At 39.5% G+C, this 72,089-nt stretch overlaps 3 protein-coding genes across 3 annotated transcripts in view; 1 reads left to right on the top strand and 2 right to left on the bottom strand.

Moving 5' to 3' along the window:
- Positions 1-520, top strand: part of LOC128745985 (uncharacterized) — a 6,391-nt gene extending 5,871 nt beyond the window's left edge. The window contains exon 3 of the mRNA XM_053843040.1: positions 1-520. This exon is cut by the window's left edge and continues 1,645 nt beyond it. Within this exon, the coding sequence (XP_053699015.1) occupies positions 1-520 (520 nt within the window).
- Positions 521-19,380: 18,860 nt separating this feature from the next.
- On the bottom strand, positions 19,381-62,360 carry LOC128740679 (protein obstructor-E). The gene is made up of 2 exons (XM_053836244.1): positions 62,099-62,360; positions 19,381-20,166 (listed from the first exon to the last, which is right to left on the bottom strand). The coding sequence occupies exons 1-2, from the start codon at positions 62,145-62,147 to the stop codon at positions 19,535-19,537; spliced, it is 681 nt and encodes a 226-aa protein (XP_053692219.1). The 5' UTR covers positions 62,148-62,360; the 3' UTR covers positions 19,381-19,534.
- Positions 62,361-71,795: 9,435 nt separating this feature from the next.
- The window catches only part of LOC128739291 (protein obstructor-E-like), a 1,342-nt gene continuing 1,048 nt past the window's right edge, over positions 71,796-72,089 (bottom strand). Inside the window, exon 5 of the mRNA XM_053834773.1 lies at positions 71,796-71,904. Coding sequence (XP_053690748.1) covers positions 71,865-71,904 — 40 coding nt within the window. The 3' untranslated portion in view covers positions 71,796-71,864. The remainder of the gene's footprint in view (positions 71,905-72,089) is intronic.

Raw genomic sequence — 72,089 nt, 5'->3', positions numbered from 1 at the left:
ACCACTAACCACCATTCCCATGGACAATGACGAATCACCAGTACTCACGCCTAACCATTTTCTGCTGGGTTCATCAAATGGACTGAAACCGCTGGTACCTTACAATGCTACTCCCACGATGCTTCGAAACAGCTGGAAACAGCCACAAGTTGTGGCCAACGAATTCTGGCGATGGTGGTTGAGAGATTATCTGCCTGTAATCACCAGACGTACGAAATGGTTCATGAACGTGAAACCGATCGAGGTAGACGATATTGTGCTAATCGCAGATCCTAAGGCTCCTCGTAATAGCTGGCCCTTAGGACGAGTCATCGCAACTAGACCAGGACGAGATGGACAAGTGAGAAGCGCTACCGTGCAAACCAACAAAGGCATCTACGAACGACCTGCGGTGAAACTCGCCGTGCTCGACGTAGGCGTTAGGGATCAACACGCCTTCGGAAGACCTTCTGCGTATTCGAGGGGGAGTGTAAGCTCGCCCGTCGATCAGTCAACCCCTCGTTTCACCGCTACGACGTAGCAAGTGAACAACGCCCACTGTCATCGCTGATTTAGATCGCATCATCATTGTCATCTGTAGCAAGTCTTAAACTGTCATCGTAAATGATAAGCGAAACCACGTTACGTGCAGCTAAAAATTATTCGTTGAGCTTATTTCCTAAAATTTAATATTACCCACAGCTAAAAGTGCTTGAAATTATTGCTTAAAACCTTTACTTAATCTAGTGCTATAGGGTATGTAAGTTGACAATGACACAAATTGATGATTTCAAGTGAATTTCATAGTTTATTCTTACCAGCTCTATAAGTCACATGCTCTCTCGTAAAATTACATGCAAGGAACTACGAAGCAACACAATTAATCTAATTATTTAAAATTATCTATCAAAACGGTAAAACTAAATGCAAATCAATTACTATTAGTATATTTAATTTTGCTCGTTCTGTGCAGGTACGCGAGAACGTAAAGTGTACGGAACGTGTCATCAAAAGTAGGGTTAGAAGAGAAGTGAATTGCTAAAAGTATGGTTACAATTATATTGTTATATTCGCAAACTAATTTTACTATTCCCAACAGGAATTTGTAACTCATATTGATGAAATATAGTTCATAGATTCGTAAATTCTGGCGAACTTCGCAGCTTCTCTCCCAACAGAAACGGATCGACTGACGGGCAGCAAATTCAGCAGCAGGCCGTTGTGGTCGTAAACAGTTCTTATAAGAACTATAGTAATTGAAGAATGGAAAGATTTTTCTACACTTTCTAAAATGGTTAACGTTCCATTTTGCGTTATACCATGGTAACATGGGAAATGCTTGCTCAATCAGCGTCGAATAATCATTTGAGCAGCAGCAGCACCAGTCGATCTGGTTTCCCCCACCACCTACACTAGCTTACAAGTAGCAGCGGCAGTGCCAGTGACTATAAAATGGTACACTTGGTTCGCCGCCTGCTCATTTATCGCACTATCGCACTGACGGACGGTCAGTATTTTATTTATCATCGACGGCTATCGGACACTGAAGGCAAATGGAAACGGATCGACTGACGGGCAGCAAATTCAGCAGCAGGCCGTTGTGGTCTAAAACAGTTCTTATAAGAACTATAGTAATTGAAGAATGGAAAGATTTTTCTACATTTTCTAAAATGGTTAATGTTCCATTCGGATAATTATTTGAGCAGCAGCAGCAGCCCATCTGGTTTCTCCCATACCTACACTAGCTTACAAGTAGCAACGGCAGTGCCAGTGACTATAAAATCGCACACTAGGTTCGCCGTCTGCTCATTTACCGCACGATCGCACTGACGGATAGTCAGTATTTTGATAAAACTAATCCATTTCTACTTTATAGTGATTTGGTATTTCCTATCACTCCTGTATTAGCGGGCAACCATCATCCTAGAGTCTAAAGGACCGAATAGCGACATCCATCTGTATATTGGCAACAGTAATTATAGTACTGATTTTTAAGAAGTGCTATCAGCTCAAACATAGTTCTTTTCAGGGCCACCAAACAATTTCAAACGGTTTTTTTCAAAACCACCATTGATTCAATGAAGAATTAAATCAGAATATTTCGCTCTTCTTTTACAAATAAACACTCAAACAATGATACTCACAAATACTCAAATATGCATCTGCCAGAAATGCAGTTTACATTAGTCTTTGATTTAATGATCAGACATAAAGTTATACTTCATCGCTTAAAACATGTTATCAATATAATGAGTATTATATGACACAGTCCTACGTCACCCTTTCGTACAACCCTTAGGGCTGTATACCTTGTAGTTTTTAGCAACGATATGTGTTCCAGTAGATCTGACTTACTGACAAGTTGAGCAATGTTGTGAAATTCGAAAAGCGAACATTTAATTTGCAAAGTATCGGTAACAAAATGGGCTGTATGGTACCCATCGACAAAGTTGATTGTGTGAATGTTTAATCTTGTGGCAGCAGAATTGCTCGCAGGTCTGTGAGTTTGACCAAATCGAAAGAATAAATCAGCCGATTGAATATCGATATGCACCCATACCAACGGCGAGGCCGGTTGAGGACCGAAGCGCCATAGAAAAGAGCGAGCCCGACTATATGTCGAAGCGCACCACTACCAATGGCGAGCCCGGTTTAGAACCGTAGCGCCGTAGATAAACCGAGTCCGACTGTATGTTGAAGCGCACCATTACCAATGGCCCGGTCTCGCCATAAGGCCGAAGCGCCGCGGAAAATAGCGAGTCTGAGTGTAAGCCGAAGCGCACCATTAACAATGACGATGACGAGGTCGATAGAGGTAGGGCGCTGAAGGAAAAGCGAGTCCGACTGTAAGTCAAAGCGCACCACACTATTAGCGAGGCCGATTCAGAGCGCAGAAAAAAAGTGAGACCGATTGCAAGGCGCAAATCAGGACTAATACTAGTTGAGGAATATAGCATATGGGAGAGTGGAAGTTTCAATACGAAAACAGGCATATTCGTGTTTGAACGAAATTAAATATGTACATTTTTCTATAGCTACCTTAAACAAAATGTTAAAACATTGTCATTTATCATGAAGTAAATATTGTCCGATAGATTGTAGTACTGTATAGAAATTGTTTACATCAATTTTCAGATGGATACCGAAAAGCAGTGGCCATTAGATCCGTTCAACGATTCAGTGGATGCGTCTGATTTACGTCGAGAGTGGGAGGAATGGTTGACAGCATTTGAGCTTATACTGGAGTTGAGAAATACAAACTCCCAACGCGAGAAGTTAGTGCTTATGCTCGCTCGAGGTGGACGAGGTCTACAAAGAATATACTCCCATTTGAGGCCAGTGCCAAATGAGATCTACCCGGAACGGGTGTTCCGTGCCATAAAACAAACAACTGATGAGTCGTCTAACCACTTTATTTTGAAATTGCGTATGCAAGCTGACAGACGCGATTTTCAAGATCGAGAAGAGAGGGAAATACTGCAGCAAGTAACTATGGGGGCGCGAGATGAACGTGTCAGAGACAAAGTTCTCGAAAATGTAATAAGTTGGATGCACTCACAAACTATGCCATTAATCGGGAGATTCTGGATAAACAGAAAGGAAAACTACATCCATTTGGAACTGATTCAAATACTACTACGATTGCTTATGTGAAGCAGGAAACAAACAGGGGCAAATCTACATTCAGCAAACAGGATACAGGATCGGCAAAGATAAGCGAAGCATCGAGTGCGATCGATGTGGATCATGGAAGCATCGCAAGGACACTCGTGATTGTTTTGCCCGCAACGCACGGTGCAATAGCTGCGGCCGTATTGGTCACTTCGCAAGGAAATGTCAAGTACCGGGTTCGACATACCGAAGCGGCCCATTCAAACCTAATCCTTGGAAGCGCTTTTCATCTGAAACAAGGGACGGTCGAGATCACTCGAAGGAGGAACAGCTTCGCTATGTTAGATCGGCCGACACACGGGAGGTAAAATAACTTGGTTTTCTTTTGTTTCATTTTTCATAAATATGATTGATTGATGTCTCGTAGCATCTGCAAGGGGATTACATAAACATTTTCCAAATAATATTGCAGATTGCAAGTAAAAATTTTACCATTCAAAGTGCGCAATCGTTCATAAAAGTGCTATTTTGGCTTAAATCGTTTCGGTCTCTTCAGCGCACTTATTGCTTGGAATGTAACGAAAAAGTGCGCCGAAGATACCGAAACGATTTAATGCTGGATCGCAGTTTTATGAGCGATTTTGCACTTTGGATGGCACAATTTTCCTTGCAATCAGCAATAAATACTAAGAAAATTTTCTATATTTGTTTCATTAATTGTTGATAGGAAAATATTGCCAGCAGTGGGGTGATTACTTGCAAGATCGGTAGTTCTCCGGTAGAATTTTTAATAGACTCTGGGGCCGCGATAAACACGGTTACCGAACAGGCATGGAATACACTTCTGGAAAATGGAACAGTACTTTACAAAAAGAAGTTCGATTGTGATAGACGTGTTACTTCATACGCAAGTCAAAAGCCGCTAAAAGTGTTGATGATTTTTGAAGCATGGGTATCTGTAAATAACGATAAGCCTAAAACATACGCGGAGTTCTTTGTTATTGGAGGAGCCTGGAAATCATTGTTAAGTAAAAGGACAGCTGAAGAGCTTAAGGTTCTGAAGATTGAGCTTGATGTCAATAACATTAATTTAAAAACCAAAGCTTTCCCAAAATTTCCAAATATTCAAATAAAGTTGTCAATCGACAAAATTGTTCTTCCCAAGAAATTGGCCTATTTAAGAATACCGGTCGCCATGGAAGAAAAGGTCGATATGAAAATTCAGCAAATGTTAAATGATGATGTGATTGAGCCAGCAGTTGGTCCGCCGGAATGGATGTCTCCGATGGTAGTCGTGCCTAAAGGAACGAACGACATAAGGCTGTGCATCAATATGAAATATTCAAACCAGGCAATGTCGTGCTTTTTGCTCTTCGACTTCAGGAGCAACTTGCTTGTACAACGTGAACATTATCCTTTGCCTATGATTGACACACTTTTGAATAAGTTAAGAGGATCAACATGTTTTACGAAATTAGATATAACATCGGCTTTCCACCACATAGAACTACATCCGGAATCACGAGGGATCACAACCTTTATGACTAGTAGAGGCTTGATGACGTTCAAGAGATTGAGATTTGGGATCAACTGTGCACCTGAAATTTTCCAGCGTATTATGTGCAACATGTTGGCTGGTATAGAAGGTGTTGTAGACATTGATGACATAGTAGTGGCAGGAGCAACTAAGGAACAACATGATGCAAGGTTAAAAGAAGTATTGTCGGTTCTTCGTACTAACAACGCAACACTTAATAAGGCGAAGTGTTTATTTGGGGTTGAACAGCTCGAGATATTAGGATATAATCTCAGTGCTTCTGGAATAAGTCCATCAGATGATAATATTTCAGCTATCCGCGATTTCCGACAACCAGAAACAAGAGAAGAAGTTCGCCTTCGCAGTTTCTTGGGTCTCATCAACTTCGTCTGTCAATTCATTCCTGATTTGTCTACTAGAACAGAACCTTTGCGATAGTTTATGAGAGGGGATGTAGATAACTTCGGTAAAGACCAAAAAAGAGCATTTGACGATCTTCGAAACGAATTGTCCGTCACTGTTCGTCGGTTGGGATTTTTTGACCCGAAAGATGTAATCGAATTATATGTTGATGCATCCTCAGTAGGCTTAGGCGCGGTCTTAACGCAAAGAGATAACAAAAATAAACCTCGAATCATATGTTTTGCATCCAAGGGTTTAACGAAGGCGGAAAAAGTCTATCCTCAAACGCAACGTGAAGCCCTTGCTGTAGCGTGGGTTGTGGAAAAATTTTACCCATACCTGTTCGGAACTGAATTCACTATATACACCGATCACAAGACTTTAGAATACATCTATAGAAATAAACATAGAGATGGTGAACGGGCTTGCTCTAGAGCAGATAGCAGAAGGTTGGGCCCTAAGGTTGCAGCCGTACAATTTTTGTATAAAACACATTCCAGCTCAAGTAATATTTCGGACATACTGTCACGGCTTTGTCCACAATCTAAACCTGAGGAACCCTTCGACGAGGAATCTGAGCACTATCTATATGCTATTGAAAACGGATTAGCAGCTATCATCTTAGATGAGATTCGAAATGAGACAGCTAATGATGAAGCATTAACTGCAGTAGTTGAGGCTATTAAAAGCCAGCTCTGGCCACCAAGTCTTTTGCATTATCAGCTTTTCTCCAAAGAGCTTGGACTAATTAAGGGTGTAGTAGTTCGGGATGACCGCATTGTACTCCCAGTCAAGCTACGATCAAGAGCTTTGGATATTGCTCATCGGGGACACCCAGGTGTGGTTAGCATGCGGCGAATCCTCCGTGAAAGTCTGTGGTGGCCTTACATGGATAGAGATGTTGGTGATCGAATCCAGGAATGCGCTGGGTGTGCAGCTGTAAATGTCCATGGTCCCGCGGAACCGATGATAAGGAAAGAAATAGCGATCGACTTTTTCTCTGCAAAAGAATGTGCTACCTTTCTTGTGGTGGTGGACTATTCTAGTCGCTTTTTGAAGGTCATTGAGATGAAAGGGACAACAGCAACGAAAACCATAGAGGCACTGGAATCTATTTTTATCGAACAAACATATTCAGAGACAATCCAGAGCGATAACGGCCCGCCGTTGCACACTGGAAGGCCAGTAAAAGATCTTTTACCATCTTTAAGAACAGAGCCCTATTGGAATCGTGACGATAATGTACGTGACAACGACGCAATTAAAAAGGCCAAAGGAAAGATCTATGCCGATAAGCACAGACGTTCCAAAATATCCGATATTGTTGAGGGTGATATAGTAATGTTAAGGAATTACGAAAAAGGGAAATTAGAGCCCAATTTCAGACTAGAAAAGTTTAACGTTGTTAGAAAGAAAGGTAATGATACAGTTGTTATGAATGAGGAAGGAGTAAGATACCGACACTCCGTATCCCATTTAAGAAAATGGCCCGACACTACATCGCAGGCCATTAATAATGAATCCGCCAAAGAAGAAAAACAGGAGCAATCAGGGATAGATCGCAACGAGAAAAAAGAGGAAATGATGCAGAGTAATGCAACGGAAGAAGAAACAACATCCAAGCGTCGGAAAAGAGCTCGGAAATTGCCAGCCAGATTTCATTAGTAAGTATTTCTATTCTATTTACTTTATATTTTCTTTTTTTTTGCGATCTGTGCTTCATGCCCCAGTATACTTTATCATGACGAGAGACAATCGATCGGAAACAAAGAGAAGAGAGTAACCGACGACGAACGAACAAGCGGACACGGGCACTGCGGGTGTAATGCACTGGAGACGGCACCGAGATCAATATAGTTCGAACCTTTGTAACGGATGGTCAACTAAAACTAAGTGCGATACAAATATAAAGGTCTTCATTTTTAATAACTAGTAACAACAGGGTGAACATTTCCCTTCATTCCCAGTCCCTACCAGATTCTACAGCGGAGACTCCAAATTAGTCAGTCACTCGCCTCGCAGAATAAGGATGTAAGTTAGGAAACTTAGTACCCCCGAAGGGTTGTCACACGGGGAGGGACGCTCCCGCGAGCATGAGACAAAATATCATTAGAAGAAAACGAGGTGGAGATGTTGGCCCGTCCTGGACGGTCTACAGACAGGTTCGCGATTCAGCGCAGAAGTTCGACAATTTCTCACGAAATCACCCAGTATACAAAGGAAATGTATCAATTTCACATGAGGAGAAAGAATGGCTAACCTTTAACTAAACCTTTATTGTCCCACCCATGACCACTTAAAGCTAGTTCACTTATCTGCTATCGTGTTGAAGTTTGTGTCAGTGTCTGGTGTGTTCCCCTGGCATCGATCTCCGTGCTGCTCCTCTGCTGCCTTCGACGTCGGTCCACTCCGTTGATGCACCCAGTGCATCGCAGCACCACTATGATGCAACCCAGGCATGCCATGTTGGTGGTTAGGCGGCATTTGTGCAAAGTATAATAGGCCTGCATGGTGGGATCGAAAGGGTGTTTTAGCAATGATGGCCGACAACGCATCATAGGGCTGATAACTGCTTACCGATCTTTATTGTCCCTCAGGTTCACCACTCCATGGCTGTGTTCGTTTTCCCGAATCTACAGCTCATCTGGTGCATATTAGTGTCGCTCAATCTGTCTGGTGAACTAGCAATTTTATAGCAAATTTGGGAAAAAACAGCCAGGTTGCCGGTACCAACCTTGCTAATAACACTAATGGGCTTAGGCCGGCGATTCCCAGCCTAGCTGCACTTCGTTAATTCACTTCCGTTTGAAGCCAAGGATCAATTTCTAACGCCAATTTAGCTGGATGGCCTCGAAAGGCACGGTCAATCTCAGCCCACACTTTTCTCAGGCACTAAAAGTTGGGCTTGCGTCTCGACAGGCACGTTTTATCTCTGATCGCACTGTTAACTGGTGGTTTGAGCGATCACCAACGGAATGATCTTGCTGGTGAAATCTATCGGTCACTTGGTTCGTTCTTCGATCGGTGGTGTCAAGATCGTGTGAGATCGGTAATGAGAATTGAGCGAGCGGGTGGCATTCTTGCAGTTATCAAGAGTGTTATCGGGGCGCGATGTTTTTCCCCTTACGCAATTCCATCTGCTGTCTGAGATCTCCATCTGAGATCGGCCTGTGATTGTCTATCGGAGCACATTTTCGGCCAGCAGCAACTTGAGTGTGTGTCGTGTTGTTCTGTTGATCGTGTGCTGAGGTACATTGGGGTAAAATAAATGCTACATTCCACTTTGTTCTGGGGGAATATTAACCATTCCAAGGCAGCGGTACTAAACACTGTCGCACGCTGCCTTTGGAGCGGGTGATAGGGTCCGTCATGCGGAATTGCAAAAGAGTTAAGCCCTTTTATCCGGAGCAAACCACACCACCTCAAATCTCAATCCATGCCCCTTATAAGTAGGCATGAATGAGTTTGAGGGAATGGCATATAGAGCCCTGTGCAGGTCTCTGAGAAGCGCATCTTTCAAAGATGCCGTAAAACGTCCGCTTTCCATCCTAACTTAGAACCGCAGGTCTGTAAAAGGCAGGCCCGGACGAGAAAAAGTATCTTGTCCGATTTTGTTTCGATTTTGCTTTTTTCGCAGATTTTTCTCATAATGTTTACCTTTAGCTGAAGTAGCCGACGCATTTTTATGACAAAATTCTGCTAAAAGACTCACCGCCGGTTTCAATCCTAGTCAGTGTAGCAAATATAAATTTTTATCTTCACGCTTTCATATTTAGTAAAAGTGAATAGATAACCCGGCAAACTTCCCAGCATAATATTCAACGTAAAAAAAACTTGTAATTTCCATTCTTGTTGCTAATTTTGAGTTATATTCGAAAACCAGGAATTTTTCAAAAATCGACCAGGAAAACCGGGGAAAACCCAGGAATTTGAAATCTCAGAATGAATTGCCACCCTAAATAATGAATACGTGTCCAATTCGTCGAAGTTTAGCAAAATTTGTAATAATTTGTTTATACTATATCTACGTAATGCAGAGAGTTTTAATTCGGCAACGCTGGATTTTTGTTTATCCACCTTTTCGCTAGCGTAATGGCGGCTAGTGGGTACAATTTTCGAAAAACGTTAGCATGCCTTTGGCAACTTTATTCACATCAAGTTGATATTTCCAGCCTTAATTGTTGTTGTAGAACTTTCAAGCATACGTGACCGGAGTTCCCAAAAGCAAATAAATATTGTCGAAAAGTGTCTAACCGCCATTAAACGTGCGAAATGGTGGATAGCAACCAGCTAGAAACCCACGTGTAGTTTGACAGATAACTACTTTTTAGCGGACGTGCAATTAAAAGACGGTGCGACTAGACGAGGTGCAGTTAGCGCACGAGTGCTGTATCCACTACTTTCCGATCTATCATCTCCCTATCTGGCATCGGGCACCAGGATTCACTCAATCAGCAAGATTATTATTCTGAGATGCCAAACCTATCCCTCTACCTTAGCGCAGCATGGAAAGTAGAGATATTTCTTACTGGCGAGTTGGTCTCCTAGACCCCAATATGCGCTAAAAATAAAAAGACAATACACAACGATTAATCGGTGATCCACTATAATTGAAAATTTCGGACAACATTATAGTATAATCAATATATATAGAATGCCAGTGTCGCTGGTATTTCATGGATATTTTGGTGGCAAACATGTTGCTGGTTCGTGTCTTAGATACGGGAACAACATTGTCAAATTGCCCAATAGAAAATTTTCGGCCGACGAAATACCCCAAAACGACCAAATCGGGTGATTTATCCTACGTGATTTACGGAAAAGCAGGATTTTTTATTGGGTTGCCTTTTCAGTTTGACAACCAGATTCCCGTTTGGAATCGATCACTCACACATATGCGCATACAATGTAAATACATAATTTTCAAATGTGTGATGTTTACCACGAGCACTGCAGCGACACTGGCATTCTATATATATTGATTCTACTAACATTATATATGGTGTATATGATATGATTTATTGTGATTAAAAGTGACTACTTGTGGGCTATCCTGAAAAGAAAAGAATATTAATTAGTTGAATGAAGAGGTGAAAGTCGTAATTAAGAAATGAAGTGATTATTTAGGCTAATTACAGTTAAATCTGAACAGGGGCCGTATTCTCACAGTCACCTGGGTGACTGTACAAATCACATGGGGCCTGTAAGGTGAGGTGACTTTAGGTGAGGTGACAGGAAAATGAACGAAGTGGGGTGAGGTGAGGTGAGGTGACTGTGAGAATAGGGCCCCAGGTTTAGAACGAATAAACCGTCAAACAGCAACCAAATAGCGAGTTATTTATTTATTTGTTTATTTGATACATGACGTAAGACAAGTATTTTCTGTGTCATTAACGGATAAAACTATTTTCTAATATTATGCATTTTAATAGTTCTAGCAACTAGTCACTTCTTATATCTAGGGTTGCCAAGTCTGAAAATTACAAATACCGGCCGGTCGGTTCTGCCTTTAAAAAATGCGGGGGTGTGTGGGCAGCATATTTGCATATTTTTATAGAGGATTTGCCTGGAACGTATAATGTGCGTTAATGACATTATTTGGGTAGTCGGCGGAATTCGGTTGACAGTTTCCCGTGTAAATAGGATAAACAGTCAGCTGTGGAGATAGCGAACGGTAAGACATCACAGTCGAAACCACAACGAATGGATTATTGAAGATAGATAGTTTCAGAGTGACAACTACTTACTCCTGGTGCTAGTGGACAATTTAATGTAAATTACCGCCTGAAGTAAAGTACTATCGTCACTGCAAAACTGGCTATCTTCAATAATCCACTGCTCAGGATTGCTAATAAATTTATCAGAAAATTTAACAAATCAGGCAAAAAGTACAAATCCGGCTTCATATGTCGAAAAACCGGCCTTTTTGCCGGATTGACCGACCACCGGCTTTGCAAGTGAAAAACTGGTCGGACCGGCCAAAAACCGGCCACTTGGCAACCCTACTTATATCTACAAACTCTCAAAATAACTTTTTGCAGCTTTTTTATGCATTGCTTCCGAGACTATTCGTTTTAATTCAGCAGGCTGTGCATTCTAAAATACCACACCTCTCACAAAGAAAGTGTCGCCATACAGTGTAGTCCGGTGTGTAGGAACCATAAAATTCGCATTCTGTAAGTTTGTCGTAGAGGTATGATGGACCCTGTCGTTTGACTATCCTAGATAGAGGCGCGCCCTCAGCTCATGAAATCTGCGAAAAGTGCATCCGAGTAGGTTCTTCTGAAGATGACGAACTGACGTGTAACGATTCAGGTTATAAACATAGCGGGCGCAATCATAAAAAGCTACCTCCAGCTTCGACAATATAGCAGAACGCATGCTAAGATGTATGACATCCCCATAAATACAGTGCGGTAGTAACAACGTTTTGAATAATCTGAATTTGATATACTATGGAAGATCAGACGTGGTAGCTCTCAGAGTACGAAGTCCAGCATAAATTTTCAGTACACTGGTAGAATACTGCTTTGTCCCAACGCAGATTGCTTTGGAAGATGATACCCAAATTTAATTCGATTTGTTGTGCTTCGAGCAAAACTGATATTTCCGTTGAGTTTATATCCTGACGTGGCTTTTGTCTTCATATGGTTGATACTGAGCGAGCTTCTAGATGCCCACCGAGAGACACGTTGTAGATCACCATTTAGTTTAGTAACAGCTGTGAAGGATTTGGGATGGATGCAGTCCAATACTACCGGAAGATCGTCAATATATAGGGAAAAAAGCAAAGGACCAAGAACGGATCTTTGAGGGACGCCAGAAATAACCACTACAGATCTAGACATAGCTCCATCACAGTACACAGCTTGCTACCTACCAGTTAAATACGATTGAATTAGGCAAACAGCTGACGGTTCAAAGAAAAAACAAGCTCGAAGTTTATCGCACAGACGAAGATGAGAGATTGTATCAAACGTTTTGCTAAAATCTATCAGCAGAAGAACAGCCTTGTCTTTCTTGTCCACCGCAACAGCAATATCGTCATATACTCTTAGCAATGCGGTTTTAACTCCTTGCCCTTGTCGAAAACCAGCTTGATACTCGGAAATAAGTTGCGCAGAAGATAGAAATGAGTTAATTAGCATTTTAACAGCTTTTCAAAAACTTAATATATAGATAGAGATAGAAGAAAGGTGAAGGTAACGTTTATCCATCTTTTCACGTGCGTAATGGCGGCTAGTGGGTACAACCTTCGGAAAATATTAGCATGTCTTTGATAACTTTATTCAAGACTAGTTGGCATTTCCACCTTTGATTGTTGTTGTAGAAGTATCAAGCGTAAGTCAGCGGAGTTGCCAAAACCAAATAAACATTTTCGAAAAGTGTACCCACCAGCCCGCATTAAGCACGCGAAAAGGTGAATAGTGTGGAAGAGGGTAGACAACCCATCAATGTTACCCCAAATTTATACAGGTATACCTCGATAGGACGTACACCCGCGCATCGTTTAGCGTACGTACTATCGAAACGTACGTAATATCGAATCACAATTTTTAATGTAAAGTATTATTTTTATTATGCTAAATATTGTCTAAAATTTCCAAATTTTAAGATATAATAAAATAAATAATCACCTTGGGAGCGTGTAGGGCGCTATATCTCTACATATTTGCGCTGGTAAGTGGAAATGCTTATCAACTTAGGGACCAATTACTTCAAGAAATGGTTTATTGGTTTCACTGTTCCTGGTTTTTGCTGTCAAGTATTGTGACCAGTTAGCAATGCGTGATTATCTACGTCTTTATGAAAATTGCCAACAATTTGAAATGGTTTCGCAATGATCAATGTTCCTAACTTAATTCTAATGATTATTGAAGCAAATTTTTATTCTCAGTTTTCGTTAATAGTGCTGAGGTGTTCAAATTCGAAATATTTTATTGTAAGGGATCAGCATCGCTTGCTTTCGTGTCTCGTTCGTTGCAAAATCTTTGACAACAAAATTTTTCGGAGCCGTGACAATTACCCAGTTTTAAATTCGAGCCAGTAGTTTGGACTTTGGAATAGTAGTTTGCATTGTAATTTACAATAATATTTGACTCAGGTGAAAGGCCGAAGTCGCAGATATTAATAAAATTTTTATATGTGACGGTTTGTAAATGAATTAGAACGCGTGATTTTGATGACCACTTCGATATCTTTATCTTGATTTGCAAGAAACCTCATCCTCATCTAACAAGACGGATGCAATATTATTCGCCCACACAGTGGATTCGCGCGGAACTGGTTTTGCTTACGGAAATAAATATCCAAGGCATAATATTCATATCATCGAAACAAATTCAGGCCCAAATATATCGCACACGTTTTCTAGACGACTATTTGTTTACAATGGTGATCGCGAAAAGTTGAGAGGAAATGTAATCGCTGACGCGTTGTTTCGTTGGATCATATCATCTACCAAGATGAACCCTGATCTGTACCTTACTAACATAAATCCTGTCCCGTGATACTTGTGGATATGCAGTGGTACCTGCGGTCCCTAGCAACAACAAGTATCGGACTAATATTCTTTCCTTTTCCCATGTAGTACAGCCTTTTGGTCGTGGCCAGCGTCGTTATTGGTCAATTTTCAAAGTATTGAATCAGTAAAAATTGCACGAGTATGTCATGCTATTGTCAAGCACTAATTCAATTGGTTCTTTGTGCAATCTTACTGGTTCGACTAATTACGGAGTGCAACTACGGGCATTCTACTTAAGCTAAGCTAATTATAAAATAAACAATTATCTTGGTAAAATTATTTCAGAAAAAAACACTACAAATGTAAAAAAATAGTTGAAAAGTAAAGCAAAAGAAATCCAAAAACATTTAGTTTATTGCAAAATTCTCTCTCAAATTGAAAATTTACATATTTTAATCGAACAAATCTAGGTAAAGGTTTGGTACATAGTTGCCAATATAAGCTGAAATGTTCGAGTCTCGGTTAGACGGTGCTGCTAGATAGAGTCAGTAGGATTGTTGCACTAACCCCGAAACAGCCGGCTGCGAAGTCTGCCGATAAAGAAAGGTCAAGTCTTAGAAAGATGCTTAAGCTCAAGACTATGCTTTATGGGACCAAAATTGGTCATGAAAATCGCCATAAGAGTACAATAAAACTCACATTGTTGCTTGGGCAGTATCTGCAAGCAAACGAATATAACATTGCCTGCTGTTCCCCCCATCGCAGTTGGAAAGATTGTGAATCGCAGAAAAGGTTAATTTTCTGAGCAAAAATCTGCAAAATCAGAATGCTAAGACAACTGTTATTTAGAACGTATATTTGATTAATTTACTATTTAGGAATTGTTTTTAATTTTAAAATAATGGTTTTTACATAACAGAAATAACTGATATTATTCAAAAATTTAGAATTATTGAATACGTTTTTGCTTGTATTGACTCATAAATATTCATAAAAAAGTTTCTGCTTTATATAGAAAATAAAAAAATATCGTTGCTGGAAAATGTACGTACTATCGAGGCAAAATGTACGTATTATGGAGGGTACGTATTATCGAGGGTACGTACTAACGAGGGTACGTACTATGGAGGTATACCTGTAAAACTAAAACTTTGATGAAAAAAATTATTTAGCAACTTTAAAGTTAATATGAAACTGAATGCATTAACTTTTTATGTACTGAGGACAAGTACTGGACTACTTGTTTTAAAAAAGAAATATGGGAGAAAAACGGTAAAAAATGATCAATGTTACCCCGTTTTACGGTACGTCCAAAAACATTTTTTTCTTCAAAAAAGTTACAGAACACATTAGCTCTCAAATGATCAACCAAAAAATCAACGCAATCAGATTAACCGGGTACAGATGTACCCACTTAGTAATTCAATGATAAAAAGTGCACCGATTTTGCTCAAACTTTGCATACCTGTTCGTTTGTGTGTGTGTTTTTTTTACGCTCAATGCCAGGCACACTAATGATATATTGCTACATCACGTGGCACAGTGTGGGACTCTAACCCACTAAAAACCTCACGGGCGTCTGACCTTAACCCCCCCGGAACTACCGTTAAGTATTACTTCGGGGGGAGGTTGTGTCTGTACACCCTGATCCGGAGATAACCGTCATAACGTCCACTCCTTCACATTCACCCTCGCAGGGTTCTGCCATTCTTGTTGCTACTACATTCTCCTTCACCGTCCACTTTCCTTGCACCTGTCGAGACGTGTACCGATGTGTGTGTGTGTGTGTGTGTGTGTGTGTGTGTGTGTGTGTGTGTGTGTGTGTGTGTGTGTGTGTGTGTGTGTGTGTGTGTGTGTGTGTGTGTGTGTGTGTGTGTGTGTGTGTGTGTGTGTGTGTGTGTGTGTGTGTGTGTGTGTGTGTGTGTGTGTGCGTGTGTGCGTTACATAAAAAAATGTCCAGAAAAAGTATTGAAAACATATTTTTCTAACATATTAGCAATAATGCAACGATAAACTTTCTGAGATTTTTTATTATTTGAAAACAGTTGTTCAGATCTTTCAAACGAAACCAAGTTATTGAAAATCGGACAATTCATTCAAAGGTTATTCAAACACTTAAGCGTCATGTATTGAACCGTTCGAAGCGTGTAAAAACAGAATATTCCAATCGAGGATCGATTGTATTCAATGTATATGTGTATGAATGTATGTATGTATGTATGTATGTATGTATGTATGTATGTATGTATGTATGTATGTATGTATGTATGTATGTATGTATGTATGTATGATGTATGTGTGTACAATTTACAATTTTGCAATTTGCATTGAAATACAGGAAATGTGATGAAAGTGTAGAACGTTAACATTATCTCGGTATGTCTCGGGTTTTTGACAATAATGAAAATTACTGTTTTCAGCATGGTTGCTCCGCAGACCACGATCTTTTAGTAGGTGGCCGAAGGTTCATACGTTTTTCACCAAGTGGCGGTAGTATCCGAGTAAATGCTGTTCTGTTTTAGCATGCCTATGAATCTAAGTTGGTGCGAGCAACTAAAGGTTAAGTATACAGAGTAGGGCGGGGCATAAGTACGATGTTTGAAGTTGTCATCGATTTTCGTGAGATATAAAGAAAGACAACAACGTAATATATTTTATAGTGATGTAGTAACTCAATATCTACACATTCAACTATAAATAATCTGCGGTAATAGTGTTTTGCAAAATAAATTCTTCTTTCTTCTGATCAAGTGCCGACTCGCACTTTTACCCCACTAGCGGGGCAAAAGTGCGAATACCGCGGGGCAAAAGTTCGAAGCTAGAATCCATGAAATCAGCCCAGCAGTAGCTAACAAAACCATATTATCTTCAATCTACGTTATGTTTCGGTTAGGAATATTCTCAATTTGCACCTTTTCTATTTTGCGCTGGTATATTGGAGTCTCCGTTAGATCGAAACTTTTCCAAACGTTTGTTTTTTGTTTCATTGGCGGAAACACATTGTTTTTCTTCGGCCAACATCTGTAGAGCACACAGTTTTCTGTAGATCTTTCATTTCTAGTATCTGTAATATAGTGCCTAAGGCTGTACATAATAAGCTATACATTTTTGCCTCGTCCTTGAATCGCACTTTTGCCCCGTCCGCGAATCGAACCCCGCTAGGTGCTTGACGGGGTTAGATTAAATTACGGAAAAGCGAAATATATTTTGTAAATTATTTTCGCCGTATTTTCAAAACAGATATGTGAGTGATGTAAAACGCTGCTACAAATTTTCAACAAGTAATATCCTCCTGTGGATATCGTATTTGCCGTATAACGAAAAATTACATCAAAACCGCCCTAAAATAACATTTGCACATAACTCAGCAACTATGCTTCGTAAGCAACCAAAGCTTACGTTAGATTCAAGCTGTCAAAGTAGACACCCACCCATACCAATGTAGACAATTTACTCTGAATCTGCACCGATAAATCATTGAATCGTACTTTTACCCGCATCGCACTTTTACCCCTCCTTACTCTGTCTGTGGTGTCTAGAATTGAAAATGCTAATAAGTTGATTTTTCACATGAATTTAAATAAAATTCAAACAAATTTAGTGCATATAGGATCACTTATGCCATCTAAAAAGACTAGCGCTGGAAAAACGATCATTTTTTCCATGCTCAAGCACCGCTTGTGGCACCGCTTTTGCATTATTTCTTTGATTTCATCTCGTTTCCTTAATTTATAATTTTCTACATATATCAATTTGCCCGCCCAGTTAACTCCGAAATACAACGCTAGTATAACAATATAGTCAACTCAATTATAAATGATCCTGAGAAAAAAATATTGTTACAGTAGAAAGGCCAGGTCACACCACTAGGTGGATTAATTCAGGTTTTTTACATGCACTTGCCGTATGTGAACAAAAAATGTTGCGGACTTTTTGACGGAGTACGAATGGATAGCGGAGAGTGGCGTAGGCCGGACGACTGTGCAATGAAAGCCGTTCTCTTCACAAACCCCAACGGCACACAGTGGCGCCAGTCAGAACAAAACTGAGACAAAACTAATAAAGCTAGTAAAGTAGCATGAAACTTACATATTTTATTCATAACTGTGAACCAAATTGACTACTAAAACTAAAAGTTTTCAAATATTAAAAAAATTTATATTCAGGGTGTCCCTAAAATAATTCTCTAAGAAAAGTTTTATAATTACTTGAACTATTATTTTTATTTTTTGTTTTTCGCATTGGGATAGATAGGAGAGGTAGTAATGACCTTGTAACACTCAGCAATCCATAACGTTGAGCCACATTTAAAAATAAATTTTAAATTTCAAAAATAGCGCTTTCTTCAGCGAATAACCATGTTTATTTACTAAAATTTCAATATCATCGAATCACTACGTTTCTGTTGATTTGATACTTACCTTCAGCTACTAAATGCTCAAGAATTTACTTGAAAAAATATCTATAATAGTATAGATAGAAGTAATTACCAAGGGAATTTGCTTTAAAACACGTGGTATAATAAAATTCAATATTTTGAGTCTTTGCGCAAATTTGCGCAAAATGCGGATATGGTATTTGGAAAGTGGACTAATTCTACATAAAATATGAAAAAATGACGGTTACCTTCCGTTCCCAAAAAAGATGCTCAACTTTGAAAATGAGAAGTCACATGCATGCCACTATTTTGAGATTTGAAGTAAATATATTTTAGAGTGTACTTGATTTTCGTCGATCTACAAAATAAGGTGCTAATCTATAACTATTTCAATACTAAATCACGTTTTCTTTGTATGCAAATACCTAACAGGGTACGATTAAAAACAGTTTTTCGAAGTTTGCGAATGAAAAATATGGGAAATTGTCACACAAACCTCAGATTAAAAAAATTCTCCAAAAGGTTGTATCATTCCCAGTGCTCTGAAATTTTGGAAAATAGCTATTTAGTCTGTCTACTTTCATAGAAAAATAATACTTCATAAAAAACTTCAACTCCATTTTGGGTGTTTTGTCCCATTATTTTCCACTGTGCGGCACCAGGAATAGAGGGGCCCAAAGTACTAAATGGCTCGACCAGGTTGAAGCCGACTTTCGTGTATCGAGACGCGCCACGAATTGGTGACGAGTAGTCCAGGACCGAGTACAATGGAAAGGAATTCTTGATACGGCAAGAGCCACCCCGGCTCTCGGCTGGTAAAACTACTGGCGATCTGTCTAAATCACAGGTTACTACAATAGATCAATATAATGGTCGCAGTGCTCTTACCTTCCCACAAAAGAAATCACAGGTATTATGCTTATCTCCCACATGTAAGTACAAGTCAGAGTTATGGAAATTGTGCAGGATGTTGACAAATTGAATCAGTGCATAAGTGTTTATTCTGTATTGGTAACTTTTTGCTTTATTTGGATTGAAAGTTTACTTTTTCTCAAGTATCTGAAGTTATCGATTTTTTTACGCGAAAAATTCCTAAACATTTGGTTCAAAAAAATTGCAACGTGTCCAATGAACGGCATTAACAAGAATTGAGTAAATGTTATTAGTGTCTGCAAGCATATGGAGCATCTTCCGGATCTTCGCAAGTTAAAGAATTCTCGCTGAACACCTTTCCGTCGCCACAGGTGATTAAACGTGGATGACCGTCGACGCAGGTGATAAGCCGGTGACAGTCGCCCGGAACTGGAAATCTTGGATATGGCCAGAAACGATGGTTGATCGAGTTTGATGGAACAGATTCCGGGCACTTGAATCCAATGACAGCCTCAGGATTACATGTATCCAACATTAGATCGGGCCATTGACAACCGTGAATACGATGATCGTAAACTAGGCCTGCATCACAATGTTCTGAGTGTGGTTCTCCAAAGGCACATTTGGTATACGTGGTAGAACATTGCGCGCTATCTGGATATATTCCGAACAGGTACTCGCATCCCGGCGTTGAAATAGGCGATTGATCGGTGACAAATTTCCTATCGCCACAATCAACAGCCCAATTGTAGTTGCAATGATTATGAACGGCTCCTTTTCCGTCAAACAATAAACCATTTTCACATGTTTCCAATGTCAGTGTGCCATTTGTACACAAGAAAAATTGGTCGCAGTGATCTGGATGCAGATAAGCTTGTTCGCCATGTGGTTCCGGACATTGAGGAACACCGATTGCACTGCCTGGAAAGATATTTATATATCGTTGTTTAATACTGTTATAATTACTTTATTATAATAATATAATAATAATTTAATATTATATTATATTATAATAACAAGGTTGACCTGTCGTGGCTAGTCACGATATCAATACCTTTGAAAATGTAATATTCATACAATTCAATAGCAAATATTCAAAACTTTTAGTGAAATATCTCCAAAATTTGTAACCTTCTATTAATTGAAACCAGTGCTGGAAAAAATCACCTTATCGAAACTCTTTTTCCAGAAAGAATATGAATATCATTGAAATAAAAATTCATTGATAAACCGAACCGCTGAGTTTCGATGTTGCTGTATATTCGTTTCCAAAAATTTCTAATGAGTTACAAAGAAATTAGAGCTGAATATCATTTACAGTTCCGTGGCAGTGAATATGAATATCAGTATTAGCGCCTTGCACTGAATATTTATATTGTAGTGGATTGGGATCTAACAGATTGCAGTAGGCTTTGTGATGACAATTTATTTTCAAATTGAGATAACTGTTTCCGCGGTTCGTGGTTGAAATCAAACGTTTATGGTGAATACAACGCTTAATGAAAATATCAACGCCTCGAGATGTAAGTGACATTTTTAGTACTGAGAATCAATTTTCTTTTCGAATTCGTTGATACTGATTTTTGATATTCAGTTTTAGAGATGGAATAATGATTGTCTGTTCCAATAATATCGTGACTGGGTATTGAAATTGATTTTCATGTTGATAATTATCAGCTACATTGCGAGCGAGTTGACATTCAATTTTACGAGTATCAACTGATAATTTTAAGCACTGATTTAAACACGTGCAATCGATAAACGAAGCAAACGGTGTTAAGATATAAAGGGTAAAAATCTACCAAGCCTGAGGAACGTGCTACTCGAGGTAGAACATTTTGAAACAGTACTCAATTTTAGATGCGAAACAAAATTTAGATTCGGTCTAGTCAAAACTCTGATTGCAGAAAATGTTGATTGCATTATACAGGGATACCTGGTTATAAGATAATTTATTATTTTAAAAAGCTGTCTTATAGGTATCGAAATTGTCTTTTATCGAAACATGACTTTTTCAAAAGAAATTTGCATTAGCAATCGAGTAATCGTCAATTTTGCTCTGTGTTGTGTGTTTGCGTTTTTTGAACTATTTATTGTTGTTTGAGCTTCAGTTTTATACAATTTTTAGGATTATTTTGAAACAATGAACATCTTCATGGCGCCGCTTTTGGAAAGGAAAATTCGCTCTGGTGTCGTTATCAAATATGTCAAAGGAATTTGTCATATATCAAACTGTCTTTTATCGAGGTTGTCTTATATCGAGGTATCCCTGTACCGCCCGCATAGAAATGCATAACGAATATTAATGTAAAAACATTACGGTTACTATGAATTTTACTGTTTACAACACTTTATGCTGTAACTTCACTTTTCATATTAATGTAAAAACTTTACGATTACAATGAATTTTATTGTTTACTACACTTTATGCTGTAACTTCACTGTACCGTTCTTGGAAAATTTTTCATATAATTCGGCAACAATGCAAATTGTTTAGAAGCAGGAAATAATCTCTATCTAAGGTCCAATCCTTGGCAGGTTGAGTTATTTGTAGACACAAATTGTGTCTCTTCCTCCGTCTACTGTAGAAACCACTGATCGAGTAGTTTAATCTAATTCGTTTTACTGACGGGACGACGACATTATGCAAGCGCTTGCGACTTACTTGTTCGTCTGTTAACATATTAGCGGCGATTCTTAACGCGGTTGTTCGGGGAAAGGCTCCGTTCCTATGAAATAGACCAACCTCGTTGTTTCTACGTCTTGACATCGAATGAGGTGTCAGGCATATAATTAAGTTTTTATAATTGACAGAGGGAAAGATAGAAGACGGTAATAAAACAAAGAGTCGATAGGATCTAACAGATTGAGATAAGGCGTGAATGGGAAAGAGCGGAATTTGTTTATGTAGGTGTACTGTACTGACTTCTAATACTTTCCGAATATGAGCGATGAATGCGGCTCGAAAATCATAATAGTTCGATGTCTATCAAACTCATTGTCGTCATATCTTTTCAAAAACATGAAATACGGTAATTAATCAGCCGGTTTTATTTTGTCCTAATAATCCGAAAGCCTACAATGTTTTTGCAGAACTCACCTTAAATTTCATTGTAAATTCGTTGTAAAACAGTGTAAAACTTATAGTGAATGTACCACAAATTTTACTGTTTTTGGTTTTTATTTGTATGGGAAAAAGCCGAAAAATTTAGTGTTACATCACTTAATCACCCCCTTATTCGCTGTAAAATTGGCGGTTTCCATTAAAATTTACTGTGAAAACAGCGGTATTCATGGTAACTTCAGTGTAACTTTTACAAAGATTTTCACTGTTTCAATGTGGTTTTTCGAAGTTTTTCAATGTTTGTAACAGTGAAATTTAATGTTTTTTCGCTATACTTTTTTATTCGGGCGGGCAGACGCTGGTTCACAGAACGAAAAAATGAATCTTACATTCGACGTAAATTGAAATGCCCATAAATTAATAATCACGTAACCAAATTCACATATATTGATCCATTAAATAAAACGTCAATAGCCAAAACCATCTTTAAAGGTACATTTTTACATCAAACCACATTGTAATTTAATAAGCCTACATGTATGCAATGCGCTACAATATTTTATATTGTGAAATAACACGTAATTTTACATGATTTACGATGCTCCATTTATGTGCATCTCAAAAGACGTAAATTTACAGGATTCGATTCAATTTCATAGAGCAAAACGATGCATAATTAGCTACGTAACAGAAGGGGGAGCTGACTGATAGAACCGACAAGTAGGGGGACGAGGAACGTGAGTATGAATGTATGGTTCGCCATTCGCTATGACGGTGCCGCAGTGGAGACACCTACATTAGTTTCGAGTTTGCGTGAAGCAGAATAGCGATTTGTTAAAGAGGGCAAAAGACAGAATATGTCGAAAATAATTTTCACGCATTCAGCTACGGGCAGTTCTGTAGGTGGAAAAGAGGTCGTGCGGTGCCGTCATAGCGAATAGCTGCGGAACTTCTGGACTGCCCGCATAGAAATGCATAACGAATATTAATGTAAAAACATTACGGTTACTATGAATTTTACTGTTTACAACACTTTATGCTGTAACTTCACTTTTCATATTAATGTAAAAACTTTACGATTACAATGAATTTTATTGTTTACTACACTTTATGCTGTAACTTCACTGTACCGTTCTTGGAAAATTTTTCATATAATTCGGCAACAATGCAAATTGTTTAGAAGCAGGAAATAATCTCTATCTAAGGTCCAATCCTTGGCAGGTTGAGTTATTTGCAGACATAAATTGTGTCTTTTCCTCCGTCTACTGTAGAAACCGCCCATCGAGAAGTTTAATCTAATTCGTTTTACTGACGGGTCGACACCACTATGCAGGCGCTTGCGACTTACTTGTTCGTCTATCAACATATTAGCCGCGATTCTTAACGCGGTTGTTCGGGGAAAGGCTCCGTTCCTATGGAATAGACCAACCTCGTTGTTTCTACGTCTTGACATCAAATGAGGTGTCAGGCATATAATTAAGTTTTTATAACGGTAGATTTTACAATTGACAAAGGGAACGATAGAAGACAGTAATGAAACAAAGAGTCGATAGGATCTAACAGATTGAGATAAGGCGTGAATGGGAAAGAGCGGAATTTGTTTATGTAGTTGTACTGACCTCTAATACTTTCCTAATATGAGCGATGAATGCGGCTCGAAAATCATAATAGTTCGAAGCCTATCAAATTCATTGTCATCATATCTTTTCAAAAACATGAAATACCGTAATTAATCAGCCGGTTTTTTTTGTCCTAATAATCCGAAAGCCTACAATTTTTTTTCAGAACTCACCTTAAATTTCATTGTAACTTCGTTGTAAAACAGTGTAAAACTTATAGTGAATGTACCACAAATTTTACTGTTTTTGGTTTTTATTTGTATGGGAAAAAGCCGAAAAATTTAGTGTTACATCACCTAATCACCCCCTTATTCGCTGTAAAATTGGCGGTTTCCATTAAAATTTACTGTGAAAACAGCGGTATTAATGGTAACTTCAGTGTAACTTTTACAAAGATTTTCACTGTTTCAATGTGGTTTTTCGAAGTTTTTCAATGTTTGTAACAGTGAAATTTAATGTTATTTCGCTATACATTTTTATTCGGGCAGACAGAATCACAGATTGACCACGTTTTGATCGACAGGCGGCACTTCTCAGACATTATCGACATCAGATCCTATCGAAGCACTAACGTTGACTCGGACCACTACCTAGTGATGCTTAAGATGCGCCCAAGACTCTCCGTTGTGAACAACATTCGGTACCGACGCCAGCCTCGGTTAGATCTCGCGCGGCTGAAGCAGCCAGACGTCGCCGCAAACTACGCGCATTCACTCGAAGCTGCACTGCCGGAAGAGGACGAGCTGGACGAAGTCCCTCTCGAGGACTGTTGGAACACTATCAAAACAGCCATCAGCAGTGTAGCGGAGAGCTCCATCGGGCATGTGGCCCGGAATCAGCGGAATGATTGGTTTGACGATGAACGTAGGAGGGTGATGGATGAGGAGAATGCTGCGCGGGTGGCCAAGATGCGCAGTGCCACACGTCAGAACGTGGAAAGACACAAACAGAAGAAGATGCAGCGAAACCAAATCTTTCGGAAGAAAAAGCGCAACCTGGAAGAGCAGGAATATGCAGAGTTGGAGCAGCTGCATCGTTCTCAGGAAACACGAAAGTTCTACCAGAAACTGAACGGATCCCGCAAAGGCTTTGTGCCGCGAGCCGAAATGTGTCGGGATAAGACTGGCAGTATTCTGACGGACGATCGTGAGGTGACGGATAGGTGGAAGCAGCACTTCGACGAACACCTGAATGGCGCCCAGGCGGAAAACCATGGCGACGGGGAAAGCGATTTCGACGGTGCAGCAAACGGGGAAGAGGTGCCAGCCCCAACGATAGGCGAAGTTAAGGAGGCCATCATGCAGCTAAAGAACAACAAGTCAGCTGGAAAAGATGGCATCGGAGCGGAGCTTATTAAAATGGGACCAGAAAAGCTGGCCGTTTGTCTGCACCGACTAATTGTTAGAATTTGGGATACGGAACAGCTAACGGAGGAGTGGAAAGATGGGGTTATCTGCCCGATCTACAAAAAGGGCGACAAGTTGGACTGTGAGAACTATCGGGCGATCACCGTTCGCAATGCCGCTTATAAAGTGCTGTCCCAAATCATTTTCCGCCGTCTATCACCAATTGCGAATAGATTTGTGGGAACTTATCAAGCCGGCTTCGTCGAAGGTCGGTCTACAACGGATCAAATATTTACACTGCGGCAAGTCCTCCAAAAGGGCCGTGAATACAGAGTTCCCACGCATCATTTATTCGTTGACTTCAAAGCCGCATATGATACCATCGACCGGAAAGAGCTATGGAAAATCATGGACGAGAACAGCTTCCCCAGGAAGCTCATCAAACTGATTCAATCTACGATGGATGGTACACAGTGCTGTGTTCGGATTTCGGGTGGATTGTCAAGTTCATTCGAATCACACAGAGGGCTTCGTCAAGGTGATGGTCTTTCATGCCTGCTGTTCAACATAGCGCTACAAGGTGTTATGAACCGAGCGGATATCAACACGCGGGGCACGATATTCAACAAATCTAGTCAATTCGTCTGCTTTGCCGATGACATGGATATTATCGGCAGAACATCTGTGGCGGTGGCTGAACAGTACACCAGACTAAAGCGCGAAGCAGAAAAGATTGGGTTAAAGGTAAATACGTCTAAAACAAAGTATATGCTGGCCAGCGGAACCGAGGCCGAACGACACCGCTTGGGCAGTAGTATATTGATCGACGGCGATGAGTTTAAGGTAGTCGATGAATTTGTCTACCTTGGCTCACTGGTAACGGCGGACAATGATACCAGCCGTGAGATTCGGAGGCGTATTATGGGCTCCACAAGCAATTGTGGTCGAGCAGACTAAGTCCCCGTACAAAGTGCACCCTGTACAAGACGCTTATTAGACCGGTTGTTCTCTACGGGCATGAAACATGGACAATGCTCGAGGAGGACCTGCGAGTGCTCGGAGTCTTCGAACGACGAGTGCTAAGAACGATCTTCGGCGGCGTACAGGAGAACGGAGTATGGCGGCGGAGGATGAACCATGAACTCGCACAGCTCTATGGTGAACCCAGTATCCAGAAGGTAGCTAAAGCTGGACGCATACGATGGGCAGGGCATGTTGCAAGAATGCCGGACAACTACCCTGCAAAGATGGTGTTCGCCTCATATCCGGTAAGAACACGACGACCAGGAGCTCAGCGAGCAAGATGGTTAGACCAGGTGGAGTGAGATCTGGCGGAGAGTACTCGGTGTCCGAGGAATTGGAGAGCGGTAGCCCTCAACCGAGTTACATGGAGAAATTTTGTTCAACAGGCTTTGTCTTAGGACGGCAAGCCACCTAAGTAAGTAAGTAAGTAAGTTAGTAAATGCTACTAAGATGCTATTTTGGCAAAATATACAGCTACTTTACTGCTAACCTGCTTATAGTGCTTTTCACATACTCTGATAGTACTGACAATGCTAATTTGCAGCTAATTACCCACACGAAGAATTTGAATAGAATTTTGGATGCCAATTTACAACATCTATGCATTCAAAAAGCTAATATACAACAACGTGCAGATATGCTGATTTGCTGCTTAAGGGCAAAGGCGTTCCCAGAATTTTCTTCCTTGGCAATCAGCGGAACTTCGACGCTTGAAAACAATAAAAAATGCTGCATTCAGGAGGCTCTCTGCGAGCGGTACACTACAAATGCGTGAATATTATCGAGGGATCAACTACGATTACAAAAGACTAAGACGACGCTGTTATTCGAATTATAAACGACATATGCAGAGAAAGTTGAAGTCTGACCCTAAGCGGTTCTGGAATTTTGTTAATGATCAGCGGAAGCAGTCAGGCCTGCCCTACATCATGGAATTAAATGGCGAAATGGCCAATAATGCTGCCGATTTTTGCAGCTTATTTGCAGCAAAGTTCTCCAGTGTGTTTTGCAACGAAGTGGCTACAACAAGCCAAGTATCGGATGCCGCAAGTATTGTTCCTCGCTTTGATCACCCTTTCGCATCGATGAACATTGATGTCAACATGATTCTGGCCGCTTCTGCAAAGCTCAAACATTCGTACTCTCCAGGCCCGGATGGGATCGCGGCAACGTTAATCAAGGAGTGCATTGCTGGTTTGCTTCAGCCTCTCATTCTCCTGTTTTGTCTGTCCATCTCTACTGGAAAACCTGCAGCTTGGAAGCAGGCATTTTTGTTTCCGGTTCACAAAAAAGGCGATCGGTCGAAAGTCGATAACTTTCGAAGAATTTCTGCGCTGTGTGCCACGTCGAAATTATTCGAGCTAGTGGTCATTAAACCACTTTTTACGCATTGTCAACAAGCGATTGCAGATGAGCAACACGGATTTCTCCCAAAATGTTCCTGTGCTACGTGTCTACTTTACTTCACTAGCACTAGCTGTCAGTTACGTACAGCTTGATTGGATGAGCTTAAACCGACACGAGTTATACAGACCTCTCCGCTGCTTTCGATAAAGTTAATCATCGCATCGCTGTCGCTAAATTGGATAGGTATGGTTTTAGCGGCAATATGTTGAACTGGTTAGAATCGTACTTAACTGGACGAATTCTGAGTGAGAAAATCGGTGATGTGACTTCCGTTTCGTTCCCTGCTACTTCCGGGAATGCACAGGGCAGTCATCTGGGTCCGTTGGTGTTTGTCCTGTATTTTAATGATGCAATCCATTCGATAGAATGCTTTCGCGGATGATTTAAAATTGTTCAACGTTGTCCAAAACATTGACGATGCTTTGTTTCTTCAACAACAGCTAAATGCTTTTGCCAGCTGGTGCGAGACGAATCGTATGCTACTAAAACCGATCAAATGTTCTGTAACCACTTTTACGAGAAAAAATCAACCGATTCACTTCAACTACAAACTCAACGGACTTCCAATTCAGCGAGTTGAATAAGTCAAGGATCTCGACGTGTTACTTGATGTTAAGCTACCTTTCAAACAACACGTTTCATTGATTGTTGTCAAAGCCTTTAGACAACTAGGCCTAATTATGCGAATGACATGTGACTTTAACAGCATTGAATGATTGGTAGCGCTCTACGGGTCACTGGTTCGAGCTTCCCTAGAATACTGTTCCGTAGTATGGATCCCTCACTACAATAACGCTATCTACCGCATCGAAAGTATCTTGCGTCGCTTCGTACGCTACGCTCTTCGATTGCTTCCATGGCGACAACCAATGAGGAATACTCGATACGAGGATCGTTGTCAGCTCATCCGAATCGATACTCTCGAACTTCGCCGAGAAACAGCGCGCGCCATGGTTGTTTCGGATATCTTGACATCCAACATCCACTGCCCTATCATCCTTCGTCAAATCAACTTGAATGCACTAACGATAAACTGAGGAGGTTATCTCTACTAAACTTACCTTTTCGACGGACAAATTACAGTGCCAACGCTATCTCTGGTCTACAGCGTTCTTTCAACCGAGTTTCGGCAGTATATGATTTTAATTTATCACAACGAGTGTTACGTTCGAGTTTTGTCTCTATGTTTCGACGTTTTATGTATTAGATATTAATGTCCATTAGGGCAAGTCTTGCCTGTTGGTAATAAATTTGAAATTTAAAATTTGAAAATTTGATGTTAATGCTTGTTGGTTACCTGGGATGGGTAGTTTAATATACAAATTAGCAATTTTTCCTCACAGTACAGTAAAAAACAACTCCCCTCATTACTTAGCTAGAAAGCGGATAACAATATTCAATCCTTCAATCCTACAGGACAGTCCCTTTGGGCCCGTGCTCTTCTGGATTCGGGGTCGCAGCTGAATTTCATATCGGAGCAGCTTGTTCAAAATTTGAGGCTGTAACAAGGAATTCATCCCAATCAGTGCTGGACTTTCGTCTACGTTGTCTAAATATTCTACCATCGTTCGAATCCAGTCCCATCGCGCTGATTTTGATACCAGTTGGAAATTTCACGTTCTTTCCAAGATTACGATGGAGTTACCAAATCAAGTGATCGACGTATCCAGTCTAAAGATTCCATCAGACATCCTGCTAGCGGATACCTCATTTAGTCAACCTGGTCCTATAGACCTGATTCGGAGTAGAAAACTTTTACGACCTGTTGAAGGATGGCCAACCAAAGAATGGTCCCGAAGCATCTATTCTCCAAAACACTGCACTGGGATGGGTGGTATCTGGGAAAGTCAGATCTAGGAAAATGCATCAGTCGTTAATTTCGCTTTTTCGACTGGTACAATCGAGGAACAGTTGGCTCGATTTTGGGAAATCGAATCTTGCCACACTACCAGTACCCTTTCTTTGGAGGAAGCTGCATGCGAGGAGCATTTTGCCAAAACCAATACGCGAGATTCTACCGGTCGTTTCGGCGTCGCACTTCCTAAACGGGAAGCAGCATTTGCTAAACTCGGCAGTTCGAAAGAAATTGCTACTCGTCGCTTCTTAGCTTTAGAACGTCGACTTCTCGCAAACCAGGCTCTAAAAGAATCCTACGCAGCATTCATTCACGAGTATGCCGAGCTCGGACACATGAAGCTGATAACCAACCCTGATCCTGCACTACAAACCTACTATTTACCTCACCATTGTGTCGTGCGACCAGACAGCATCACCACGAAGTTAAGAGTAGTGTTCGATGCATCCTGTCCAACGGATACTGGAGTATCTCTGAACGATGTCCTCATGGTTGGTCTGCAACAGGACAACCTGGTAGTCATACTCCTTCGATTTCGGTTTCTTCAGAACGCGATCTTCTCCGACATCGAGAAGATGTACAGACAAATTCTCATGTCTCCTCCTGATCAACAACTCTTACTCATTTTTTGGAGAGATTCGCTGTCGGAACCCATCAGGACTTACCAACTAACTACCGTAACATACGGTACTTCATCTTGCGGAAATCGGATCCAAGAGCCATTCTGTTGCTGCTGCTGTAGTGGGCAAGAATTTTTATATGGACGACTTACTCATAGGCAACCACACTGTCGAAGAAGGTCAAGAGTTAATTCAACAACCTCTCCAACTGATGCAATCGGCTGGACTTCCGCTTCGTAAATGGGCTTCCAATAGCCCAAGCATTCTCCAAGTCGTTCCAGAAAACCTGAGGGATGAGCGTGCATTATTAGATATCGAGCCATCTTCGCCAATAAAAACCCTCGGTCTACAATGGGACACTCGTGCTGATGAATTTCGTTTTGAGGTACCGCAGCACAGCGAAAGTCTTCCGATCACCAAGCGAATCGTCCTTTCGGACATTGTGCGGCTTTTTGACCCGGTGGGACTCGTCGGTCCAGTGGTAGTATAAGAGAAATTGTGCATGCAAGAACTCTAGAGAGAGGGAAAAGCCTGGGATGAAGAACTCAGCGAGTCCGCTCAACGTCGATGGATAGAACTACGTGACAACCTCGAAGGTCATGGACAGCTTAGTGTTCCACGATGGGTAATAGCCACCCCGTCTGCTGTATCATTTCAGTTGCACGGCTTCTGCGATGCCTCCACGCGTGCTTATGGTGCATGCATTTACGTCCGAGCTGTCTTGTCGAACGGAGACATCTTTACCAGCCTGCTCACTGTCAAGTCAAAAGTGGCCCCACTTGGGAACTTTTAACGAAATCCCACGGTCTGTCTGCCTCGACTCGAACTTTCTGCGGCTCTGCTTCTTAGCCACCTTTTTGATAAGGTTGATTCCAGTGTGAATCTTCAGGCGAAAAATTTCTTTTGGACAGACTCGACAATAGTGTACCACTGGCTGTCATCGAGTCATCGACTGCTAACAATGAAGAGAGTGAAATTGTGGGTTAAATAGTTATAGCTCTTAAACCCCGTTTAAGGCACAGTAGAGTATCTTTGCTGTAAAAATGTTGCATTGTATGAGCCAGACGTTGCATTTCAATTTATTTTTGAACAACTTGATATTCAAAAGCTCTTAAATAACGAATTTAGGAAGCAAGATCAGGGCCCCGAAACGTCATTTACAATAGTAAATTGTTATTCAACAATGAAGTAATGAAGCTTCACTTTCAACTGAAGTAGCGCCGCTTCGTTTCAAAACTGGCTTCAATCAGCGTCATTGAAACGATTTTCACTCCATCATGACGACTGATTTTAAAGTTTCATTTGTATTTCTCTATCAAATATTCAGAAGAAGGCCAGCAACTTTGAATGCAATTGAATTGATTTTAAGTAACATTTCCTACAATTTAACGCATATGATGATTAACCTACTCAACATCGACAAACCGTGCCTGACTGTTAATCGGCGTCATTTGACACAGTCACTAGCTTGAACTGAAGCATGCTTGAAACGTTTTGTTCAACAAATGAAACAAGTCGCTTCATGTATGAAGCGAGTTTAGAGAAAGTTTCGACGATGCCCGTGACGTGATCAGATAACCGGGATCTTTGCGCTTTTTGTGCATTCTTGCCATCAAACATAATATAACATAACAGAGAAAAGAAGGCATTTGTGAACGATGATGAAAAGGATGACGCTATGCAGGAGTTCCGGTTTGTGGATGGAGAAAAAATTGTGACGAGGCTTTAGGAGACCGGGGCGTTAATTATGCTGGAAGCTATAATACAAGATATTTTGTAAATAATTAAACGCGGGTTTCCCTACTATAAATTTGAAGAAATGAAATGAAAATTCCTGATGTGTTTAGAGCCATTCACCAGACATCGATGAAAGCCGAAGTTTTTTCAATTGTTGGAAACGTTGGCAATAATATTCGTTCCAGTAAGGGAAATGAACCGCTAAGAGTATTATATCTGCTTAAATTCTACTTTTCTAAGCAGCAATACTGAAGCTAAAGTTTCAAAATAAAAAGATTTACTGAAAAACATCGACGTTTGTATTGATTTTCAATAATCTGCCAATACCGGTATTACCGGTATTTTCTACGCCAATACCGAAATACCGGTTTTCACCAAAAGCGCTCAATACCGACCGCCCTACTCGCGATGGACAGGTAAAAAAGAACTCAAGGCTGAAGGCTTTATCTTCGCTGTTATCCAACGGCATATTGCGCGTCGGTGGCCGGCTGAGAAACGCTCCAGTAACATACAAACAACGTCATCCGACGATTCTTCCAAATAGACATCCACTTACTGACCTGATCCGGAAGTTTTATCATCTCAACAATTTCCATGCTTGACCTCAGGTAATGACAGCAGTAGTTCGGGAATTATTCTGGTCATTTCGTGTTCGCAATCTCGCTCGGCAGGTAGTGCATTCATGTGTAACATGTTTCCGCTGCAAACCAGAAGTTATGGCACAGCTCATGGGAGAATTACCACCAGAACGTGTAACGCCAGCCTTTCCATTCGAACGGGAGTCGACTACTGTGGACCCTTTTTCTACCGCGCGTTACAACGAGGACCTCCAGTGAAATGCTATATTGCTATCTTCGTATGTCTGGTAACCAAGACTGCACACGTTGAATGTGTTGCAGATCTATCGAGCCAGGCATTCATTGCCGCTTTAAAACGCTTCGTAGCCCGACGGGGCAAACCAGACCTGATCGAGTGCGACAATGCTTTAAACTTCAGAGGTGCCAAACGCGTGCTAGGTGAGCTCGTTCGGTTGTTCGGATCTCAGCATCATCAACATCTCATAGCGCTAGCAGCTGTGCCGACGATGGCATCACGTTCAAGTTTATACACCGAGGTCTCCAAACTTTGGAGGGCTCTGGGAGGCCGTCGTAAAGTCTCTCAAGAAGTATCTCCGGAGCACTCTTGGCAACGTTATTTGGAAACAATGGCAGACTGATTACCTCCCTGGGTTGCAACCTCGGACACGCTGGACCCAGCAACGGGACAATGTCAACCTGGAGGTCAACTGACCTCCCATCCATGTTAGTCTTTAATTTTTACTGAAATTCGAAAAACCTAATGGAATTTTTCGATCTCCATAATCGCCTTCGATGACGTCGACGCTGCTGTGAACCCCAAATCCGAGCCGTCATTGAGTAAACGCTTTCTAACAGATAAATGCCAATCCTATCGCAACCACTGTATGTCGGATAGACTTGTGGTTCTGCAAAGGGATAAGCAAAATCTAAAAGAAACAACTCAAACTGACCCCAGAGTCAACGCTACGTAGAAGGATGTCTCATTACTAGAATCAACCCACATTAAGCCTGCACCCAATAGAATTGTTATTCAATAAAGCACAAGTACGCTTAGTATCTTAGTGCCAACGATTGGTTTTTTCCAAAGCGTTCATTCACACAGGTGTGTTTTCCTTCTATCTTTATTTCTCATTTTTGGGTTCATTATCACCATTTCACAGTTTCATAACAGGTATTAAATTAAACTCTTGTACCGAACAGTTGTAGCAATAGTTCAATACGGGCACATAGTTACTTCAGGATTTTTGATAACATACTGGAAAAGCACAAACTCAAATTAAATTTTAAATGCAAAAGAAGGAACAGCAGGGAACAAAAAATAAGCGCGAACATTGTCAAAACGTTGTCATAGACTACGAAAAATCAAAAGTAAACTAGTATTAACCGACTATTTTAAATTTACTGAAAGGAACTAAGTAAGCAAAATAAAGCAAAGCCTAGGTTCTACATTCCGTTATCGAAACTTGACCTTCTGTTTTTATACGACAGACTTCGCAGCCAGCTGTTAGAGTACAGACATTTGCAGGGCCAGTTGCTATGATCCTATTGACTCTAACAGCCTCTCCCAGCCGAGATTCGAACATACGATGACTGGCTTATTAGGCCAGCGTCATACCTCGAAGCCAACTGGGAGGTGAACTAAGTATTATTTCATATTATCTTGCTACATATTTCTTTGCATTACAACTTCCAGATACTTAAAAAAAATGTGTATCCTGTATCCGAGAATATATTTTTTGTTTTTGTATTTATCAATTTCAATGACACTTAGGACTACTCAGAAAAGTTAATATTTCGGAAAAGTTAATCGACCCATTCCCCAATCGATTAACTTTTCCGAGAGTCCACTGTACATAGGATATGGGAGGGTATTTTTGTCATGTTTCTAAATTCAGCCTATTTTCCTTTTCTTTCGCCAATAATAATACACTGCCAACATACAATTTTTTCAAAGCTGTAAGTAATTTACTATTTTTTTTTATTAAAATAACGTCAAAACCACCTGTTCTTCCACTAGAACTAGGCCATAGGTCGAAAAAATAGATGCAATCGCTAAATGGGCCGAAAATACCCTCTCGTGCACTAATGTGCTGCAGCCAGGCTTGTCCTGCACTCACTGAGCTTATTTTGCTTTTTTAACTGTAACACCTCAACCAAGCAAAATTCGAAAATATTATATATGGGACATTTATAGAGAATATTGTTATCCATAAGATTGCAGAACTAAGTATTGCTCTATCTTTAGTATTTACGACGCACTCCCAGTTTACACTGGGATCGCACCTTGATGCGCACCATGGTACACCAGCCAGTGTTAACTGGGAGTGCACCATAAATACTAAAGATAGAGCAATACTTAGTTCAGCAATCTAATAGACAATAATTTACTCTATAAATGCCCCATATATAATATAAGTTCACTGAGTGCAGGACAAGCCTGGCTGCAGCAATATCCGGACCCTTAGTAAGTAAATTGTTGAAGGTGTCTGGATTTTGCAGGCGGGTGCAGCAGCAAACAGTGACATTGTTCGCCTATTATTTCACGGTTTTTTCTCAATAAATTTAATTGATTTACGGTAGATAGCAAATTGAATTCCGCTTGGGTTTAAGACAGCTGATAAATTGCAGGGAAGGAACAACATCATAGACTGCATTAGTTGAAAAAATAGTGGATTTTTATGTTGAAAACTGAATGGAACATGTGCGGTGCCTGCATGTCACTGTTGCACCTTCCTCCAATAACGCTTAGAGTAAAGCCTGATTGTAAGTTATGCACTTATTGATTCAATTATGTAATGGGGCTGGTAAAGCGACAGGCTCTTCCTGGCTGATTCATCTTGTTGCTTGCCCACTCTCCGCATATGGTGCAAACAACGGTGAACACTGATCATGAATGTAGTAACACGCCTCAAACCGGTTGCCGAATCAATGAGGTAAAAGAAAGGGAGAGTAAGACAGTGTACTAGTTTTTCAACACTGACAACGTGCGTTATTTTCGCAAGGTCTTTACAGGCTATTTAGAAGGGTGTTTCTTAAACCTGAGGGTTCAATTTAATCATTCACGTTATATACTATTCATTTGAAGGTTAGCCACGTTAGCGTGCAACCAATATTTGAAAGTGAAGTTGTCCTAAACAGCTTGTGTAATCGTATGCCGGCTAAAACTTAAATAGTGTGCAGTAAACTGCTCCAATAATAATGGGCGGGGTGATTTTTGCCTACAACTTAATTGTACAGTCGTGGTTCATTGATTCGAATTTGCACAAGGCACTATGCAATTGAAACAGTAACGAGTGCCATGCCACTCTTATGGTTTATTTTCCTAAATGCATAACTTATTGTGAGTTCATTTTAGTGCATAAGTATCTCTCAAAGATCTTTTATTTAATATCTTTTATGAAATTAAAAACGTTTATATTCAAAAAGATAAAGTTACTGATCAAACACATCAAATTAGTAGCTGACTAAGATGGTAATAAAATATATAGTATTTCTCAGCTTTATATAAATTTGTTACTAGAAATGAACCATCTTAATGCCTATTAGTAAAACCATTTTCATTGTCTACCATATAACCTTCAACCAGCTCTCACCTATATCTCGACACTTGAATCGAGCTGAGTTGCTTCGAAGATGATAAGTTGTGTATACATATATATTGCATAGCGGAAAACTGGCACGAAACCGGATTTTTTATAATAGTAGACAAGTTTTGCAAATGTCTCGTTAGTCGTATGTGCAATATCGGATATTTTATATAATTTTTTACGAAAACTACCTAACTTGGTTTGGTGCATATAAAATATACGATACTGCGCAATAAAACAGATTAGAGAAAATTTTTCTTTTTTTTATCCAAATTTTCAACGTAAAAGTTCATCGTAGTCAATTGTAGATAATAAATCTGATCCTGATGTCTTGCTTTACCTGACGGCTGACGCACTGTGGTCGTCGTCGTCGTAGCAGCATATTAGAGACGGGACGGCTCGTGCGGTTTCAAGCAATCGTCTGTATTTAACTCTATTTTGTGACATTCATCGCTAATTTCCCAGTCGCTTCAGAAGACGTAAATCACTTTCGACTTCTTTTCCTCTGTTGGGTACTCTTACCACTGCGTCCATTATTTTGAGCTATTGTGGTACCGTGAAAGCACCTAATTCCGATCACCTAAGGCATGATTCATCTTTGAGTCCTCACTAAAAAATAAAGTTTTGACATTTATTTACATGGAATGTGTCTTTAGCAACTATTTTCAATTATGTTTCGTGGAAAAATATTAAAATGTCTAAATTATTTACCGAAGGTTTCAGAAAATGCATCAAAGTATGATGTATCAGTGCACCTAATTCCGATTATCAATTTCAAGGTTTGATTCTAATTCCGATCACGTCATGATGAGCTGTTAAAGTTTAAAACTATAGCCAACTTGTACCAAATGGATCGGGAATGTTTTGCGTTTATATTTTCTGATAACAATCCCCCTACCAGTCATCTTCTGCTTGTGTTATTGATCATGATTATCATTAGATTAATATTCATAAAATTTGTGTACTCGAGAGCTCGACAAGCAAATTATGAAACTTTTCCCTTCTTTTATCTTCGTTCAACTGTTACAATTGTAATAAAATTAAGTCACATTCGACGTTTTCATAAAGTTTTGATCATAACTAATAGTAAAAATCAAATCAGAAAGGTTGTGTTCCAGGCATGACCACGTGGACGCGAAAACTAACATAACGTACGTTATGTTAGTTTTCGCGAAGAAATCTCGAATATTAAAGAAAACTTTCTACACCATATTGGTATACGTGTAGCATAAAATAGCGTAAATTGAGAAAAAACAAACAGCATCATAATAATATATTCTTGCTTAAAAAATTGTATCGTATTTTTTAATAGCTGAGCTATTTTGTGATATCAAAAACGAATTTTTTTACCAGTGCCCAAATCGGAGTATTTCAGTATAGAAACCTGCCTCGCGCTTCCATCTATTAACAAAGTTCTAGGAGAAAACTTAAGTCCTCAAAATAATTTGTTATTATTTATTATTATATATAAGAGAACAGGCATTGATAAGATAGTCTATAACTGCACTGTCGCTGTCGCTTGTTTGTAGCGTTAGAATAGCAAAAAGCCTGAGCCTCTCAGTTGGCCTCGTGGTATGGCACCGGTCTAATAACCCAGAAGTCACATGTTTGAATCTCGATTGAAAGAGGCTGTAAGAGTCAAAGGATTTGTAGCACTAGCTCTTACTCTCTTACTTTAACTCACTTGTGGCCTTCAAAAGGGCCATTGGTTACAAATAACATTAACACCAAAGCACGTTCATCGCAAATATGACGTGCCATTCGAATTTCGCTCTCTTTTGACATGAATGGCAACAGGCACGTAAGTTAGCGGTGTCGATTTACTGTCTCTTACTCCGAGAAGGTTTTACTAATTTATTTTCACAGCTTACCGCTTGTTACATAGCAGAAAATATGGCACAAACGCAAAAATTTCTATTTTATTTGTATGAAAGTCCTTATCCTCCTACCATAGGGGTGAGGGGTCTCAAACCATCATAAAATAAATTCATCCCAATAAAAACTCCCACATGCCAAATTTGATTCCATTTGCTTGATTAGTTCTCGAGTTATGAGGAAATTTGTAGCTCATTTGTGTGTAGGCCCCACTCCTAAAAAGGTAAGGGGATGCCTCCAAAAACACCCACATGCCAAATATGGTTCCGTTTGATTAATTTGTTCTCGAGTTATGAGGAAATTTGTAGTTCACACCCACTCGTAAACTTTTGTTCCATTTGCTTGATTAGTTCTCGAGTTATGCAGAAATTGGGGTTTCATTTGTATGGGAGTCCCCCCCCCTCTTAGCGGGGGGAGGGGTCCCGAACCATCATAAGAACCTTCCCTGGCCCCAAAAACCCCAATATGCAAATTTTCACGCCGATCGCTTCAGTAGTTTTCGATTCTATAAGGAACATAGGGACAGACAGACAGACAGACAGACAGACAGACAGACAGACAGACAGACAGACAGACAGACAGACAGACAGACAGACAGACAGACAGACAGACAGACAGACAGACAGACAGACAGACAGACAGACAGACAGACAGACAGACAGACAGACAGACAGACAGACAGACAGACAGACAGACAGACAGACAGACAGACAGACAGACAGACAGACAGACAGACAGACAGACAGACAGACAGACAGACAGACAGACAGACAGACAGACAGACAGACAGACAGACAGACAGACAGACAGACAGACAGACAGACAGACAGACAGACAGACAGACAGACAGACAGACAGACAGACAGACAGACAGACAGACAGACAGACAGACAGACAGACAGACAGACAGACAGACAGACAGACAGACAGACAGACAGACAGACAGACAGACAGACAGACAGACAGACAGACAGACAGACAGACAGACAGACAGACAGACAGACAGACAGACAGACAGACAGACAGACAGACAGACAGACAGACAGACAGACAGACAGACAGACAGACAGACAGACAGACAGACAGACAGACAGACAGACAGACAGACAGACAGACAGACAGACAGACAGACAGACAGACAGACAGACAGACAGACAGACAGACAGACAGACAGACAGACAGACAGACAGACAGACAGACAGACAGACAGACAGACAGACAGACAGACAGACAGACAGACAGACAGACAGACAGACAGACAGACAGACAGACAGACAGACAGACAGACAGACAGACAGACAGACAGACAGACAGACAGACAGACAGACAGACAGACAGACAGACAGACAGACAGACAGACAGACAGACAGACAGACAGACAGACAGACAGACAGACAGACAGACAGACAGACAGACAGACAGACAGACAGACAGACAGACAGACAGACAGACAGACAGACAGACAGACAGACAGACAGACAGACAGACAGACAGACAGACAGACAGACAGACAGACAGACAGACAGACAGACAGACAGACAGACAGACAGACAGACAGACAGACAGACAGACAGACAGACAGACAGACAGACAGACAGACAGACAGACAGACAGACAGACAGACAGACAGACAGACAGACAGACAGACAGACAGACAGACAGACAGACAGACAGACAGACAGACAGACAGACAGACAGACAGACAGACAGACAGACAGACAGACAGACAGACAGACAGACAGACAGACAGACAGACAGACAGACAGACAGACAGACAGACAGACAGACAGACAGACAGACAGACAGACAGACAGACAGACAGACAGACAGACAGACAGACAGACAGACAGACAGACAGACAGACAGACAGACAGACAGACAGACAGACAGACAGACAGACAGACAGACAGACAGACAGACAGACAGACAGACAGACAGACAGACAGACAGACAGACAGACAGACAGACAGACAGACAGACAGACAGACAGACAGACAGACAGACAGACAGACAGACAGACAGACAGACAGACAGACAGACAGACAGACAGACAGACAGACAGACAGACAGACAGACAGACAGACAGACAGACAGACAGACAGACAGACAGACAGACAGACAGACAGACAGACAGACAGACAGACAGACAGACAGACAGACAGACAGACAGACAGACAGACAGACAGACAGACAGACAGACAGACAGACAGACAGACAGACAGACAGACAGACAGACAGACAGACAGACAGACAGACAGACAGACAGACAGACAGACAGACAGACAGACAGACAGACAGACAGACAGACAGACAGACAGACAGACAGACAGACAGACAGACAGACAGACAGACAGACAGACAGACAGACAGACAGACAGACAGACAGACAGACAGACAGACAGACAGACAGACAGACAGACAGACAGACAGACAGACAGACAGACAGACAGACAGACAGACAGACAGACAGACAGACAGACAGACAGACAGACAGACAGACAGACAGACAGACAGACAGACAGACAGACAGACAGACAGACAGACAGACAGACAGACAGACAGACAGACAGACAGACAGACAGACAGACAGACAGACAGACAGACAGACAGACAGACAGACAGACAGACAGACAGACAGACAGACAGACAGACAGACAGACAGACAGACAGACAGACAGACAGACAGACAGACAGACAGACAGACAGACAGACAGACAGACAGACAGACAGACAGACAGACAGACAGACAGACAGACAGACAGACAGACAGACAGACAGACAGACAGACAGACAGACAGACAGACAGACAGACAGACAGACAGACAGACAGACAGACAGACAGACAGACAGACAGACAGACAGACAGACAGACAGACAGACAGACAGACAGACAGACAGACAGACAGACAGACAGACAGACAGACAGACAGACAGACAGACAGACAGACAGACAGACAGACAGACAGACAGACAGACAGACAGACAGACAGACAGACAGACAGACAGACAGACAGACAGACAGACAGACAGACAGACAGACAGACAGACAGACAGACAGACAGACAGACAGACAGACAGACAGACAGACAGACAGACAGACAGACAGACAGACAGACAGACAGACAGACAGACAGACAGACAGACAGACAGACAGACAGACAGACAGACAGACAGACAGACAGACAGACAGACAGACAGACAGACAGACAGACAGACAGACAGACAGACAGACAGACAGACAGACAGACAGACAGACAGACAGACAGACAGACAGACAGACAGACAGACAGACAGACAGACAGACAGACAGACAGACAGACAGACAGACAGACAGACAGACAGACAGACAGACAGACAGACAGACAGACAGACAGACAGACAGACAGACAGACAGACAGACAGACAGACAGACAGACAGACAGACAGACAGACAGACAGACAGACAGACAGACAGACAGACAGACAGACAGACAGACAGACAGACAGACAGACAGACAGACAGACAGACAGACAGACAGACAGACAGACAGACAGACAGACAGACAGACAGACAGACAGACAGACAGACAGACAGACAGACAGACAGACAGACAGACAGACAGACAGACAGACAGACAGACAGACAGACAGACAGACAGACAGACAGACAGACAGACAGACAGACAGACAGACAGACAGACAGACAGACAGACAGACAGACAGACAGACAGACAGACAGACAGACAGAAATATGTATATCTATATGTGTATGTTCGAGCGATTGTACAGCCATCCTACTGGCCATAACTGTTTTGCTCTCCTTTTGTTTCTGCCCTCGCTCCAGCTCACAGTCAGAGATGAGGCAGAGTGAATCTCGAGTAGAGAGTTGGAGCCACATCTTCGTTTGTCAACTCGCAACGAGTCGGCGGGTTGAGGATAGACGACGATCAGGATTGAACCTCTGCTAGCGCATCGTTCAAGTCCTGCTCCTCCTCTACTCTCCTCTCCACGCTCCCAGTGATGTCCGATTTTTTCAGTTAATCGATTAGTTAACAATCGATTACTTTTTAGGCGGTCAATAATCGACATCGATTAATCGGCGCTGCATAATCGATTAATCGAAATAATCGATTGGTTATAACCTTTACGTCCTGTAACGGGGCGGGATGGGTTTTGGGGCAGGGAGCAGTGACAACCTTCACTTAAGCGCCAGGCAAGGATTAACTTGCCGTAAAGGAGCGTGTTTTGCGATACAATCCCGGTCCGGCTAGAATACCTCAGGGCAGGTCCATCAAACGCTCAACTATAAACTTACGAACGAAATGCCGACTAACCTAACATCGGTTGAATCCGTTCGGTCGACTCAACAGGGGGACATGAGCAACCATCGGCTAGTGCAGTGTCCCCTAGGCATCCTACACTAACCTACCGGAGGCTAACTCGCGAACCGATCTGGGGGGGCACATTCGGGGACTCACACTTTCCGAGGACACATATCGTAGCAAACACCATTTCGAGGGTTAACTGATCTTCATTTACACGTTTCGCTTAATCTAGTGGTTAGTTTTCTTCAGTTTTTCTTACGGCCTGCTGCTTCTTGTCCACGAAGGGTCTCTGATGTTCCGATGAACAGGTGACTGTGCTAGACTAGCGGTTGCGTAGACCGCTTATAGATAGCCCGTACCAAATACGTGGTGGGTGGCAAATGGTGAATCGAATGTTTTAGTTCGACCGGGTCCGACATCCGGTAGCCGGTACGAACGGTGATGAATCCGGACAGTAACAATTGGTTATGTGGTGGGTATAGCATACGGTTGGCTCTTCGGCGATCGGTTTCTACGATCGATGGTGTATAGGGCCACGGATGGTAGCAACTGCCTGCTCACTCGGCGTGTTGCTCGGAGAATTGGATCACGCACTCGTGGTCGACACGTGTTGAGGCCGACTGACGACGGTCGCGCTCTCAAGATCTAAGGGAAGACCTCCGTTTGAAGGAGGGTGCTGGTGGTCTTTTGCTTCGTTCGACTAGGTAATCTAACCTCGCTTTAGCGCCTATATTTTCTACCCGTGTTTTTTCCACTTTACTTCTACTTATTGTATCTTTTCCGAATACTAGTTTACTTCGCTTTTCGTCTTCTCATGTATCACTTTGCGTCTTCTAACTTCTAGCCCTTTCCAATCTTGCATGTCGTCTCTTAGGTGGTTATCTTTAAAATCGCTCATTCCCCAGACTGATTTGCCTGTCAAGCACAAGATTTTACGACGGGACCGACGATTCAGCTTCGGCTAGTTTCGCCAGGTTCCATCTGGCGGGCATTAGCAGGGTTTGTTTACTGTCGCGGTACCCTAACCTTTTTGGGGGATAACGGCAGGTAACACGAACAGGCTTTTAGTGACGGTGGTGTGTGGGATTGGGCAATAGGGTTTGTTACCTTATTTATTTTGTAACCTTGTTACAATCCCCGACACCAAAAAATAGTTTTGCGTCCCGTAGTACTGTCCACGAGTGTTTTGAAATGTGCAGTCAGACTTAGGTTAGTTACATAGAAATCGAGGAGACCGCATTTTTTGGTTTTCGTATAGAAAAAGACGAAGGGTATTACCCAGTTTTCTAAAAATTTCTTACAAAATTCCGTGTCTGACATACTGACAAATTTTCGAATTATCTTTTGGCACAGTTAGTATCTAGATAAAGTTTAGTTTGGTTTTTAGGCTTCATCGTGGTATTTAAACCGGCCTACTGCGTGTAAACTGGATGATTAAAAGCAAAGCCTTGGGGTTAAACATCCTTTCTAAGATTCGACCCATCTTTATCGACAGACTTCACAGCCAGATATTAGAGTACAAGACAGTTACGGGGCTATTGCAACAATCCTACTGACTGTATTTAGGAGCACTGCCTGGCTGAGATTTCTTAGATCAGCATCGTATCTCGAAACCAACGAACTGGCTGATTGCGTGTGGTAAATTTAGAAGGTAAGCGCCTGCCACTGTAATAATTAAATTTGTTAGAACTTGTCAAAGAATAAAATTTTAAATAATCCGGCATAATCGATCGGCCAGTTAATCGATTATCTAATAATCGGAACATAAAGCAATCGATTAAAAATTAATCGATTATTTTAGCGGATAATCGATTAGTTCGATTAATCGAGAAGTAATCGGACATCACTACACGCTCCACCTCATTTATTTCTTTGTTTTTTTTCGGCAGAGAGCTTGCACGGTAAGAAAATCGTCCACTGCATCAGTGACCGGCTTGACGCAGCAAAGGCAAATTGCTGTGGAGGGCGCCCTGGTACTCCACAGGCTCCGTTGCGGCGAGAGAATTTATAGAACCCCCTCCACCACTCATCCCTCGGCACGGGTCGCGTCACACCTTGGTTTAGGGTTTTATCCATTCAAATTTTTACATAATAGCCGTGGATAACAGCTATTACAACCATCTGCTTTAGGGGCTGTGGACCCTATGTTTTCGTTCCTGGGAGTCAAGAGAACGGTGATGCAGGCGGAGAGTTTACACTTCAGCCTTCGCATGAGTGCTCCCTTCTCTGTCCGCATACGACCCTAGTTTCCGGTTGTCCGGTTGTCTGATTTCCACTAAGGAACGTATCCCGGATGGTACCACGAGAAGGTAGAGATAGGAGTTGCTGAATCAGAGGCTGTGGAACCTCATGGTGGTTCTGGAGCGCATTATTCAACCATTTACTATCCCACTTTCGACTTGGTCTGTTCCTCTGTTCCTAGTGCCGGTGGGGTTGTTTAAGAGAACTGGTTTTATCGTACTGTCGTCCGACATCCTTACGGCGTGTCCGGCCCACCGTAGCCTACCGACTTTCGCAAGATGTACGATGGGAATCTCTCGAAGCAGTGTCTATAGCTCATGATCCACACGCCTCCGCCACTCTCCGTTTTCAGTCTTAACTCTGCCAAATATCGTCCGCATCACCTTTCCTCGAACACAGCAATGGAGCCTATGTACTCCGAGCAGCGTCACGGCTTCAAATGCACATAGAACTGCCGGCTCATAAGGATTTGGTACATTGTGAGCTTCGTACGGCGGCGTATGCTTCTTGATTGTGATGTTTTGCGAAGGGCAAAGTAGGCCCGATTTCTCGCTTGAATGCACCGCTGGATCTCCTTTCTAATGTTGTTGTCCACGGTCACCAGCGATCCCAAGTACACGAGCTCATCTACCACTTCTAGTTCGTCGTTATCAAAGGTAACCGTCCGTGGAAGGCGAGCTTTGTTTCCTTTGAGCCTCTTTCTTTCATGTATTTAGTCTTCGATGCATTTATTTTTAGCCGAATCCTCCAAGACTCCGCTTTCAGTATGGCGTAGATTGCCTCCACCGTCGCAAAGTTCATGGCTATGATATCAAAGTGATCTGCAAATCCTAGAAGTTGGCCACCCTTGCTGAAAATCGCGTCTCTTGTTTTGATGCACGTTAGTCGAATCACCTTCTCAAGAACGATGTTGATCAGAATGCAAGATAAGCCGGGGTTCTGTAGCCGCAAAGTTACCGAGAATGCTTTGATAAGCAAATAGTCGTGAATTCGAAACTTATTAGAATCAAATCTATATTATCCCGATAGCGCCTATTGTCAGTGCCAAAATGCTTCTTATAGTTAAAAGCACTGGTTATCTAATAGTCTAATAGAATCTAATAGGTAATAGAATGGTTCAAAGGTACAAGTACCAGCGAGCCACATGCCCTGGCGGGTGTTGTGAGTTCGAATCCGGTTATAATCTCAGATTATAGCTTGGTTCGACCCATGCACCTTCCAGCATTGGACAAAAGGTCGGAGTCACAACGACAACTTGTTAAGCGTAGATACCAATAACCCCCCCCTCTCACCTTTCCACTCTTTTCCCTCCATTCAAATATTTTTCAGTACTTTCCCCTTCCGTCCCTTCATCAATTGTAGAACCACCGTTTCAAAAAATATTAATTTAGGCTTGACCGCATTTTAAGGTCAAGACTAAAAACACGAGGTTTGGTCTATTGCTGCTTATGTTAATGCTTATTGGTTACTTGGGATGGGTAGTTTAATATACAAATTTGCAATTTTTCCTCCCAGCAAAGAAAAAAACAACTCCCCTAATTGCTTAACCAGAAAGCGGATAGCAATATTCGCACGATTATATAACATTTCGCCGAATACCATTTCGCGGGAGGGGGTCATAATTCACCATAGAAAAAATGTCTGCCTTCTATAACACCCACATGTCAAATTTAGTTCCATTTGCTTGATTAGTTCTCAAGTTATGAGGAAATTTGTATTTCATTTGTATGGGAACCCCCTCTTCTAAACAGGGGAGGGGTCCTAATTCATAAAAAAATTCTTGCTTCCTGAAATCCCCACATGCCAAATTTGGTTTCATTTGCTTGACTGGTTCTCGAGATAAAAGGAAATTTTTATTTCCTTTGTATGGAAGCCCCCCCCCCTCTTAAAGGGGTGAGGAGTCATAGTTCTCTTTCTAAAAAGGAGAGGGGTCTCAATTCACCGTTGAAAAAAATCTAGTTTCCAAAAACACTCACATGCCAAAATGGGTTCCATTTGCTTGATTAGTTCTCTAGTTATGCAGAAATTTGTGTTTTATTTGTATGGGAGACACCCCCCCCCTCTATCAGAAGAACCTTCCCCGGCCCCAAAAATAAGAAACATACCGACAGACAGAAATCCATTTTTATAGCTATAGATTCCATACAAAGGCGTTGGGTTGTTGAACGTTCGATGCGATCATTTTTCGCCGACTGTCACCAATAGTGAAAAAAGGAGCCGGCTTCGTTGAAGGATGATCAGAGAAAGACTAAATATTCAGACTGTGGGTGTCGTCCAAAAAGCCCCCGAATACAGAATTTACACGCACAATTTTTCCATTAATTTCAAAGCTGCGTATGATATCATCAACCGCAAAAAACTATGCAAAAACGTGGATGAGAACGGCTGTTCCGTAAAGCTGATCAAAGTGATAAGAGCTACGCTGAACGGTAAGCAGTGTTGTGTGCATATTTCGGGTGGATTGCCGTGTTCATCCGGATCCCAAAGGGGACTTTGTCGATCAATGATTTCTTATAATGATATTCAGCATAATACTACAGGGCGTTATAAACTGAGCGGATATCAACACGCGGACACAATCATCAACCAATCTAATTTATTCGTTTGCTGATGACATAGCTATTGTTGGTAGAACATCTGTGGCAGTGGCTGAACAACCTAAGTAATGTAAAACAGACCCCATAGTTAGAGATGCCAATACCGGGGGGTATTTCGAAAACCAGTTTTTCGGTATTGATATAAATGCAATACCGATAAAACCGGTAAAAGTTAATACTTGAAGCTACATTTCAAAATTATATGATTTGAAGAAAATCTTTCCATAATCAATGGTAATCAATTCCTTTCGGCATACTTAACTGATAGGTTCAATTGAAAAAATAATATTTAAGAATGCAAAGAGAAGTTATCATGTCATCTTTTAAACGAGAACAAATCTTAATGAAAAAACTTCCGGAGGCAGAGAATCTTAATTCGGCTGCCACGGAAAAAGGAAGTACAATTCCCAGTGGTTAATTAAATATGTGGTATACGAAAACCCTTGTTCAAGAACCTTCAATAAGCGGCTTAGATACTGACATTTAAGATAAATTAATATTGAAAGTTCAGTTGATTTGGTTCTTCTATTTGCTCGGTTTCTATATTTATTCCACTGACTTTTAATAAAACCTTGCAGAATTTTATTATCGAAATATCCTTGATGCCTTTAGGAATATTTCAAAGTCGTTTGATATTAAATCACGAACAGTGCGGTTAATTTTTGCAATTTTTCCTGTAGGTACAGCAATTCGACAGCAGTCAAGACCGGTTCTAGTACTTTGATGCTTTCTTCTTTCTTCATAAATTCCTCATCGTTTAGGTAAAGCGTATTTAGAGCTCGTAGAATTGGCTCAGCCCTGCCAACAGGCTATTCTAACTAATCAAAACGTTATTTATATTCCAGTTTGTAATAGCAAACGAACGAATTCCTCTTCCGTGGTGTGTTCTGACATTTCTCTATAGAGTACTCCGTTGATTTTCACTAAAGATTTTCTGAACAACTTCACTGTATATCGCACATTTCTTTTGTTGCGCAATATTCTTAATTAATTGGATTAATTGGCGCATTTAAGCAGGAAATCGAACCTACTTCGCCCTTCGCAAAACGCTACGATCGAGAAACATATGCCGTACGAAGCTGACAATGTACAAAACTCTTATTTAACCCGTTACTTTACGAACTTGAAGTTGTGACGTCGCTCACAGTGGAAATACGTGCCCTTGTCGTGTTAGTCCGGAAGATGTTGCGGATGATATTTGGCGGAGTACAAACTGAAAACGGCGATTGGCGGAAATGTTTTTTGAATCACGAGCTACATGCACTTCTTTGAAAGACCGCTATCGTTCGGCTACGCTACATGTCAGTAGGCAACGGTTGGTCCGACATGTCGTAAGGATGCCGAATGACAGTGCGTGCGACAAAAGTAATTCTCTTCAACAACCTCACTGGTACCCGGTGGGATCGGCGAGCATGATCGGTGGCTCGACCAGATCAAAAGCGACTTATGACTTCTGAGGCGCCTACGAAAATGGCGACGAGTGACCCATGAAGTGAACCGAGTTGAATGAAGCCGACTGCTTGAAAAGCACACTCCGGCTCTATGCTGACAGCGGTGAGGTTTTCGGGGTTTCCCTTTGAAAGAATTACATAATTGATTTAGTTTGTTGATTTTGTAGATTTTGTGTTTGTATATCATTCAATCCCAGTTTGCTCCGAGGTATGACGCTGGCCTAATAAGCCAGTCGTCGTATGTTCGAATCTCGATTGGGAGAGGTTGTTAGAGTCAATAGGATCGTAACAACTGGTCCTGCAATTGTCCTGCACTCTAACAGCTGGCTGCGAAGTCTGTCGTATAAAAAACAGGTCAAGTTTCGATAACGGAATGTAGCACCTAGGCTTTGCTTTTATATCATTCAATCAGGAAATTAAGTTTGCCCTATATTTTAAAAGTTTTACCAGTGATTCAGGCTTCTTGAGTTGTTATTTGATCTTGCAAATAATACCGAAAATACCGGTTTTTGATCGTGGAGAAACCGGTAATTCGGTATTGGAAAATAGCCCGGTAATACCGGTTTCGGTGAAACCCGTAAAGCATCTCTACCCATAGTGATCCTTAGTCTCTTATCCAGCATCTTCTATGCCTACCTCCCTAACTGGTACCAGTCGGAATACGACCAACCTTAGCGGAGATCGAGTAACCAACCCCGGTGAAATCTAAGGTCGGATACCAACAGGGAAGGAGGCATTATGTTGTCTTGGTTCTATAAGATGACAACCCCATCAAGAGACTCCATAGCGGGGCCCTAGTAAGGCAACCTACCTAAGCCAACATTAGTACAAATATTTAAGCTAATTCGGATCGGAATCTTCGGCATCCACCTTGGCGACGCACTATGGTCGGAAATTCCAGATTCTTAGCCAAAATTCCAAGATGATTAGATTCCAAGTTTTTTGGGATATTGATTTCAAACTAAATATCAGTTATGTAAGCTTCAAAATGGTCGACCCAAAATCGCGGACAATGTTTATTAAATTATATATTTCTTGGCTTAAATTACATACACTCAAATGTGTTTTTGGTTTCAAAAATGGAATTTTTGTTAAATTTTATTATTTCTTTTACAGTTTACAGCTTTAAAGTGGCAGATTTTAAAAACGCAATTAAAAGTCTTAAATTCAAAATCTACGAATAAAAATGGCAGACGTGTATAGTAAAACTTTAGATTTTTGTTTGAAAAGTTGTGTCGATTACTTTTTGGTTAGAGATTGGGTTGTGTAAATAGGATAATGAGTGTCAACGTAAATTTCTAGCAATATTATATTAAGGATGTTCTACTTCATCCAGCTTTGCTGGCAACTATTCCTCAACAAATACGTCATGACGTGACAATCACACCACCGGCCGTCTACTACGATTTCGCCCGCGGAGATTCCAGCGAAATCTAAGGCATCCTGACTACCATTAACTGGTATGCAGTTTTGGACAAGGACAATATACAGTTATAATTTTTTCCAATATTCTGAACTACAATTATCCAATATTCCAAAAAGAATAACCATGTCCGTTCAGTAGCAGATACCTGGGGTAAACGCTATATTACGACGTCTGAAATCCGAGAGGAAGGCTGCTCTCAGGAAATTTTCGAAATATAGAGCTGGACCACTCCGTAATCGCTCCCTAATCAGTTCTTGCAGCATGTCAACGAACAACGGAAAGACAACGGCCTTCGGTCATATTCCTGGACAGTGAATCTGCGAGGAACATATAACAGATCTCCCAACGGCGTACGGAAATTCTTCAGAGTGTTTATTGACGAAAAGTTATATACAGCAGAATTTCGAATTTAGAGAGAGTGTGTGTGTATGTGTGCAGCTCATTTTCTATCGCCTGTTTCTCTGACATGGCTGAACCGATGCGTTATTAGTCTCATTTGAAAAGTATTATTGCCTAGTATATCACTATTAACCCTTAAATGCGCACGCTGGAAAAATTCATTTATAAAGAAAACTTACTTATCTAAAAGCTGTAAATATAATTTACTCTGGGGATGTTTTTCACTATGTTGTTTTAAAGCAACAATGCGCATTAAAGGGTTAAATTGTTTCACGGTACGATGTTTCGTTTAAAAGTTCCCCCTTTCTTTCCACTCTTTCCCTTCCATTCCCAAAACATCCTTCTTCATTACTTTCCCTTACCGTTCCTTCATTAATTGTAGAACCATCGCACAGTGGGGAATCGCTGGCCAGCAGCCAAAAAATGAAAGTTCATTTCGACTCTCCGTTGTATTTTTCCTGTGATTCTATACTATTGAAGTGTTCAAATCCAAAATTTTAGATCAATACGACAAAATTTGAATTTTCTATGAATCTTGAAAGTATGCTATCTCAGCATGTTTTAGCGTTTTTTTTGAAAAATAACCCAATATTTCAAAACATGCTAGAGGTCTAATGGTAGCTCGGATTTCAACGGTGTCTAAGGAAAAGTTCTTCAAAAAATAGTGCTGAATAAAACCCATTAATTGAGTATGCAGTAATTTTATCATAGTATGCAACAATTTTAATTTTCATTAAAAAAGTGCCATATTTTCGCGTAAAACACGCTTTAAAGTTTTGAAGCCAAGGTTCGCCACTATTAACACTACCGGTAAAAGATAGCGTAAAATATAAACTTTCAAATGGATATAGTCTCATTTAGCGCAGAGTAGCGCAGAGCACAGTTGTTACGCTTGTAAGGCTACTATATCAGAATGCAACAATATAGACAAAATGCAAACACTCAAAGTAAACGTAGGATATCTTAATTATGGGATATCTCCTTTACATGGTTGGATAAGCTGCTTCGAATGTATGGTCCATATTGCATATTGACTAGATTTTAGAGGTTGGAGGAAATCTGGAGGATACAGCGATAGTAATGACTGAGTTCTGGAATCACGGGTATAGATTTGAAATTAATTAAAAGGTTGAGAAATTTTTTTATAGCAAGTTCTTGAACACATTATTTCAGAAAAATTCGGAACTTATTGTTTGTATATCAAAAACCTTTATGTCAGGGTATAGTCGTCATATAATACGTCCACTGCAATGCAAAGAATTTGAATTCGCGGTCATAAATGAATCTAGACAACCATATTGCTGATAGGAGGAATGACAGAAGAAGCACAAAAATAAGTTTTTTTTGTTTAATTATAGTCACTTCAACAACTCGGGTCATTCGTGACTTCTGCGGGATTGGGAATTGAACCACGGTCCTCAGTGTGAGAGGCGTGAATGCTAGCCACTACACCGGTATTGACCCTCACGAAATAAGGTTATTGCCTTATGCTAAAAATAGTGATAAAAATACAAGACAATATTTTACATGCAAAAATGAGTGTGAAAATTCAAATCGTGATAGAATTATTCGTCTTCTTATTTCTCCGGATAAAGCTTATAGCTTCTTCGAAACGGAAAAATGTAATTAGAAAAATCTTTCTGAGAACGCTATATGTATTACTATTGAAGACGAAACGTGAAACGAGTGATTCTGCAGAAGGAGAAGAAGAAGAAGAAGAAGAAGCAGAAGAAGAAAAAGAAGATGGAGATAAAGAAGAGTAAGAAAACTTATAAGGGGAAAAGTTTTGATTTTTGATGAATATTAACTTATATAGATTTTGTGTTGATTATTAAAGCTCATATTTGCTTTGTATTGTTTTATATAATTTTTTATCCTATAAAAATCCATTTGCAATAATTTTCCAAATGACCCTCATTTCTTATACGTCATTATACTAAAAAAATACTTGAAAAATAGTTGAAAATTCTCTCCAGCACAATAAATATACGTTCTAATGCAAAATAAACCTGAAATTCGAGCTCAGCACCCCAAAATTACTTAAGAACCACATATTATCCTTGATTTAAAGAGATTTTTTTGCTTGGCCAGCATTTGTATGGAGTCGCCCCACTGTGCATCGTTTCAAAAAAATATTAATATATGCCTGACCGCATTTCAAGGTCATGACTAAAATCCCGAGGTTTGGTCAAATTTTCTTTTTTTTTCTCATTTCTTCATATGAAAAAATGGTATCTGTATGCAGCAAAATTATCAGCAGTTAATCATTGGCGGAACTAGGAAGGAGAGGAGCCTAAGTTCTCCTAGGAGAGAATCTAATCTATTTTTTTAAACCTAAAATTACTTTAGTTAGTAAAAACTAGAAATAATAAAAGCTTGAGAGTAATTTTAATTTGCATCACTTTTATGCCTAGATGCCGTTTATCAATGTGCATTGCATTTTAATATATGGGAAAATGTAAAATGTTTAAAACGTACCCGTCTGCTCGTTGTCGAGTAATTCGGAGTCAAAATTAGGGTATTTTTCATATTAAATGTTTAACAGTTCCTAAATAAGTAATCATAGAGGTATACTATATCTAGCAAAATTGTGTATTTTCACTGTTTGTACAACGTTGTAATACATGAAAAAGTTGTACAACAATTACAAATAGAGCTAAAATAGATAAACTAATTTTAATGATTCACATGTCTATAAGAAATAGGGTTTTTCTACCTTTTTCTGCTGCAAAATTTCTTGTAATAATATGCTCTAAAACATATCAATGTGTTATATTGAAACTGAAGAAAAATAATATTTTTATTTCACTTTTAGGGGGATTAATCAAAGTTTGGATTTTACCAGACGGTAGGCCTTTCAATTTCAACAAACTCTTTCAAAGGTTCCATAAACTTAAAACCAAGTTTTCCCAGTCAAAACTCTAGTGCGGATGTTTTTTTTGGTTTTAGGCCATTGTGCGTGCGAATAATCGTGTTACAAAAGTTGGTGCGAATGTTGGAGGGTCTTTTGACCGGCAAAATCAATTCTTATGAAATTTTGCAGATTTATTTCCAGCATTAAAACCCCTAATTTGATGCTAAAATAATTTAGACTAGATAAATTATCTTGAATGAAATCTTTATAAAATATTGTAAATTTTAATGTGTTGTACACGATTGATCATAACTTTCAAATTAACGTCCAATCCAAAAACAATTCAATTGACAATAGACAAAATGAGACTAATAGCACATAAATCGGTTCGGCCATCTCTGAGAAACAGGCGATAATTAGTACCTTGTCTAAACACGTTTTTTAAGCGTAACTTTTAAACTGCTTGTTTTTTAAACTACTTGTTTGTTTTCAATAAAACTTCTTGAAGTTTTACCTTTGTTAAACTATAACAAAGGTTTAGGAATTGGTCGAAAAACACGAAATTGATCCGAGGCCCGGAGGGCCGAGCCACATATACCAATCGACAGGGTTCGACGAACTGAGCAATGTCTGTGTGTGTGTGTGTGTGTGTGTGTGTGTGTGTGTGTGTGTGTGTGTGTGTGTGTGTGTGTGTGTGTGTGTGTGTGTGTGTGTGTGTGTGTGTGTGTGTGTGTGTGTGTGTGTGTGTGTGTGTGTGTGTGTGTGTGTGTGTGTGTGTGTGTGTGTGTGTGTGTGTGTGTGTGTGTGTGTGTGTGTGTGTGTGTGTGTGTGTGTGTGTGTGTGTGTGTGTGTGTGTGTGTATGTGTGTATGTATGTGCGGGGCGCAACTTTTCTATCGCCTGTTTCTCGAAGATGGCTGAACGGATTTGTTCGCTATTACTTTTGTTTGAAAGGTATTATTGCCTAGTACATCACTATTGAATTGTTTCATGGTCCGACTTTTCGTTTGAAAGTTATAAGCAAAAATGTGAAAATTACGTGACACGATTTTCTCCGGAACCAATCGACCGATTTCAACGATCTTAGTATCGAATTAAAGCTCTTGTTAAGGCTAAATTTTTCGGATAAATTTTATTGAAAACAAACGAGTAGTTTAAAAGTTATGCTTAAAAACCTGTTTTGACAAGGTAATAATTATCGCCTGTTTCTTAGAGATGGCTAAACCGATTGTTTTGGGCAGCGGTCGTATTCACTCTCCAACTGCGCGTAGAATTCATCCTTGTCGTCATCGGTACTTCTGAGGTGAGGGCTGTGCACGTTGATGATGCTTATGTTGAAGAATCGGCCCTTGATTCTCAACCTGCACATTCGAGGATTGATTGGCCACCACCCAATCACCCGTTTCCGCATCTCGCCCATCACTATGAAAGCTGTACCCAGCTCGTGTGTGTTGCCGCAGCTCTGGTAGATGGTATGTCCATCTCTGAACGTACGTACCGTTGAGCTCTTCCAGCACACCTCCTGCAGCGCTACGACGTCGAACTTGCGGCTCTTCAATACGTCGGAGAGCACTCGAGTGCTCCCTTGGAAGTTGAGAGATCGGCAGTTCCACGTCCCGAGTTTCCAATCCATAGTCCTTTTTCGTCGCGTGGGTCTATTCCGATTGTTCCAGTAAGAATATATTTGTTCTTCGTTCCATGCTTTAATATTTTTCGTGGTGACGGCTTGCAAAGCCTGCTACACCAACCCCCTGTTTCGCCGGAGGGCCAACGAAGCTCGAAAGAGCCCTCCTTTCCTGTCAGCATACGACCTTGGCTTCCACCGGGGTTGGTTACCCGATCTCCACCAAAGTTGCTCGTATCCCGGCTGGTACCACGAGGCGGTAGGAATAGGAGTTGCTGAATAAGAGGCTATGAACCACTGTAGGGTCTATTTTATGCCTACACGTGCACAAGGCACCGACGGTACGCATTATTCAGCCGTTTACCAGCCAGAAACATATTATTACAAGAAATTTTGTTGAACACAGTAACCTTCTATCTATTCAGCGAAGATAGAAAATCTTATTTATTGTTTATGAATTTGTAAAATCAGTATTTTATATTTTAGCTCTTTTTGTAATTGTTGTATGACTTCATGACTTCATGTATTATAAAATTGTACAAATAGTAAAAATACACCACTTTGCTGAATATAGTGTACCTCTATGTTTGTTTGTTTAGGTACTGTAGAACTTTTATTATAAAAAATACCTTAATTTTGACTCCAAATTACTCGACTACCAACAGATAAATTTTAAACATTTTACATTTGCTGATAGTTTTGCTGCATACAGACACCATTTTTCCATAAGAAGAAACGAGAGAAAATTCCAGTTAGGATCAATTGCGGTACACTTCACATGCTGATTGCTTCGTTTCTGTGATGTCAGTTTATGCTATTTTTCCCAACAATTTAAAGCATTAATGCATTGAATAATTATGACATTTTCCTCATAACAAGTTAATTGAAGAATATACGTTAGTTAAACAGCGATTTGTAACTTTATAACAATATGGCATTCAAAAACCTACACGTGTTGTACAAAACACAACAGCGTGAGTAACCAAAGGTTAATAAAAATTGATGAAATCTATTTAAGAAAACTTTATTAATGTCAATCAAAAATAATGGCATTACAGGAATTTATGCATAGTTCTAAAACCTACAAACTAGACCTATACTAGGCAATGTATATGTTAAATAATAATATTTCCTCTTACAACTTGCTTTTACTTGCACTTACTCAAATTAGTAACAACCAACTTACCCTTACTCAGTAATTTCTTGAAAAAAGGATCTATCAAAATTTATAAGTGCTGCTATTTTGTTCAAATTGTGAACACTTATTCAATTTCCAACAATTTTATGAAAACCAACGAACTACGTAACGTTAACCAATAGATGAATTATGTTCCGAAGACGTGTCGATTTCTATCTCAAATAGCAAGTAAGACCGTATAACAAAGGTTTCTTTCACCACTAGGTGGATTAAATCGGGTTTTTTATGATAGTGAGAGCTTTCATTTGATACTAAAATCATTGAAATCGGTTGTATGGGTCCGGAGAAAATCGTGTAACATAGTTTTCACAATTTTGCTTATAACTTTTAAACTAAACATCGGACCACGTAACAATTCAATAGTGGTATACTTGACAATAATACCTTTCAAACAAAAGTAATAGCGGACGAATCGGTTCAGCCATTCCCGAGAAATCGGCAAACCGGCGATAGAAAATGAGCTGCACTCACACACACACACACACACACACACACACACACACACACACACACACACACACACACACACACACACACACACACACACACACACACACACACACACACACACACACACCCATTGCTCAGTTCATCGAGCTCTATCTATTGGTATATGGGTCATTCCATCTCAAACGTACACAAAAATTGGATCCGACCACCAGCGATTTTAACAAAAGCTGGCATAATTGTTCATTCCGAGCTCATAACCAATTTTTCAAGATATTATGCCGATTGATCAATCCCCCTCCTAGCAGTGGCACTACTTCTTTTTTTTACAGATTTTCAAAAAAAAGTCATTTTTCGGGTTCAAATATGAATCAGTTAGATGTGAAGACATGGTAATATACTTTTTCTATGGATTTTTGGTCGCGCAATTGAATGATGTTATCTGTTTTTATCTAATTTGTCAACATCATACATTTTTTGCAATTTAAAATGAAATATGCGAATATCTCAAAACACCCTTGAAACTTGATACTTTCCGATGGCAATTAGGAAAGAGGATTCGCCGGAAAATTTTACATGAGATCACTTATATTTCATCAGTTGGCAGACCATTTGTGAATTTCGTTCGTTTTTAGATTAGCTTTTTCCATAGTGCAATAAACTGTTAATAAAGCCATTTTCAAGTTTCGAAATTACTTCGAACTTTCGAATAATCACGAGAGTGAAATACCACACTAGTCTCCATAACAATGCATTATATCGCTCAAAACACTAGCACACTCAAATAATAAAACTTTAAAAATTTGAACGAATTTGTTACTTTTATTTAAATACTAGCTGACCCGACAAACTTCGTATTGCCACAAATTAACCTGTGTTGTACATAAATCATGAATCTCGGATGATCTTTGTCACTATCTCGAGTTTTGCAAGCCCCCCAGTGGGCGGCGCTTCCGACGGCGGGTCACCGGCAACACTCGCGACCGGCTCGTCCTGAATGATCTAGTGTTACTATAGATAGTTTTTGTGGTCTTGTATTGACTAATGTTTTATGGAAGAGTCTCGAATTTCTCGAGTTCGATTAGTTTTTGAGTTTCGCAAAAATTTCTGTTTTATTTGTATGAGAGTCCATATCCCCCTACCACAGGGGTGAGAGGTCTCTAACTATCATAAAATAAATTCAAGACTCAAAAATCTCCTACATGCTAAATTTGGTTCCATTTGCTTGATTAGTTCTAAAGTTATGAGCAAATTTGTGTTTCGTTTGAATGGGAGCCCCCCCCCTCCTAAAAAGGTAAGAAGTCCTAATTCATAATGGGAAAAATGGTTGCCTCCAAAAACACCCACATGCCAAATATGGTTCCATTTGCTTGATTAGTTCTCGAATTATGAGGAAATTTGTATTTCATTTGTGTAGAAGCCCCCCCTCTTGAAGTGTGGAAGGATCCTAATTCACCGTAGAAAATATTTTTGCCTCCAAAAACACCTACACGCCAAATTTGGTTCCATTTGCTGGATTAGTTCTCGAGTTATGAGGAAATTTGTATTTCGTTTGTATAGGACCCCCCCTCCTAAAGTGGGGAGGAGTCCCAATTCATCATTGAAAAAAAAATTGTCTCCAAAAACACACATATGCCAAATTTGGTTCAATTCGCTTGATTAGTTCTCGAGTTATGAGGAAATTTGTATTTCATTTGTACAGGAGCCCCTCCTCTTAAAGTGGGGAGGGGTCCTAATTCACCATAGAAAATTTTCTTGCTCTCGAAAACCTTCACATGCCAAATTTGGTTGCATTTGCTTGATTAGTTCTCGAGTTATGAGGAAATTTGTATGGAAGCCCCCCCTCTTAAAGGGGAGAGGAGTTATAATTCCTCTTATAAAGAGGGGAGGGGTCTCAATTCACCATAGAATAAATTCTTGTCACCAAAAAAAACACCCACATGCCAAATGTTGTTCTATTTGCTTGATTAGTTCTCGAGTTAGGAGGAAATTTGTATTTCATTTGTACAGGAGCCCCCCCTCTTAGAGTGGGGAGGGGTCCTAATTTACCGTAGAAAATTTTCTTGCCCTCGAAAACCTTCACATGCCAAATTTGGTTCCATTTGCTTGATTAGTTCTCGAGTTATGAGGAAATTTGTATGGAAGCCCCCCCTCTTAAAGGGGAGAGGAGTTACAATTCCCCTTATAAAGAGGAAGGGGTCTCAATTTACCATAGAATAAATTCTTGTCACCGAAAGCACCCACATGCCAAATTTGGTTCTATTTGCTTGATTAGTTCTCGAGTTATGAGGAAATTTGTATGGAAACCCCCCCTCTTAAAGGGGAGAGGAGTTATAATTCCCCTTATAAAGAGGGGAAGGGTCTCAAATTACCCTAGAATAAATTCTTGTCACCGAAAACACCCACATGCCAAATTTGGTTCTATTTGCTTGATTAGTTCTCGAGTTATGCAGAAACTTGTGTTTCATTTGTATGGGAGCCCCCCCTCTTAGTGAGGGGAGGGGTCTCTAACCATCACTAAAACCTTTCCTGGCCCCAAAAACCTCTACATGCAAATTTTCACGCCGATTGGTTCAGTAGTTTTTGATTCTATAAGGAACACAGGACAGACAGACAGACAGACAGACAGACAGACAGACAGACAGACAGACAGACAGAAATCCTTCTTTATAGGTATAGATATGCAAAAGTATCCACAACATCAATATTTTTTATGCTGATTCTATGTTCAAAAGGCATCTTTTTCATTAAAATGCATTATTTTGCCTTGAAAATGTCCGGAAGTTTCAGGTAGACGAGTTTAAACATACTTTCGCTAACAATTCAGTTAAAATTACGCATGCATGATGGTCGAATCCAAACCTTGTGTACGTTTATGATGGAATGATCCATATGTGATTCGGCCCTGCGGGCCTCGGATCAATTTCATGTTTTTCGACCAATTTCTAAACCTTTGTTATATATAGTATAACAAAGGTAAAAAGAAATGGGAAGTAATTCACCTAGCACCTAGAAACAACACTAAAACAACCTTTCCAACAATTTAAAACTATTGACAGTGAGATCACTATGCCATAAAACATGAAAAGAGCAATCGTAAAGTTGTGATGATAGCTCCAATACTGAATCACAAGAAGGGTATCGATAAAACCAAATCGTAAACATTGTATTGAATAAAATACTGACAAAATGAGTGTGGAACAGTCGTGATGGAAACAAGTAAGTTTATTGCACACGTTTTATTTTATTGTCGTCTCATTAAAAGTAGCATTTGAATTTTATCTGGATCAGTAATGGGAAAAACTGCTTCAAAAATCAGTACTTTCTATGTTTTTATTGCAAATTTCTTAAACTTTCTATACTGATTCGACCAAACCATACCTAAGGCATACCCATGAAGGGAATTGCGTTTTGAGTGAGTTTCAAGCTACATATAATAATTTTCTCTTTATTTCAGGATCTTTCCGATGGTAGTGGCTTCTTGTTATCTATAGTATAGTTCTCACTCAAAAGTTATAAATAGACTAAAAAATTGTAAAATAAAGGTGCTCTTGGTTTTCTAAACTGTTTTGAATCTACTGACTCGGAGTAATGGTACTCTAAATTTTGAGCTGTGATTCAAACTAGTTCCACTTTTTTTGTGAAAGCTAAATAGGTCGAGTACGCGGCTCAACGAATACATGCATACATTTTTGTAAACAATTGCAGTAGGTCCAGGATAGACGGATGAAAATCTCGTATATGACGCAGTGAAATTTCTATACGACCAACTAGAACCAACTAGAAGAACTAGTACCTAATCTCTAGAACATGAAAATTTGCTTCTCTAAAAAATGTAAGTTCCGAAATATTTTATCTGTTATCTGTCATTACAGTGCTGAATTGGGCAAACCTTGTCGGTTGGTAAATATGACCCATTTCAACAAAGACAAAATATGCAGCTGATTAACGTGCTCTGAACTGTTCTCTTCTGCTATGGATTTTAACGTAACAATTCAGAAATACTGTTTTCTCAATGCACAGAATTGCAGGTCGTATAGTTGAAGGTTTTATAGTTGAATACGAAATTCGGCTAACTGACATGACGCATTATTTCAACGAGAAAGCACATCTTTTGATACAAACATGAAATTTAACGAAAGCCTACGTACAAGTTACTTTAAAACGGGTTTGGCGCCCGGGTATAATCTTTCATAATATAGTTTCGCATTTATTTTTTAGATATTTGTTAAATAATACCCACTTACTAAGAAAATATAGCAAGTTTGTAAAATAAACATGTTTAAACCACAACATGAGAACTATGTATCCTGTTAGTCAGGCGTATCATTAACATTAATAATTAATATAATTAATGCGGTTCAGATATTGTGGTTTCAGTTTGCAGATATCACCAATTGTCAATAATTTTGATAATTTTCTAAGTTAGGCTTATTGCTATATTTTTGCTGGATACAGAATTTTGTATAGAGCATTTTTGGTAGGAAAAATTCAAAAATTTCAGCACTGACGGTGAACCAGAAACATACATTATGTTACTCCTCATTTATTCATAGGTGATCAAGCTGGTCACTAGATATTGAGTTTCGTATGAGTTTTTCTTGCATGGCAAGGTTGTACAATCACTTCAAAAGTCTATACGCCAACGACCCAGTTTGCTAAAATCACATGTTCGTCAATCACAGAGAAAAAAAGATTGCTGCAATACAGAAATGATTTTGCACTCGGTATAGATGGAAACAATATTCGCCACAAAAAAAAAAATTAAACTATACCAGATTAAAAAATCATGCTCGTGCTGTTTTGTTTCTTTTGATGATTTTTTGACTTTTATAGCCTATAGCTTAAATAATGTTTGGGAGTATATACTGCACCTATTATTATATTTTGAATCTAATAAAGAAAACCTTTTTTTTTTGATAATTTTATTCACTGAATCAATGACAGATGATAAAACTTTGATGATAGTTGGAATGTACCAGCTATTTTATCAGTTGAGCTTAAATATAAAAAAAATTCGGTCTAAGAAATGGCCAAGAAACTTGCATCTACAGATATCTAGAGTGCAAAATATTACTATGATTCATGCTGTTGGGCTGAAATACCTGTTATTTATTTTGAAAGACTTAAACGAAAGGCAAGCGGCAAACCTGTTTTTTTTTGTTTCATTGTGTCGCACATGTGGCAACCGAAATCTATGGTGCTTACATACCTCCATTCTAGAAAAGTACAGTAAATGCGGATTGGATTGGAGCGATTGCCAATCAATTGTCTACATAGGTATATAATGTTTGCAGCTTAACGAAACATAACTTCGGCTGACGTGTGAAAAAGGTGTGTAGTTCAACACATATTTGCTTGATAGGGCACGCTGACATTTAAAAATAGATGAAGCTTTGTGGGGTGGTAGCTAGAGAGAGATTACGTTTACTAATTAGTATGGAAATACAATGCAACAACAGCAAATATTAATTATTAAATATTGACAGTGCATAAATATTCATATTATCTTGTGCCCTTTTAAGTTATACATTATGATTGACTACACTGATTTGTAAAGTTGAAAGATTTAAATGGATTTCTTATGACAATAAATACTTACAATACGTTGTTAGTCCTAAATAAACCGTTAGGCCAATAATATGTTTCATCTTATTACGAATGCTAATTGAATTTTGATTTTATCATAAATCGTGCTCTTGCTATAGTTTACTAATAGGTCCAAAAACTGTCTCACTGTTGTTTGCACCACCGTATTTGCCCGCCTTTCGGATCACTAATGTGCGCGAAAATTTAACTAAGTGCTTTACAGACCAACGATACAACAGTCATTACCAAGACTATGACGACCGTAACGATACGAGCACAGCTAACGAGTTGCTACTACTGAAAACGCTCGGGCGGCACAAAATCGACTACCGCGATGTTCGATGTCTGGTTACGAATAAAACCGTATCCAAAGTCTCTTGACCAGTTTTCAACAATTCACCTTTTTAATATTTCTTCTGTTTCGTTTTTTCACCTATCAATCCACTCGGGTTTTATGCTGTCGGCTTAAAGAAACCAATCGCACTCGTTGACGTTGACGAAAATAAGTAAATGTCTAATAGACTAATCTCCCAGTTCGCTTCGAGGTACACTCGTGTAACGAACCTTCGTCGTGTGTTCGAATCTTGATTGGGAGAGATAGTTAGAATCAATAGGATCGTCATTAGCTCTGAAATGGTTCTGTACACTAACAGTTATGAATTTCTAACAACAGACTTGTCGTATAAAAGCAGCAGACGCTCATGTTGCAAAAACGGGATGTAGCACCGAAACTTTGCTTTGCTAATAGATTATTAGACTGACAGTGTCATAATTGAATATCGTTAATTTCGAGAAAGATCAATATTGACTGACAGACACACAATACCAAACTGGGAAGACTAATTTACTCGTTGCTGATGAGAACCATTCTACAACTATTAAAACCACCGGCTACCCGATGAAGAGGCTATATAACAAAATTATATCAATTTACTAATACATCCTGATATTTATCAGGATTCCTGTTCTTACACAAAAAATAAAGCACTATAAGTACGTTTGTTTTACAAATTCTTTTGTTGTTTACTACCACGAAGTAGATTCGTAAAATCAGTCCTCAATGTTTCGTATATGTAAACAAAGTTATATGTATTCACAAACTTATATTCGCACGAATTATTGTATTTTAAAAAATGCTTCGCGCATTATACGAATGTACGAAAAAGCGCACGATAAATACTATACCCGATACCTATCGGAAACAAGCGAAATCTTCCTTTTCCCTAAAAAAAGCTGACATAATCGGGAATCGGCTCGTTTGACATATTTTCGTAAGAACTACCGACAGCACCGCAAACCACAGAACCACAACAACATTATTTTTGCCTCAGAAAGCTTATAGCTTTACAGCTTCAGTAAATTATGCCAGTGTCTGCTAAGGAACGAAAAGCATAATCGATTTTATTGCTGCTTTAAGCAAAGCGCAATCAGGTTACCAGAGTGTACAACCTTACTTATAAATATAAACCCCTTCTGAAGAATGGGCCATTTAGTATTATAACGGTTTTAAAGAACTGCACATATGAGTTTAAAGGTTTTAAAGAGAGCACATTTGAGTTTTATGGAAAAATCGCATTTTTTAGGACCAGGTACTTGACTCTTTTTTCACTATCAAAGTTATGGCGGCATTTATGGCATAGAAATGATATTTACGTGCCTCACACATAAATGTTGTTTGTCAGATCAAATTGCAAAAAATTATGTAGTTTCACACATAAAGCGTATACGGAAATTTGCCTCAGTGTAGTGAATGAACTCGTCACTACCAAAATAATTTTGACGGATTGATCTGAAAAAAATCTTCACTCGGGAACATCACGTTGTTTTCTTTTTCGATTGGTGTGCTATGATGCCGATTTTGACTAATAGTTGCATTCATTTTCACCCTTGTTTCATCTACTTTAACATTTTACCTTTGTTATACAATATAACAAAGGTTTAGGAATTGGTCGAAAAACACGAAATCGATCTGAGGCCCGGAGGGCCGTGTCACATATACCAATCGATCAGGTTCGACGAATGAGCAATGTCTGAGTGTGTGTGTGTGTGTATGTGTGTATGTGTGTGCGCTTCAATTTTCAATCGCCTATTTCTCGGAGATGGCTGAACCGATTCGTCTGCTATAACTTTTATTTAAAAGGTATTTTTACCTAGTATATCACTATTAAATGGTTTCGTGGTCTGACTTTTAGTTTGAAAGTTATAAGCAAAAATGTGAAAATTACGTGACACGATTTTCTCCGGAACCACATAACCGATTTCATCGATCTTAGTACCAAATAAAAGCTCTTACTATTGCTAAACTTCACGCCAATTTTTATTGAAAACAAACAAGTGGTTTAAAAGTAATGCTTAAAAAACCAGTTTCGACAAGGTTCAAATGATCGCCTGTTTCTCAGAGATGGCCAAACCGATTTACGTGCTATTAGTTTCATTTGGCAGGTAATATAGCCGGATAGATCACTATTGAATGGTTTTTTGATTGGATGGTTAATTTGAAAGTTATGAGTAATTCAATACACCACACCAAAATTAACAATAATTTATAATGATTTTAACCAAGAAAAATAACCTAATTTTAATTATTTTAATATCAAACGAGAGGTTTTCACACTACGAATATATATGCAAAATTTCATAAGAATTGGTTTTGCCGGTCAAAAGATATTAACCCTCGAACACTCGCGCCAACTTTTATAACACAGTTACTCGCGCGCACAATAGCCCAAAACCAAATGTACGTGCGCACTAGAGTTTTGACTAGGAAAACTTAGTTTTAAGTTTATCGAACCTTTGGAAGAGTTTCTTGAAATTGAAAGCTCTATCGCCTGGTAGAATTTAAATTTTAATTAATCCCCCTAAAAGTGAAATAAAAAAATTATTTTCCTTCAGTTTCAATATAACACATTGATGTGTTCTGCAAAGTTTTAGAGCATATTATTACAAGAAATTTTGCTGAAGACAGTAACCTTCTATCTCTTCAACGAAGAGATCTTATTTATTGTATATGAATTTGAAAAATCAGTTGTTCCATTTTAGCTCTTTTTGTAATTGTTGTATGACTTTTTCATGTATTACAAAGTTGTATAAATAATAAAAATACACAACTTTGCTGAACATAGTATACCTCTATGTTTCCTTGTTTACGAACTGTAGAACTTTGATTATAAAAAATACCCTGATTTTGACCCCGAATTACTCGACTACCAACAGACGGATACATTTAAAACATTTTACATTGGCTGGTAGTTTTGCTGCACACAGACACCATTTTTCCATATGAAGAAACGAAAGAAAATTCCAGTTGGGGCCAATTGCGGTACACCTCACATGCTACTTGCTTCGTTTCTGTGATGTCGGTTTATGCTAATCTATTTTCCTAACAATTTAAAGTAATAATGCATTGAATAATTCTGACATTTTGCTCATAACAAGTTTATTGAAGAATATATGTTAGTATATACGTAATATACGATTTGTTACTATATAACAATATGGCATTCAAAAACCTACATATGGTGTACAAAATACAACAACGTGAGTAACCGAAGGTTCATAAAAATTGATGAAATTTATTCAAGAAAACTTTATTGTTGTGAATCAAATAGAATGGCGTTACAGGAAATTATGCATAGTTCAAAAACCTATTAACTAGACCTTTACTACGCAATGTATATGTTAAAGAATAATATTTCATCCTACAACTTACTTTTACTTGCACTTACCCTCATTAGTAACAACTTACTCAGCAATTTCATGAGAAAAGAAACCATCAAAATTTATAAGTGCTTCTATTTGTTTTAAATTTTGTAAACTTATTCAATTTCCAAAAATTTCATGTAAACCAAACGTGTCGATTTCTATTTCAAATTGCAAGTAAGACGGTATAACAAAGGTTCCTTTCACCACTAGGTGGATTAAATCAGGTTTTTGAATTTAGTCCTAAAAAATGCCATTTTTTCATAAAACTCAAATGTGCGACTCCTAAATCGAGTCAGCCGTATGTTGACGCCATATAAAATTTTTGTTGTGACACCCTAAGCTATCATTTGCGGGGTGATCCCACAGGTTTTCTGTGTAACTATTTATGTATTTAACAGACTAGACCGAGAAAATGAAATACTCCGGAGAAAACGGTAGGGTCCCAAATTTATTCATGCACAAATCCGGAGTGATTCGCGATTGGGGCTCAACTAGCCAATTGTAAACAAATCGTTTTATTACACCATCAGCCTTAAAAAGACTGATAATATCCTTGGCAAGAATCATTTCTTCTGTTTTAATCGTTAGAATTATTTAAAACAAGTTTTTTGTAATGGGCGATAGAAGTGTTTAACGGGAAATTAGCAGTCATTAACTTTTCGTCGGAGAGCTCAATTTCGGAAGCAGTTTTAGGCCCAAAAGCGGGGTTCTGTTTGCTAAAATGTAAATACTGCATTCTTCTTGCCAATCTGAACACAGCGAATATATTTTCTTGAAAAGAATTTTTGTTTCAAACAAAAAAACTGCTTTTGAAATTGGCAGAATCGATGACTGCTAATTTCACCTTAATCAAAACAAAAGACAATTTGCAGTTTAGCCCCTTTCATTGTTACAGGCTTATTTGCAAATCGTTTTGTAAACAGGCGATAGTAAAGAGCGAAATTGCGTTGTTTTCAAAACACAAGCGCATTGTAAACAGGCGAAACTAAATAAAAAAATCAAAACAAGGCGAAACAGGGCTGGGCGAATCTCATTGTCAAAATGCTTTGAGGAGCATTCCAAGGGGTTCAACTATAAAACTTAGATTTTGAGCTTGAATGCACAAATTCCATGCAGTATTGTTGTGAAATTATAAGATTGATTTATTCTACACCTATGTATGTCTTTAAACTTGATTTTTGTAACTTTTATTTAAATTATTACTAGAGAATGTACTGGCAAATTATCACAGTGATATTCCTCATTGTTTACACTTTGCTAGTTGCGCCCTTATCGCGAATCACTCCGGAAATATCTGTGTTTATGGCAGCTCTGGTCATCATAGAAGGCGGAATAGATTTACCCGGAGAATTTGTCCTTTAGCAATTGCTCCTATCTATTCATATAGCGGAGGAAGTCTTTAAAAGTGCAAAGTTGAATTAATGAAAAATCTTTTGTTAATTGTTCGCCCAATTGACACCCATTGCACGTTCTTAACCATATTTTACGTGTAACATGAACTAAACTGTATACATTGGGGAAGGGCGGTAAAGACGGGTACCTTAAGGTTAAGACTCAATATTATTGATTGATAGCAATTTTCATGCAAACTGAACCGTTAAGTCTCTATTTAATATACCAGAAAACCTCTTCCAAAATGTACACTTTTTTGCCTTTCTACTATATAAACATATAGTATAAAGGTGTCGACCTTTTCGCGTGCGTAATGGCGGCTAGTGGGTACAACTTTCGTTAGCATGCCTTTGGAAACTTTATTCACGACAAGGTGATATTTTCAGCCTTAATTGTTGTTGTAGAACTTTCAAGCATACGTGAGCGGAGTTCCCAAAAGCAAATAAACATTACCGAAAGCTGTACCTTCTAGCCGCCATTAAGCGCGCGAAAAGGTGGATAGAAATCACTTGGAAAACCGGAAATCGAAAGAAGGTCCTGCGGGCCGAATGTCATATATCATTTGACTCAGTTTCGAAAACTAAGCATTTTCTGTGTGTGTGTGTGTGTGTGTGTGTGTGTGTGTGTGTGTGTGTGTGTGTGTGTGTGTGTGTGTGTGTGTGTGTGTGTGTGTGTGTGTGTGTGTGTGTGTGTGTGTGTGTGTGTGTGTGTGTGTGTGTGTGTGTGTGTGTGTGTGTGTGTGTGTGTGTGTGTGTGTGTGTGTGTGTGTGTGTGTGTGTGTGTGTGTGTGTGTGTGTGTGTGTGTGTGTGTGTGTGTGTGTGTGTGTGTGTGTGTGTGTGTGTGTGTGTGTGTGTGTGTGTGTGTGTGTGTGTGTGTGTGTGTGTGTGTGTGTGTGTGTGTGTGTGTGTGTGTGTGTGTGTGTGTGTGTGTGTGTGTGTGTGTGTGTGTGTGTGTGTGTGTGTGTGTGTGTGTGTGTGTGTGTGTGTGTGTGTGTGTGTGTGTGTGTGTGTGTGTGTGTGTGTGTGTGTGTGTGTGTGTGTGTGTGAGTGTGTGTGTGTGTGTGTGTGTGTGTGTGTGTGTGTGTGTGTGAGTGTGTGTGTGTGTGTGTGTGTGTGAGTGTGTGTGAGTGTGTGTGTGTGTGAGTGTGTGTGTGTGAGTGTGTGAGTGTGTGTGTGTGTGTGTGTGTGTGTGTGTGTGTGTGTGTGTGTGTGTGTGTGTGTGTGTGTGTGTGTGTGTGTGTGTGTGTGTGTGTGTGTGTGTGTGTGTGTGTGTGTAACGCTTTCAATCTCACTTTTCTCGGAGATGGCTGGACCGATCTTAATGTTCTTAGTCTTAAATGAAAGGTCTACGTGTCCCATAGGTTGCTATAGAATTTCATACTGATCGGACTGTTAGTTCAAAAGTTATGTATAAACATACGAAAAATATAGGCCTTTATTATCTCATAGGTCCCTCAACTGATTTGAACAAAACTAATTGCATATGAAAGGGGAGCCTTTCAAAATCTCAACTTCCAACTATTTATGATGAATGGGCTTGTGGTTTGAAAGTTAAATAAAGAAATGTGATATAAACGTATTGAAAACATATTGTTGTTACATTTAAACATTAATTCAATGGCAAATACTTTACAATTTATTATTATTACTATGTTATTATTGTTATTGTTAAAATCGGATGATTCCTTCAAAAGTTATTCAAAATTTAACACTTAAGCACTGTATATTAAAACTTTCAAAATGTGCAAAGCCAAAATATATCAATCAAGGGTCGATTGTATAATGTATGTATGTATGTATGTATGTATGAAGTTATTATGTTTTTAAAAATGCATATCTCAAAACCTACTTATTTGTTCAAAATGACGTCAAAGAAAGAGTTGTTCAAAATTAAGTGTATTTTCAATAAAAAATTACACTGAAAGAAAAAACTTCAAAATTTCATGAAAAATTATGATAAAAATCATAAAATGAGTATTATCTCAAAACATGTTCCCTCAGATTTGTCTCATATTTTTTAAAGATTGCCTAAATTATATTCTAAAATCTGGTGAAGAGCTATTGAAAAGAAACTTTTTTTCAAATCGAATTAAAAAGCGTTTGGTAACACTGCCGTTAAAAAAATAATATTTTTTAGGATTTCTTGGTCAATTTTCTTTGGAAATGTGAAGATGATTATTTCTTAAACCAAATATTTCCGGAGATATAAGCAAAAGAAAATAAGTGGGTTTAACAAAAATTTCTTTTCCGTGAAAAGGAAGTGCTCCCATTAACCGTGGGGAGGACCAACCGGTGCCAATTTTGGGTTTTTGTTTTTTGACCTAAAACGAATAGTCTGATAAAATTTGCTTTAAATGCGTAAAGTTCGAATACATGGTTCTCGGATACCTCACGTAGAATTACCCTAGGACATAAATTTTAGATTTTAACATTAACTTGAATTAACAATAACTTAAGAACGGCTGGGCCTAAAAAAACTTTATATGACATATTTTGTTCAAAATTATATGTAGAATTTGATTTTGTTTGAGCTTAATCAAAAGAAAGTGGGTATTTTCGAAAAATTTGTCATATTTTAACGATTTTTTTTAAATTCGAAGGAGTGCCCGCATCGATAACACTTCACATTTTAGAGCATAATTTAGGCTATATATTAAATATTGGCCTCATTTCTAAATACGTCCATTTGAACAGTACGTTATCCAACACTTCGGTAAAATTTCATTTCAATTAAAAATAGTCGAAACAAAAATGGCTCTTTTTCCAGGGTTTAAGCAGGAAGTGCTCTGAAACATTTCAATCGTAATTTTCTTCTCTTACTGTTACCCGCAATCGGAAATGTTTGTGGCACTTTGGCTTTTGAATTATTGATTTACTACAGGGTGCTCCACTTTTTATGTCGGTATGTAAACGCTGTATAACTTTCACATTTACCAACCGATTTCTTTCATTAGATATAGCGTTTCCAAAGCCATTTCAGTACAATTTTCGCCATGTATCGCTTCACACCGAAAGAACGCGCTGAAATACGGCCAACAGTCGCTCGAATAGTTGACGCTGAGCCTAATTTTTGGAATACAATTTTGATGACTGACGAGGCCAATTTCAACCTCTCTGGCGGTGTTAATAAGCAAAATTGCCCCATTTGAGGAACGGAGAATGCTTACGAGATTCACGAAATGCCCTTGCATGACCGGAAAATAACTGTGTGGGCCGGGATTTGCGCCAAATCCATATTTTTTCAAAGAAAATGAAACTGTCGATGGAAATCGATATCGGTGGATGTTGCATCATTATGTCTGCCCACGAACGCGCGAAAAAGGTCTAGAAGGTTACTGGTTTCAACAGGATGGTGCACCATGCCACACTGCGAATTCAACAATTCAATTTCTGCAACGAAAATTTCCGGGACGTCTGGTGTCAAAAAGAGGCGATATTGACTGGCCACCCAGATAACCTGGTTTAACCCCCCCCCCCCAACCCCCTCCCGGACTTCTTTTTGTGGGGTTATCCGAAAAGCAAGGTTTACGCCAACCAGCCACAAACTATTGACGATCTCAAGGCAAATATTCGTATGGAAATCGACGCTGTGCTCAAAAAGGTAATGGAAAACGCGGAAAAAAGCAGTCAATTTGTAATTTCTAATAAAGGTGGTCACTTAATTTATACTGTTTTCAAAAACTAAACCAAGAAAATTTTAGGGAACCAAACTAAATAAAAATGCATTACTAATAGAAATCGGTGGTTTTTTCTTAAAGTTATTCAATGTTTTCATACCGACATAAAAGGTGGAGCACCCTGTACATATATTCATTCTGGAGTTTTGTAAGGAAAATACAATAGTTACTCGCAGTAAATTGAAATTTAAAAATATGGCTAACTGAATTATAGATACATATTCAAATACTAAGAAATAAAAAAATGATCTAGTAGAAAGGCCAGATCACGCCGCTAGGTGGATTAATTCGGGTTTTTAATATTATAAACACTACGTATAAATCAGAGTTGCTGCGCATGGCGGAAAAGACGGACACTTGTTATGGGAAAGACGGACACTTACAAAAAGGTGTCACGCGTCGTCGAATTATCAGTATTAATAAAGATTAACGTATTTCATCATGTATTTAGGAAAGAATTGGTTTGGGAAAACCCCCTTCCCGATTCACCCTTTGAGCGAAGAAATAAAATGGTTCCCTTCAACATTTTAATAGGTGACGAATTGATGGTTTCTAAAAGTTGGCCTATTCCAACTGTTATATGACTTCTGATTATTTTTATATTTATAATATGTAAGTATTTGCAATGTTAAATCGTTGTTAGGCAAAATGAGTTCTAAATCTTTGTGTCCGTCTTTCCCTACCTTTGGGTGTCCGTCTTTCCCGACTTGGATACCATTTTTTCAAACTTCAATAAAAAGTTACTGAATATTCAAAAATTCATAGATGACAATATCAGCAGTGTATGGCATGTGAACTACAAAACAAACAGAAAACTATTATAACTCAAGTGGTATATCGAAATATTTAAGATATAATGGTTTGTTACATACGAAAGGTAGAAGTTCATTACTAGTTGAGTTGATACAATTTCATTGTATATTTGTAAATATATCTCTGCTTAAAAGTAAAATACTTATGAGTTCTATTTGTGTTAGCCTTATAAAACTAGAATTCTTGAAACAGGTTTTAATTCTCTGTTTTGTCCGCTTCATTATACCACTCCTCGCTAAAATGAAAAAGGAATCAAAACTGTCATTATTCATTTTCAAGAACGCAGATTTTGCTTAAATTTGGAAGTTAGTTGTACATTACTGTACTATACATTACTGTACACTGTGCATTACAGGAAGTTTCTTTGAAAAAGTTTACGTTTTACTTTTCAACAAGTGGTTAAAATGTTATAGTTACTTA

Source organism: Sabethes cyaneus, chromosome 1, assembly GCF_943734655.1.
Source record: "Sabethes cyaneus chromosome 1, idSabCyanKW18_F2, whole genome shotgun sequence".
Lineage (NCBI taxonomy): Eukaryota > Metazoa > Arthropoda > Insecta > Diptera > Culicidae > Sabethes > Sabethes cyaneus.
The sequence above is the reverse complement of the archived record's forward strand: the minus strand, read 5'-3'. Positions and strand labels throughout refer to the sequence as shown.

Excerpts from the sequence above, each read along its gene's own strand:
- LOC128740679 (XM_053836244.1), bottom strand. The coding sequence starts at position 62,147 with ATGAAACATATTATTGGCCTAACGGTTTATTTAGGACTAACAACGTAT. Across the intron at positions 20,167-62,098 it reads TTTAGGACTAACAACGTATT|GCAGTGCAATCGGTGTTCCT; the intron begins GTAAGTATTTAT and ends ATATCTTTCCAG.